Source organism: Ornithodoros turicata, chromosome 2 (assembly GCF_037126465.1).
Source record: "Ornithodoros turicata isolate Travis chromosome 2, ASM3712646v1, whole genome shotgun sequence".
In the NCBI taxonomy this organism is placed as follows: domain Eukaryota; kingdom Metazoa; phylum Arthropoda; class Arachnida; order Ixodida; family Argasidae; genus Ornithodoros; species Ornithodoros turicata.
Window position 1 is genome coordinate 49822493 of NC_088202.1, and position 72089 is coordinate 49894581.

Sequence of the window (72089 nt, forward strand, 5' to 3'; positions counted from 1 at the left end):
TCCTTTGCGTACGCATGGGACCGCGTTGATGGTTCTGCGCACGCCCATAACAAAAAGAGAGCTTCGCGCAGTGCGCAGAACCACCAACGCTATCTGTTACGTACACTATCGCCTTTGCGTACGTGTACTAAAACTCGATGTACGAAAACCTAGACCTGCCACCCGCAACAGCGTGCGGGTCCCGCGGGCCTGCAGGACTCTACTTCCAAGTCTACTTACCTCAAGTGACTATATCGGCGTGTTGTGCGCTTTGTCAATTACCTTTTGCTCAAGGAAAGCATTCGAAAATTCGCAGTGTAACCACAGTGGTAAAATAGTGAGGGCAAAATGGTTACATCTAACTTTTTTTTCTTCGATAATGCCACTTCTCTTTTATTCATCTGCATTTCACTGTTGCATATCACATGCATCGTCCAATCTTGCCATGTGCGAGAGACAGCTGCAGCTTGCAATTAATAGACTAGCTAGATGGTCGGTTGAGAATGGTTTTAAATTTTCACCAGACAAAACGGTTTGTGTGCCTTTTTCACGGGTAAGAGGGCTGTTTCCGGAACCATCTTTGAATATAAATGGTCAAGCTCTTACTGTACAGTCGGAACACACATTTTTGGGGCTTACCTTTGACAAGAAGCTCACGTTCCAATCCCACATCAATAACATTAAGGTAAAATGCACCAAATCATTAAATTTGCTGAAAGTTTTGGCTCACAGATCTTGGGGAGGAGATCAAGAGACTTTACACCAAGTGTAAACCGCTGTGGTCCGGTCTAGACTGGATTACGGGTGTATTGTTTATGGGTCAGCACGCCTTTCTGTCTTAAAACGCATAGACCCTGCACATCATCACGGACTACGGTTGGTGCTTGGTGCTTTCCGCACCTCGCCAGTGGAAAGCTTATATGTTGAAAGCAGTGAGTGCTCATTGAAAAGACGACGAGCCTATCTCTCTATCCTTTATGCGCTCAGGGTGAGAAGTTACCCACAGCACGCTGCTTGTTCGAGTGTTGGGGACACACGTTTTAAACAGCTGTTCTTGAACAAGCCTTCAGTTGTTCCTCCTCTTTCTATGCGTATCTCACAACTGGTTGAACAGTATCACTTTTTCGGTTTCAACTGTCAGGTATCAGAAACCACTGGACTTATACCTCCATGGACACCACCCCCAAGGTCTAACAGTTCCTTAGCACGGTACAAGAAAAATGATACCAACATGGTCGTTCTGCAACAGGAGTTTGAACATCTGAGAGAAAGTTTGGGAGAGCACATAGGATTCTATACAGACGAATCCAGAACCGACACAGGCGTATCATGTGCCATGGTGACTGAGAGGTGCACCGGGGCAATCCGTTTGAACCAGTACATGTAAATTTTTAGTGCTGAGGTATACGGAATTATTGTCACACTGAATTACATTTTGCAGCACAATATCGTCTCATCAGTCGTCTACACAGACTCCCTTGGTGCTTTGCAGGCGATATGCAGCCGACTTAAAACAAAAAAACTTCCTTGTCCGCAGGGCACGGTATCTTGCATCACAAATCACAAACAAAAAATACAGGTTGATATTCTGCTGGGTACCCAGCCATGTCGGGATACCAGGAAACGAATATGCCGACAGCGCAGCAGCCAAAGCCATGGACATAGACGTCACACCGTTTGATATTCCTATCCAGGATCTGACTCGGGTCCTGCGAAAATGTATAAACTCCGAGTGGCGGGAGTTTTGGAATACACAGGAGAATAATAAGCTCCACCTTATCAAAAGAAACATTGAAAGGCAGGGGTATCCTCTGAAGAACAGAATGCAGGAGACCCTGCGATGCAGGCTCAGAATAGGGCACACTTATGTCACACATGGGTTTTTAATCCGAGGAGAGGAGCCTCCTCAATGCGCACACTGTGGTGAGCAGCTCTCCATTCTCCATGGCCTTATCTCATGTCCTCTCTTTTCAAATCTCTCATCTTTCAAAGTCAACGTCAGCATTATTTCAGCAGGTTTTACAAGCATTTCATACTTCTTCACCCAGCCCTCTTACTGGGCGATGAACCGCTAGTTCAGTTCGAGACTGTTTTTAACTTCCTACAGGATATTGGCTTGGCTGGCAAGTTGTAAAACTTTTACTTCTTAGTAATTCGTTTTGCACGATACACAGTGTTTTTGTTCTTAACGTTATCATTTTACTTTTAATTTTTACTCTCATATTGACTCACATACCCACCGTTTTTGGCGCTCTATGGCCTTCGTCGCTTTTGCGCCAAAAAACCCCTTTCACTGTTGCAAAATTTCACTGTTGCACGTGAAAAGAAGGCGAGTCCCGGTACACCGGAAGTAACAGGAAATATTACTTTATAATATCCTCAAACGGTGAACATTCCAATTGAATAAAGAGCAGCATAAAAAAAAAGGAAAAAGAACGAGTGGAAAGAAACGAAGTAGTAAACGGTTTACAACACCATCGCTGAGTCGGTATCACATTGTACAATGATTAAAACACGACCTGAGAAAGCACAGAGCGTCGAGTGTGGTGTCCCCCAGTTCGGAGCGAACTTTTGCGGAAATACTGGCTGCCGAACTGAAGGTCCGTTCAGCTTCTGCGCTAGAAGAAACGACCGTCAGGAAATACCTGTACGCACGTGTAGGCAGCCGTCCTGTGCCTCCTCCAGTCATAAAAAGTGTCATTTTGTTACGAAGGAGTGAGTCTCTGCCTGATGGCCTATAGGTGTTTGATTTTCCTGGCATATTTGCTCGCATGAAATCCCGGGATGTTCCGGAAGAAATCCCGGGACTTCGGGATGTCAAAAATTAGCCGGGATCCCGGGATTTCGAGATTCGGGATATCCCGATTGAAAACCTTAGTCCGGAGCAATCTAAACGAACAAGCAAATAAACAAGAAAACACAGCTCAAAAATTTTAAAGTAATGGGTCCGGCGCTGGCCAATCAGGCTTTCGGCGGACTCCGGAGGCGCCAATTTGAAAAACAAACAAACAGACGTGGCTGGTGGATTCGAAAGATTCAATTCGCCGTAGTGAGCACTGGTATTCGGATTCCCGAATGTCGAATCCCTGCCTAGGATTCGAGGATTCGCGGATTCGGTTGGTTCATCCCTGGTTTATTAATAATTTCAGTGCAGGAAAAGCTGTCTCGTGCCCATCTCGTAGACATGTACGAAATCATCTACCACCCGAGTACATTTCCGTACATTTCCTGCACCCCTGCCCATGTGTAACTGTGTAACAGTAGGCTTGTTTATCCGTGCATCCCTTTTAGCCGTGTGTCCGTGCATCGTAATACGGAGTTCACGCACTTTTTGGGTTAAACAGGAAGCGACGTTCACATCTTGAAGCTGTAGACGAAAACTAACACCTGTACATACATGAATGCAAAGCATCCTCATCCTCTGTTGCCTGCCCCGTGAAAAAAGCTTTCGTTCATGGTGAGTGGTGGGCCCGTCCATGAATAGCAAGTCGGCTTCCGCCTGGCTAACCTTTCCGTTTTTGCCTGCCGTTTTTTCCTTCGTAATAAGCATATCCGCCCCCCCCCCGTCCATGATGTAGTCAGCGCTGGTAAAAATCTGCCCTGTGCACCAACGATGCGTTGTGTTTTGCAACAGACTCATTATGGCCACTCATTGAAGACATACAATCGACTAATCACTACGTGCACATTTCCCTCTCGGTCAGAAATGGACCATGAGAACCTTCCGAGTTTCTGTGTGGTCGTCGCGATATCCTTCTGGTTGGAGTTGTCAAAACGTGTGATAACTGTATGTATTTCGAATTGATACGTGTAATTAAACATGATGTGATTTATTTTTCTCTGTTCTCGTCTGATATTGTTGCCCTGGATGATTAGTATGGTTTGGTCAGGGGAAAGGGGGGATAAGTTTATGCTATAAAAAATAGGAGGGAAAGGGAATACAAAGTAAACGAAGTGCGCGAATGTAACAGCGCCATGGCTAATTATGCACTGCTTGTTATTCATACTGCTGATTTACAATCATTTATCATACTTTTATTTACAATCATAGTAGTCCGCGCAACGGATGGATAGCGCTGACGGTCTCTATCATGGCGTCATTCTGAACACTCAGGGCCCTATGGGAGTTTCGCTACCTGTCTATATATACCTTGGCGCTTCCTGCTCCTTCTGCATGGAACATCAAAAAGCAGATAATGTAGCGATCTTGTGAAAGCAGATTGATGCAGAAACGTGAGGAAGCGCCGACTAGACCGGCTCCCGACCTGACACTTTTGCTTCAATGGGCTGCAAAAGTTATGCAACAGAAATGAGTAGGGGGGCCGCCATCGTTGCACTGAAATTCTATTAAATTATGTGTCAACGTTCGAGTTATCACCTGAAGTGCATGGGATCGTTGGCAAGAACAACAACACTTTATTTTGGTAGCAATACTTTTTTAAGGTCTCTCTACTGACATATTTCTACTGGAATTGTGTAAACCTGTGATGCGCTTTGTGCTTTTGGAGAAAAAGAAACTACATTGATTTGACATATTTCAAAGTTCAATTCAGAAAATTAATTTCTCGCGACCGAATCTGATGAAAGTGCTCGTACGAGGGTGGTTCCATAAGTTTCCGGCCCGAGGTAGAAAATGCGCGCTAATTTGAAAATGCGATTAAGGGCGCGTGGCGCCATCTGTTGGAGGGCTGGAGCACCACCCTCAACCCTCTCCATGCTTTTGTCGGTTGGAAAGCGGCATTTCGAACAGCCAGGGTGCACTCTTCAGTTAAAATGGAAAAAATCGAGTACCGCGCTCTGATAAAATTCTTAACAAAAGAGGGACTTTCGCCTAAAGAAATTAAATCGGGACTGGACAACGTGTACAGGGAAGCCTCTCCGTGGTACACAACGCTAAAAGACTGGGCTAAGCAGTTTCGACTGGGAGGAGAGTCCATTGAAGATGATCCACGCGATGGTCGTCCAGTGGAAGTGGTGACACAAGAAAATTTGTCTCTTGTCGAGGAGGAAGTGCTAAGCGACAGGCGTCTGAAGGTGAAGGAAATCTCAGCAAGGCTGGGGCTTTCCAAAACAACCGTTTTTCGCATCATCGGCGAGGGCCTTCACATGAAAAAGGTCAGTGCGAGATGGCTGCCACGACTTCTCTCGTCAGTTCAAAAGCAACAGCGCGTCGTCTGTGCCAAAGAGTTTTTGGAGCTCTGTCAAGAGAACGAAGAAGAAATATTGAAGTCAATTGTCACAGGGGATGAGACTATGGTGCTCTACTATGATCCCCTTTCGAAAAAGGAGTCGATGGAATGGCGCAAACCAGGAGAAGCACCCCCAAGAAAAGCCAAGGTCACACAATCCACAAAGAAGATCATGGCAACAATATTTTGGGATTGTCACGGGATCCTCCTCATCGACTTCAAAGAGAGGAACACCACAGTGAATGCGACTTATTATGCGTCACTCCTGCACCGACTGCGAGACGCCATCAAGGAAAAGAGGCGCGGCAGGTTGAGTTGAGGTGTCCGTTTGGTCCAGGACAATGCCCCTGTCCACACGGCTTCTGTTGCCAAGGCTGCACTGAAGGAGTGCGGCTTCGAAGAAATCCACCATCCACCCTACGGTCCAGACTTGGCACCGAGTGACTACTTCCCAACTTGAAGAGGGATCTCAGAGGACGGAGATTTCAAAACGATAGTGAGGTGCAAGAGGCAGTTTTCCAGCATTTTGCGGACAAAACTTCGGACTATTTTTTCAAGGGTATAAGAATGCTGGTTGAAAGATGTCAAAAGTGCATCGAAGTTAAGGGTGACTATGTCGAAAAGTTATACACTTGTTTCGTCTCTATGACTATTAAAACTTGGTCGGGCCGGAAACTTATGGAACCACCCTCGTATATGTCATGGCAAGAGCTCGCGGAGGATAACACCGTTAAGCCCTTCATTCTAGACACGTAGTTTTTAAACATATATTTGTGACACGTCAGGTGATGTACACTGTATATTCGTACTACTTTGCAATTATACATTACCGTACAGGCTCAGAGCGCACCGTTGTAAATAATGGTGCCGTGATGTTACACGTACGGTTTTGTCTGCCTATAGTGTGGTAACATGCTGCACGTGACGCCGGGTAGGACTGCGGATAATTTCCACCACCTGGGGCGACTGACAGGCGATAAATGGGCTTGTGACACTTGCACCGCTGGAAAATACTTGTAGCGCCATCAAGCGTCTAACGCTTCAACCTGTCAGGGTGCATTGGATCCAATGCCCTTTGAGAAATTGATACGTTACGCACTTGGTGGCGCTACACGCATGTTCAATGGCCATTGGTTACTATCATCCTTGAAGACTGCCCGTGTGACAGGGTTATTACGTTACGATGGTGACATAAGTGTGACGTGTTGTAACCCGCTTCTAATATTAATTTTGTGTTCCTCGCAGTACGGCGACTGCATGATAGCGATGGTACTTGCGAACTGGGTAAGTAAGCTCCTTCTAAAGACTACAAGGATTGCGCAGAGTGTAACACACTCTAGAACCCTACGATGGCACATGCACGCTGAGGAAGGAGCATAGCACGAACATTAGCCGCTGTGCGCGTATGGCATTGATGCATTGGCAGATTACATAAGAATTGCGGATACTTGAGAAGGTACAACGTACATGTGGAAACCATATACCGAAAGAGCAGCATAAAGTACATAATTTTATAATACTGCAAGTAAATGCAACGTGTCCACAAAAGTATTTCGAATCGCTAAAAATAATGCACTAATATACTGGGCAGTGTATGTAGCGGCTATGAAATATCACTTAAGAGTGACGGAAAATGCGAACGTGAGATGTGCGCCATCGTCACTGTGCTAGAACGGGTTCATTAACGATTTGGAGAAGCTGATTGGAAGAAACAACATCGAAAAGGGAGGAACATTAAGCGAAGGCTTTGTACTCAGCATATATCAAGCGCTCATTTTCGCATCCAGAAGCGGGATAGTTCCACCGATGGAAGCCACTGGCACCAACTGCCGAGCGCCGTGATGCACTTAGAGAAAGGAAACACGGATACCATACTTAGCTGGAATAACGTCGCAGTTTGAGCTTGTTGGTATAATATGATCTATTCCAAAGCGCACTATAGTGGAACACAACCACAAGATATAGACGAGGGACCGAGCGCTTACTCCCAATAACTGTTTGTTAAGAGGACATACCACCCCCTGTTTTCTATGTGAACTTTGCATAGGTTTTGTGGCTGAACTACGAGACAGATCGTATTGCGGAAACCTTCATTGGAAAGGTGACGTCAAGATCTCTTAACTCTGGGAACTGAAATATCGCTCTAGCGTTGTAATTTTTTTTTACGGACCCCTGAAGGTGGGAACCCCTCTGTTTTCTATGTGAACTTTGCATAGGTTTTGTGGCTGAACTACGAGACAGATCGGAATGCGGAAACTTTCATCGGAAAGGTGACGTCAAGACATCTTAACTCTGGGAACTGAAATATCGCTCTAGCGTTGTAATTTTTTTTAAAAAAGAAAAAGAAATGAATTTTGTCGCTACAGCTTCAAAAAATCCAAATAAATAAATGAAAGCAAATAAAAACAATCCGCTTCTGAGGTTAACCGGGGACATGTTTCAGGATTCAAATGACGCGTTTTTTGTGTGTTTTTAGCATTCTGTTTTTCCGAAAAAGAATTAAAAGTGAGTACAGGCATGCATCCAAGGCGTTTACCACTGATTCCGGAAGGTGGCGCCGTCCGCTCGCAGCGCCCGAACGTAGTCCGCTCGTAACCATCCGCGTATTGCGCAGCAGCTGATCGGCGTCCGTGGTTTCGGCGGTTCGTCCTGAAGTGACCAATTCGTGGCTAAGTTACGCGTTTTTTTCACTTTCTTGTCCTGTTCATTTGCTCTCTGTCCTTGTGTGTTTTCTGCGTGTTCATAGTATTTACCCATTATGGCTCGAAGTCACGTCTACGGACAACGGAAACGTAAGAAGAAGGACTTTGCGAATTTACGTGGTAGAGGCAGGCATGTGACGGAGCCTGCGGATTTGAGAGATTTTGGTAATGCAGGATGCTCCAGCCGTGCTGTTCCCAGTGATCGTTGCACTTCGACGACTCCACATCGCGCAGATACCCTTGTAGGCTCAACCTTTGGTGGTAGTGTTGTTCCTCAAACTGTAACTGATGCCGGTCGGAATGCTTGTTTCGCTTCGAGCACAAGCGAAATTCGTCCTTCAAATTCGTCATTTGCTGATTCAGCTGAGGTAGATAATGTAGTCCCCTGCAGTTCAGGTTGTGACGAGCTTGCCGGTTCCAGAGCAAGTCCCGTTCCAATCACTGCCGCTGTTACACCCAGTCGATCTTCATCTTTCGATACTGGCAATGTTCACCAGACACAGAGTCAGCGCACAAGCAGTGTGAATGGTCGGCGTATAGTGGAGATTGATCACTTCTTCTCGTCTTTGCAAAGTTTGTCGGTACATAGTCCGTTTGGTTGCGGCCTGGCTGACATGGAAATTGTATCAGAACATCGGCGAGGTCTGTGTAGCTCTTTCAGTTTGAAGTGCAGGATGTGTCTGAGGAAAGATGTAGTCACAACAGAGGCACCAGTTGATCAACTTGTTCAACAACGCATGGACGTCAATTCCTCAGCAGTGAACGGTATCGTGTCTATAGGTTCTGATTTCTCAGGCCTTCGCGAGCTCCTAGGTGCTCTGGACATACCCGGCATGGCTGGTAGCACGTACAGTAAGTATCAGGATATTGTTGCTAAAGGAATCGACGAAACAGCTTGGGAAGAAATAAGAAAAGCAGGCATTGAGGAAGCTCGGTTAGCTAGGGAGGCTGGGGACGTCGATGCTGACGGTTTTCCTATAATTACGGTCGTTGCCGATGGTGCTTGGTGCAAACGTTCATACAAGAACAAGTACGACGCTCTTTCTGGCTTGGTAAGTAAAAATTTTTATCTACACTTAATAAAGGTGCCCGAAAAAGGAGGATTTATCTTGCACACCGCTTGGCAGACGGGATATACAGGAAGTCTGTGCCCACCATTTGTGGAAAGAACACTATGAGCATTTATTTGGAGGAAAAAGTTGACCCCTCTGGTGCTATTAGTGGCACTGCTGTCTTTTGGTAAACACACTTTCTAGAGTGGTATACATCCTGTGGCATTAATTCGTATGATACGCGTACAAATGCATAATTCCTCGAAACATTGTCATTGGGGGTAGAGTTTTGTGGAATACAATCCTGACATTTTTTCGTTTTTGCAGGCTGTAATTGTTGGGTACCGCACAAAGAAAGTACTGTTCCTAGGCGTCCGGAACAAATTTTGTACACTGTGCGCAAGTTCCAAGGCAGGGTCGAGCCCAAAAAAGCATCTGTGCTTCAAGAACTGGGACAGCAGCTCTACCAGTATGGAGAAGGATATCGTCGTTGAAGGCTTCAGGCGCAGCATTGAGTTGCACGGGGTAAAGTACTTGCAGTTGATCGCTGACGGTGATTCGAGCACATACAAGTCAATTCTTGAAGCTGCACCGTACCAGCATCAGGTAGTTCAGAAGGTAGAATGTCGCAACCACCTTCTTCGAAACTATGTAAGTCGTCTTCGAGATGTTGCTTTGGCAAAGAGAACAACCCCCATTCCCCCATCGTTGAAGAAGCTACTTCTGGATAATGCTGTTCGACTAAGAGTTGGAGTTGCTAGGGCTATTCACTATCGCAAAGAGCAGGCCGAGTTCAGCAAACAAGATCAGATTCGGAACCTGGTGGCTGATATCCGTAATGGGCCACTCCATGTGTTCGGCGACCACGCAAAATGTGCGGGTTACTTTTGCAGTGGTCCAAAAGAAGGGGAAGTCAATCACGTCCCAGAGCTCAGGAAATGCGGACTTTTCAATGAAATCCTTGTAGCGATGAGTCGTTTGGCAAACAATGGTAGCAGCTTGATCCTTGACGTTAACAATAATGCTGCAGAACATTTCAATTCTCTCGTTGCAAAGTTTTCTGGCGGTAAAAGAATAAACTTTTCCCAGAGGGGATCATTCGGAATGCGGGCTTCAGGAGCTGTCGTGTCTTTCAACTCTAAGCAGTACCATCGTGCTCTACATAAGGCAGTGTACAACACCAGCCCTGGGAAGTATGCAAAAATTATGCTGAAGCGTAAAGCAGCTGTTCGTGCTGCTTGCATAAGGCATCGGAGTTCTGGGGCTGCTCGCTGTAAGCGTTCACTTGAAGGTGCGCCTTGCAAGCGTGCTTCCAGCGACAACCACTATGGTTCCATAGTGGATGCTCCAGACATGAACCACGATGACTATGTTGAAGCTGCTGCGGCGTACAAGGATTCCCTTGTGCTCTCCCAACCAGATGCAGAGCAGCTCGAGGCTGATACTCGAGGTCAAGAAGGGAGAACTTTGTGGATGCAGGAGAGGCGAAAGCGACTCACCGCTTCTAATTTTGGCAAGGTATGCAAGATGCGAGATGCAACGAGCAGTGCAAGTACTGTTCGTTCCTTGCTCTATGGTCATTTTGACACTGAGGCTCTCCGATATGGTCGCGACACTGAGCCCATTGCAATTGCTAAGCTGCAGGATGAGTTAGGGGTGACTGTTTCACCATGCGGCCTTGTTGTTGATCAGGAGTTTGCATACCTTGCTGCAACACCTGATGGGCTTGTCGGTGATGACACTGTCGTGGAAGTGAAGTGCCCTTATTCGGCTCGGCCCCTTACCCCTGTGGAGGGAGTGCGGGCAAAAAAAATCACCTTTTGCACTATTGATAACTCTGGTAATATTTCGTTGAAGGAAAACCATGACTACCACTATCAGGTGCAGGGACAGCTCCACATCACTCGACGTCAGTTTTGTCTTTTTGTGGTATATTCTGGCGAGGAAATTTTTGTCCAGAAGATCGAGAGAAATGATGGCTTCTGGAGCAAAATGATTGGCCACCTTCAACTGTTCTACTCGCATAGCCTTCTACCGGAGTTGGTTGACCCTCGTCAGTCCCGTGGGCTGCAGCTCAGAGATAACAAGAAGAGTGACCATCAGGTTGCCTCGCTCTGTGATGCCGCCAAAACAACTTCCAATCAGGGCGATTCATCCAGAAAGAGACGGAAGACTGGTAAAGATAACTCACCTGCCGCTGTTCTGTAATTATGGCTAGACTGTGGATTTACGTGTCATTTAGTTTGTGCGGCTCCACCTTTGCCAAGTGTTTTAATGCATATTCATCCATTTTGCTTCATAATTTACTGAATGTTTTTCCATATACATGTCTTCGACTTTGGCTCAGGCTGCATATCTTCACGTTTGTGTTTCATATTTAAGTTACCTTTTTCCATTTTTACTGTGCATATCTGTGCATATTTTTCAATTTTCCTAAATATTTATATTAATATATTTCTATGTATAAATCCACAGACTAGTCGTGCGATGCTTGTCATATTTTAAACATGGCGTAAGAGTGTGAAATCTGAATCCAGCCATCAGCACGTGAGGATCTAAGTATGAGAATGGTGCACAATCTCCCAACCGTAGAACCGTCTTCCCCGGCATTGTTGAAACACGTCCACACGTTGATGCTACATGTGTGAGGCCATCATGGTATTCTGCCTTGGCTTGAGTGTATGAAGATATAGCAAAGCTGTCCCCAAACCGTCGTTCTTCCCAGGCATGGTTGAAACACGTCCACACGTTGATGCTACATGTGTGAGGCCATCATGGTATTCTGCCTTGGCTTGAGTTTATGAAGATATAGCAAAGCTGTCCCCAAACCGTCGTTCTTCCCAGGCATGGTTGAAACACGTCCACACGTTGATGCTATATGTGTGAGGCCATCACGGTATTCTACCTTTGCTTGAGTGTATGAAAATTGTGGAAAGAAACATGAATGGTATTCCTAGCACTTTTGAAGCTCCACCAGCCTGTTCAGATGTCGACATCCTGAGTATGAATCCATTTTGATATTTTGACAAGGTCGGTAAGTATCATTGTGCAGAGCTGTCTCCCAACTGTCGCCAGTTCCCCGCATTGTTGAGCACGAGCAACATCCCAACATGTCGCTCTGCGTTACGTCCTCTTGCCATCTTGCCTTTACTTGGGTGTCATTTCAACATATGAAAATTGTATTTTCAGATTCAGGTATCCAGTACTACTGCAAATATGATGGCCAGACGCCCAAAGGTCAAACTTCCTAAGTGTTACTGTCTTTACCTGTCATTTGAAAATTTCCTACTCTCTCCCTGATTATGAAGCACCTGCCCTTGCCAGTGTTGTACCTGGTTCAGCATTATGTGGCCAATGATGAATGGTGCCCTGTTGGACATTTTTTTTCCATAAACACACACTCTGAGGCTTTAGCTGCCAACTGACAAGCATGGCAAAAGCAACTATCAGTTGCTACTTCATTGCTCAAAAAGGAAACTCGTTGCTGAGTAACACGTTCCAAGTTTTTACTATTCCCATATTATGAACCTGGCTCTGTCCACCAGGATGCTATATGTTGATGCCGTATGTGCGAGACCTTCATGTCAAAGTGCGCCTACATGCAGCGGACTGTATGGTACTTCATTATGTGTGTATGCCACATCGCCAATGATGAAATGTGCTGTTGGATACTGTATCCACGAATGAACATTCTGAGGCTACAAGCATGAGCTGATACGCATAAGTAATGCAGAAAACGTGATGATGTATACATGCTGCGTTCTTCAATAAAATATCTCCAATCTACCAATAGTGAACACGTGCTACTGATTTCTTTTTAATCTTTCGGGTGCTGGCTGTCTAGGATTTTCTGCTTGCAGTAATCTGTGAACCAGTGGTTACTAACAATGGCTATTGGTCACCTTGACCAGATTTCATCTGAAGAAAAACTTGAGACCGGGGGAACACTGCAAACACATCTGTACGGACCACAATACGAATTTGAGGAGAAATACATTTTTTCTCTTGAAAAGCTTGCTATGAAGCATAATATATTTTATTAACCAAAATATATTGCACGAGTTGCACCCGTAGGAAAATACCCAGCCATCTCATTCAGGCTACAGTGGGCATCAGTGACTCGCACTCATAGTGGCAAGCAATGCAGTAGTCTTTCAATTTCAAATTTCACACGCATTATCATGCACCACCTCGCTGTGTTTAGAGTTTCTGCTCCAGGAAATATCACGGGGAGGGGGGCATATGTGCCCTGGACCAACTTCTAAGGAAACTACTGGTCTCAGGGTGCCTAGGGTAACGAGCAGACAGCCCAGCCGGAAGCTGGCAGACGGCATGAAGCCATTACAAAATTTCCATCGGAATGATGATAGTTGTTTACAAAATTTTATCGGGCAGGTCTTGTGTATGATGTGGGCCATTTGTACACTAATCATGGGACAAAGTATGCGATGGCAGGAGGAACAGGTTAGAAAAAGCTTTGACTACGTTGCTGCTGCTGACAGAAGTGAGCATAGGATTGGGGATCAGATGACGTGGTTGTTATAATACAGCAGGTAACAGTGGTAACATCGTTCTGTGTCGTCATGACATGGCGGCTAAAATGGTGAGCGTTCACCACGGTGAGCGCACAGGCCTGCATGCACTCGTGGGGTGTCCCTTAGCACGACACTCTTCACACGACTCCATTGGCTTGAGTACGATGCCACGACGCGGACCCGGTGCTTTCAGCCATGGTCCGTAGCGTTTCACGAGGGCTGTGCGGAGGATGCCTGCTAGGCACGATAACCCCCGTCCCGTCGAAATGTGATAGCCATCCCGTGAAAGCATCCCCTCTTTCACCTCCTTGTTCCTGGTAAAGACCTTGTGCTGGAAAAGATATTTGAACATATATACGGAATGTTTTTGCAAACAGCACTTCACAAAGACAGCAATACAAATAAACCGGAATTCCTGGTAGGCATGTGCCAGTACTTCGTACGCATTTTATTTTCGGAAAAATTGCGCGATAAAAAGCAACTGGAAACTAGCTTTGTGATACTTGAATTACAAACAGGTACCGCATCAAGACCATCAACTGTTTGTAATTCAAGCACCACAAAGGTAGCCCCAGTTACTTTTTGTCGCACTGTTTTTCCAAAATTAACGAGCATTATAAAATACCTGCCATGACCACCAGGAAGTTCCAGAGTTAGCGTTCGAGAAGCGACTACTCACGTCAATGCTCAACACCGTAGCGTCACCGGCACGGACAGCTGGAATCGTGCGCAGCATCGCGTTATATCCCTGAATTGTGCCAGAAAGTTCAGGCCGCCTTGTCTGTGGCATCAGCTTATACAGGAATATATGCTCCGCGTAGCCTTTCGCCACCTCAACGGTATCCTGTGAAAGAAGACCATTCATGGAAATGAATCTTCCCTGGCGTGTCAGAGGAAATGGGTTTTAGCAGCACAGTGATTGAAATCGTTGCAATCTGTACTTACTGAGACTTCCCGCAAAACAGCTGCGGCACTCTTCCCATCCTGGATATCGTTGCCACCGATATACATGACGATCCAGTCTACTGCTAGGTGCAGTCGATGGATTTTTTCTCTCAGACGGGACGCTGTAGCTCCGGGATAGCTAAAAGTGACGATTTCCACGTCAGAGCCTACGAACAGCCTGTCGCGCGTCATAAACTTCAGCTGGCTACTGCCAACCAACGCGCCTTTCATCGTTTACGTTTCTCTGGGATCACAATGCGTTGTGCGGCGAACTGCAAAGTCAGTTGATCTCCGAAGAAGCTGCAAGGGAGAACCATGCGTGCGTCTGTGGCGTGCGCGAGACGCAGTTGGCGCCGTTGCGTAGTCCTCCTCTCCACAGCTGTCTGGTCGTCTGCTCGCTGAGGTCGACGCGACCACCAAGCCTTTGGCAGCCCGCTCGTGCAGACGCGGATGTTATGTGACGGGGCCCACACAACAAACCCATCGCATGCAAAAATATAAATAAAATCAAATGCGTTTGTGGTGTTTTGCACATTGGTTTAGGGCCTTATGGACCAGCAAAACCAAATATAGTGGGATGACCGTGAGGGTGGGGACGTTTGCCACAAGATTTCGCGGCACGCTACCCAAACCCGGATTTATTTGTCATGAGCATTCTGCATGTATTCCTAAGAATCCTTCGCTGTAGTGGGACGATCATATGTTTAAACACTAAAAACAACAAATTATTTATCGAGCGGTCAAAAGCTTCCTTTTATGAACTGTATATGCACCGCGGAAAGGATGGAAATTCGCCTGCGATCTCTGACGGTGAAAATGAAATCATAGTTCGATTGCCGCGGAAATAAACACTTTCTTTTATTTTTGAATCGGATAGTCCGCAATTGATGCAAACTACACTATGATAAACAGTCGCGTCCGAAATATCGAATATTCAGACAAACAATTCAACACGTCAGCCTGAACAGACTGGAAGACAGGTTGCTTTATCTTGGAATTATGAAATTTTTATCGTGGTTGAGGAAGGCCCGGCTAGCATTAAACCCCATAAAAAAGTAACAACAATACAGTGAAGGAAGTAACAAATCGATACCTGCCGTCTGCACGCACACTGTATCACGAAATTGGCCAAATCCGGCGGCCACTTACTCAAAATCGCCGCCAAAATTTTGGCACGATTTTCGGGTATGTTATGGAGCTATCCTTCCCGAGAACACAGAAAGAAAATTGGAATGGACAAATGGGACTGGCCATCGGGCCCGCTGCGAGCCTGGGGAACACTTAGAGCAGAGGTGGGTTTGGATAGGGCCTCAGTATAGAAATATTGGTGTATGGGCAGGGCACGGGCCTAAAAATCCGGCCCATGCAGTGCTCTACCCCTTCTCAAGAGGCAACTACAGTGCCAAAATGCGCATGACCTGTGCATACGTGCACTGTTTGGTTTGTTTGATAGCTGAAGAAACTCGGGACGGGGGACAAGACAGCCGTTTCTATAGAAAAGCGCTATCACGCATTTTGTTTTCCCAAATGTTCGCGTAAGCCAGACGGACACTTGGTAGTTCGACGAAATGGGCACTTGGACCGTATGACGTGCAACCCATTATTTGAGGGTGAAATCCATACCCGACCCCTAAATCCTCTGACAAGACCCGCCACCCGCGCTCTACCAGAAAATGAAATCCACACCCAACCGGACCCGACCAGCAGGGGCTGCGGCGCCTTTGTTTACTTATTATTTGGTATGATCTTTTCTCTTCGTTGTTGTTGCTGTAGCCGTTGCTTGTTCGTGGCCGACCCGCCAGCAGTGCTTGTGCCAAAAACGCTGCCCGCAACAGTCTCGCTACCCGCGCGGGTGTCAATAATATCACCCGCAACCGACCCGCTACCCGCGGGAAACTCCAAACCGGGATCCGCACCGCAGGATAGAGCGTGTCGTGCAGAACCCTGCCTGCACTACGCCTGAAAACTCCGCACTTCGGCTTTCCTCTTGATCAGCGTCTCACTCTGCTTCACGGAGAGAGCGGTGTCGTGTGTACGCGGTTGCTCCTCTCTGGCTTTGTTGAAGGACGCTCCTTCTGCTGTTCAAACGCGCCCACCACGCCTGTGGGCCCCAACGTGTGTGAGTGCATGTGTGTGGAATTTTGAGTAGCAAGCCGTAGCCATCTGGCTGACATCTCCTAACCCCTATGTAGAAGAAGAACCGAGACCCGACACAAACATTCAGCTGTCGAGTCTCATGAAGTCTGTTGACGTACATGCCGCACCATGTGTTGTCGAATCCGAACCTGGCACGGGCACGTGCGAAAAACGTAAAGCCCGGCCCGACAAGGCCCGCGCAATGCTCTAAAGGGGAGTGCGAAACCCTATCGAAATTTGCTAGCAGTCCTGTGCGAGCGCACCGGCCTTGAGTTCTACTATGAAATAATGGGAGCGCTTTCACGACACCAATCGACAGCAACGAACGTCATGGTTCAACAGCGTAAGTGTCACTGGCAAGAAAAGCAGGGATGTTTTGCAACGGGATGTTGCAGTGTCATATGACCGTCGACAACCCCGCGTCCTTTCTGGATACTGCTGCCTCTGACAAAAATCGCTATTCAGCTCAACTGGAGTCCCCCGATACTCTCAGGGACACGTGATCCTGTGACACCACGAAAACTGAAAACTACGATTACTATATCACGAATAGACACCTCCACGGACAGTCTCTGCGTATCGGGTGAAAAGCTTTAGCCCGCTGCTACCGATCAGAGCAATCTTCATCCACGAGAAAGCGAGGTGGTAACGGCGGTACGCGACAGTCACACGGCATGTTCGAGAAATGCCAGTAAAACGTAAACAGCAAACGCGAGACAACGAAATCCACCGCGCAAAAGCAAATCGGGGAAAGGAGAAAATCTAAAAATAAAGGAAACACAACCCAGCTCATAGGTCTCCGCCTGTCACGTGGGCTTGTCGTGTCCTCCAATCAGAGACGCGATGGACTTCTTACAAAGTCGGAGGAGTGAGGGCCCTCCTCACTCCTCCGACTTGTGGCGCCATCTATCGCAGAAAAAAGTTCATTTTTGAGTTGAGACGTATGTGATATGTCCTCTTAAAGAACCAGGTCAGAGTTTTCAGAGGTAAGGAAGATGCGATATGCCTCGAAATGGGAGAGAACAAACAATGACGAAACCAGAATAACAAGAAAATGAACGCGCTGTCTCGTTCCGCCTGTGTTCGCGCGTCCACGGTTATTATAGTTTGTTAATCTATCGCGGAATGATAGCGGAATCTTCTCCTCGTTCAGAAAGATGAAAAATGTGCCATCGATGTGCTGGAACGACTGAGAGCATTTCGATCCAGGAAAGGTCTTTTTAAAGCATGTGTCCACCGCGGCGTCCCTCTGATCATTACTTCGGATGGGGCTTGTTGTATTGGTCGTACCGATACCGGCGGGGAGTGGAGCATGCCTGAAAAACCTAATGTATGAGAAAGAATGACACAGGATGAGACACTTGAGCAAGAAAATAAATTTACTGTAAGGGGCCCTTTGGATTCATTTAGAGTGTGCCCTTGAGCATTCCCTATGTTGTCTACAATAATGAAGCTCTTGATGACGCTAATCCCAACAGGTATGATATTCCCCATGAGTTTCTGTTAACTCATAATGTATGTTTCAAACCATAAAGTATAACTCGAGGACCAGTTGATAAACCACTGTCAGGGACAGTAGGCACGTTACACAAGACCACGAGTAAAATATCTGCTACGCAGGAATGAAGGCTTACGAGGGGAGGCATCCCCTTGTCGTAGTCCCCGCCAATTCCTTTCCTAAGTTGCGAACTCCCTTGTCGCCATGTGCAGTTGGTGTCCCTTGTTGGAAAATAGATGCGTACACTTATTTCTACGCTCCACTTCAGCTTCATCCTTCATTGGGAACAACGAAAATGTATTCATTTAACGAGGGCTTGCTTGGTATCATAACAGGCACTGGGAGAGCACACATGTGCTTTAGGTATCGGATCAGGTTGAATCACGTTTGACACAGGTTGTACATGTGGAGCCGCGTTTACATGAACTCAACAAAAGCGGGTCGACTTGGTTTATCGCAGCAAATCCTCTCCCATCAGGTCTTGTCAAGTAATCGTCTAGGGAGGATTGATGTGAGGGGGTGCGATAAGTCAAGTGCACCCATTTCTATCGGGATCATGTAACGGCGGCATGGGTAGTACGACCCACATCTACAACCTGTGTCAAACCTGATCCAACCTGATATTTACACCTGATGTGTACACATAAACATATGTAGAAAAACAACAACTTTATTTACAACACCAAGCGCAGGTGTCGACAAGGGAGTTGAGGAACCCAGGAAAGGAAGTGTCCGGGACTATGACAAGGACACGCTTCCCCTCCTAAGCCTTCCTCTCTGCGTCGCACATATTTTACTCGTGCTGTTTGTGTCGCGTTCTTGCATTCCCCGACTTCTCATACTTGATGGTCCAAAACAGTCATTCGAGGTAACAAATTCATAAGAAATAGGTTTCTATTCAAATTAGCCGGGAACCTCATCTTAGCCGTCACAAGGAATGCTCAGTGAATGCTTATTGAAACAGTTATTTTCTTGCTCAAGTGTGTCATCCAGTGTGACTCTCTCATTCATTTTATTTTTCAAGCATGTTCCACTCTCCGCCTGTAACTGTACGAGCAGTACAGCATCTTTATCTTTATGTTTTGCGCGGTAGCAGAACCACCAACGCTATCCCTTACGTACAGAAAGGCGATAGCCTACGATGCGTTAAAACTCTCTAATGATAGGGGGAGCTTCGCGGTGGACACATGGCTGGAAAAGGACCTTCCTTGAGTTGAAATGCTTTCAGTCGTTCGAGCACGTTGCTTCCATTATTCCATCTCTCCAGATGAGGAGAAGACTCTGCTCTATCATTCCGCGATAGGCTAGCAGGCTACGATAAGCGGGGACGCGCGAGGAAAGGCGGGCAGGAACAGCAAAGAAAGCGCGCTGATTTCCTTGTCATTTTGGTTTCATCACTGTTCAATATCACCATTTCGGAGCCAATCAAATCTTCCTTACCTCCTGAAGAGAAAATTTGTCCTGGGGCTTTAATGCAGAAAGGGTGAAAATGTATAAAATATGTGTCATGTATAAAACCCTCTTCACCCTTTCTGCATTAAACAATAACTGGAAGTAAGTGCTCGTGTATTTCTCGTCCGGCGTCGAACTTTCGAATACACCATACTTAGCAATGATGCCGATAAGGCTTCTCATCATCTTCTTGAACCATTGGCAACGATAAAGTTTTGTTTGAAGCCAAACCATAGTTCATGCAATCTAATTGCCCTTGGTCTATACCGTATAGCAGAACAGGACCTTCCTTCCTCTTTTTAAGTGTTAAGAGAGGTGAGCCAATACTTGGCTTGCACCAGGACCCTTCCACCACACTACCACCAGCAACGGGGTAGAATATTGTCCCCCAGCGATGAAGCTCCCCAATCATAATCACAAATTAAAGGTTGTTAAATAATGTTGTTGTTGTCTTTCACGTGGAAATATTTTGTCATTTTGCAGACAGAAGCTGCATTGTTCGATGAACATGACATCGAAGCCGCGACAAAAGCAGCTGTAAGAACGTAGCCTCTCTCTTCGAAAATATGTTTATCAGCACACTAGTGGGCATTCGTTCGCACTAAAAAGATACGTAAAATTTTTATGCTGTGTGAAAGAACTCTTATGATATGCGTTTTGCAAAGATTGTATTTCATTTCATGAGTTTCTACACATTTCTAGGGAGCGCGCAATGTGAACAATGAAGGCATATTACATGTGTGCTTTCTTTTCCAGCGCTGCTCATACGCCGCGATGCGTAACATGGATGTGGTATGGCACATGACCAGCTACCTTAGAAAGATTGCAGGTTAAGGCCCATTCGCTCGCATAACAATTCCCATGGCTTTGAGAAAAATAAAGCAGGGAACGCAGACATGGATGACTTGTGTATGTGTTGTGCTCTTCATTAAGCCTGAATGGAACGCATGGCGTATGTTGTGCTTTCTTTAGCCCACAACAGGAACATAGCAGATGAGCCGCCCTGGCTTTCGATCACTAAAGGAACTGTAAAGCGAAATGTTACACCCCTGTTTCTGTGTGCGACCTGGCAGTGTTTACCTGTGTCATGCTGCACACAGAGCCTAAGCGCTCAAAGCGCGATAATTATTACGCAGGATAATTTAGAAAAAATAAATCGGATCGTAGGGAACGCCCCGCGACAGCTAAAAATGTCATGATCGGAGTACTCCCGTCACACGTTACCTACGTATTACAATACTACGTACTAATAAACACTACTTTAAGAGTCATAATAATTACTGGGACAATTCTTCAAAGTATCGAAGAAGCAGTAGAACGAAACGGCCGCTCCAGAAAGAAACGTGAAGAATGAAACCCGCCGAGAATGGAACGTCCGATCCGAGTGTCGCGCATGCGCATTAGTCGCAGAACGCGAGATTTCGCTAAAACGACCACGGTCTCAGTCGGTTCGTCCGGTTAGCATTGGCATCGCGAAGCAAGATAGCGGCTGTTTGAAGTAAGTGGAAAATTGAGTTGTTGAGTTCGAGTGAAAGCTACAGTGCGACTGCAACGTATGTTGACTGTTTCGAACAGTGTGTATCATCTGCGGCAGGTTGTTGGATGTGGCGATGGCCTAGGGATGAAACTCCCCACCCATCATCTCGAAATAAAGTTGTCGTTGTTGTTGTTGTTGGATGTAACGACGTATTGAATTGGGCATTTCACACGCTTCAACGTCCAATCTTGCCGTGCTGCTTGGGCATTTGTATAACACGGGTACATAACATTTTTTTGCATTTTCAGTCAATATGGGATGTACAGGGGCAATATGGGGCCCACATTGCCAGGATTTTCCCCATACTGACTCAAACTGGGCAATATGGGGCACATACTGCCATATTTCAAGCTGGCGGGGCAAAAGCGGAAATCAAGAGCAGCATTCCAGGACACCCCCCCTCTGAAACCCGGCTTGACATGATAGCAGAGGACTACACAATGAAGCTAACTTTACAGGGTGGTGCGTGAGTAGGTGAGGAGGAACAGATTTGGGCAGGGAGACGAAGACATATCTGAGGCGAACAATTCCCTTTTCGCGCCCTGACCTGATAATAGCACCGATAACACGCCCGGGAGCTTTCGCTTAAGATAAATAATAAGACGTGATGTACAACTGTGAGAACGAGTATGAGACTTTCCAGATATCGTGAGATTGCCAGATGAAATTGGCAGGTTGGCACCTGTGGTAGCCTTCTGGATGACAAATTGACTAACTGCGAGTTCTAAGGGTGCAGCAAGGACAACAGCTACGGCCCGCAGACGATACACATACTACGTAATTTTATGATGATACCATCAGTATCGAGTTGGTATCAAGAGATATTACGAGCTAACATAGAGGAAAAAGACAATTTGGCGCCAGTGAGTGCCACTTGGGCGACGATTTCGCGAAATGCCTGAAGTATATAGATTGGGCTGGTTGGTGTAAATCCACAAGCGACCAAAAAACAAACACGAAACAACAACAGCGCGACTTATGTGTGATCTTGTCTCCTGTTTGTTCTTTGGTCGCTTGAAAATTAACGATTTGACCAAACGCTACTTCGCACGCTGTAGCAAGGGAAACAGGTATGGGCCGCGGACTCATAGCTATTAAGCATGGATATACAGACTACGCAATTGAATGATGACATCTTCGATATCACGTTTATATCCAGAGTTATTATTAAGTGAAATGGAATATATTGACAATATGGCGTCTGCGAGTTCTGTGGCGATGCGAGTGGTGGCGTCAGCGAGTGGCAATGATTTGATCAAACGCCACTTCGTTGGATCAGAGATTTTGGTGTAGAACTAAATACATTCAGAATCGAAGGCGTGTATATTCCCAAATCCCAGCAGTGGGTAGGAATACAGAAGGTCAGCGACACACGAGGTGCTGAAGAAGTAGAGAGCACTGAGTGAATTTTATATTAGTGTATTTACAATACTGTTTACCCATACTTACCCTGTATTCACACGAGTCAGTTTTCTGCCGGCAGCAAGTCGGGAAGGAGTGAGAGGATATCCGAGGTAAACAAGGTCACTACGCGTCTGAAGGCGCCCGCTCGTTCTCTTGCATTCACACTGGTCAGTTTCCCGGCGGCTGTCAGTTTTCCGATTCCTTCTGTATTCGCGCCTGCATTTCGTCTGTGTCTAGCGTAGGATGGACGAATGGAAGAAAAAACTTATTGCACTTGCGATCCTTGTGGATGATGCAGAGTGCATTCATGTGAGAAACGGGACGAGATATGGGCCAAAGAATAGGTTCCGAAGAAGCGCTATGGAATGTAAAACAGCGTTAACCCAAATCTCCGTGTGGACGACCCAAACGCCTGTCGGAGTATTTTGAGAATTGACTTTGTCACATTCGATTTTATTTTCCACAAGTGAAGCGTCTCTCGATGCTGAGCACCAATATAGGCGCGATAGAGTGCCGACAAGTGACTAACTGGCGATGACGCTGCGATGTCGAGCTACAGGTAGTCAATAATTAATTAAATTAAATTAAATCACATCAATTTTTATTGTCCTTTCGGTAGGACGAGTAGCTTCCAGTTATTATGTTTTTATACATGTAATGGTAATGGGCAAGCGAAACGATTATGTGTAGTCAACGTTTGTCAAGCGAAAGCAATATTTTCTGTATCCCTACCGTGTGCCCACCTCCGTTATGTAATGCCCTCGGGCTTTTAACGTATTAACAATAAATAAATAAATAATAAATAAATAAATATCCGCGTTTATAAAATTCATGCTTTGTATCCCGTGTCTGTTTCGCCTCACGTGGAGAAAAAGCTTCCTATGCAACACTACATTGTAGGCATCTATCTATGCATTGCATAATTGTTCCGAAGCTGCTGCCGCCGGTGTGTCGTTGCACCACCTTCGCGGTAAAGCCAAGCATTGTTGGCGTTCCAATTCAGAATTGGCCATAGTACAGTGAATGCCGTTGTATGGGACACATGCAGAGCAATCCTGATGAAATAAAAAGCAAGCGCGATAAGTATCCGTTGCGTCACCTTCTCCTTCTGCCCGCAGCAGACGCCGTCGGTCGTCAGAATCTGTGCCGGGAGGACAAGATATCCGGCTGCCTCCGACTGTCGCTCCGGAGATCGGAAAGTGGTGACGTGGCGAAGAGCGCCGGTCACGTGGCACCAGAGAGCAGTGACGTTCCCTGCCGCCTGAGCGTCAGCCGGCAGAAAACTGACTCGTGTGAATACAGGGTTATTGGTATAGTCGCAGGTGGATAGGTCACATGGCAATTTACAACAACACAGACAATTACAACAGATGTTGCAGTTTCTAACTTAAAGGAGCATGGAAATGGTCGGAATAAAATATGACGGGAGAGGTAGAAATTATGATTCTGAGCCCTGTGATACATATTCGCACAAAAAGTTTGAGCGTAGCGCGCAATCCTGGAGCGCGAGGGAGCTTTGAATCTCGCGGCAGAAATGCCCCCTCACTCGGCTGTCAGCCGCTGACGTCATGTGACCGCGCCGTCTTTTCTTTATTTTTTGCGATTTCTCCGGCGCGCGCTGGCAAGCCGACCGGGAAGGAAGCGTTGTTGCTCATCGGACGCCGTGCGAAGGACAGGTGATGAATTGAACACTCTTTAGGCGACACGTCTGCTCTTCTCGACGAAACGTTGTATGGAGTTGGAGGCTAAGTTCCTCGAGCTTCGATTTCGCCACACGAATGTACCGGAGGCTGGTAAGTGATGCTGCTAAGTGTGAACGAACATTCGGATTGAAATATAGTGCTTCTTCTTGTTTACAAATGCATAGTCATGAAGACGCGGCGCAGTGACCAGTGTTTTCACTTGAAGATGTTGCCGACCATCATGACTTCTCCGTGTTGTGGTCAACACTATGGGCTCTGAACCGCATGGACACTGGCATCTCTGAGGCGAAAGAGCGGACCGATGAACGCATATAGCTGTGTAACATTGCGCTTACCATATCTTAGTGATACCAGGAGCGTAACGTCTCCACCAACACTACAACATGAATACCAAAATAAAGTTAGTAAAGTTCATCTACTAGCGATCTGTGGGAAACCCCAAAATACATGGTCAAATAATCATTTTCTTTTTTGAATGGTCATACGCAGAATACAACACTGGCACATGGAATAAATCTCCAACTGACAGGAACGTATTTAGTCGTATCACATATATATATGCTGCACACACAGGCACAATACTGTTCACTAATGAACGACACCTCAGCACAATCGGAACAGAAATCACAACCGCGTACGATCCACCTCAACCCGGGCCGTCACTGCAACACAGAGGCCTGGCTTCACCTTTTACACTTCCCGCAGTCTTGTTTTATGCAAAACTTACGAGACAAATCATGTAAGAACGCATGTCAAACGCAAATAAATAGCACGAATAGACGAATGTCAAACGCAAATAAATAGCAACAGCGTCTCAGTCGGTAAGTTGCCATGATTCCTGAGCTAGCAGACGATTCTGGCGGGGAACGGACGCTTCCGGCAGCCAATGAAGTGCTCGGACGCCTGACGTCACCACACGCCAGACTCGGCTTGGGGGAGACTGTCGCCGCGGAGCGCATTCATCCAAACTAATTTTCTCAGGAAATTCGCGCTTTTCGAAGGAAATATTTTCCGTAACAGTTTATGAAGGTAGTATGTTCATATCAAGCGGTGAAAAAATATATGTTCCAAATGATATCCATGCTCCTTTAAAGTCCCATGTCAGATTTTGCCTTCTGCAGGTAGGAAAATTTGATTGTCTGAAGTGTGGGAAAGGAAACTCAGTCACGAAACCAAAATAACATGAAAATGAGCTTTTTTCTGGGGGTTCATTTTGAAACGCGTTCGGTGGTGTGTTACCGCATCTCGAAATGACAATGCACGTCTGTCGCCCCCCCCCCTCTCCCTCCCCGCCTGGAAAGGAAACATTTCCGTGACGTGATCCAGCGGGTGAAAGTATTTCTACCAAGGCGATATTCGTCCCTTACAACTACAAATGTAGGATGCATCGGATGCACCGTACGGATCTTGTTGTATTTTTTTATTGCGCGTTAGCCTCGCGAAGTAACTGCGGCTATGAGCGCCGTACAGGCGTCGACGTTGACGTTATGCGTGGAAAATGTAAAGTGCTCCAAAAATAAATTGCATAGCAATCAGTGAGTTTCGATCAGCTTGAAGCGAAACAACAACAACGCGTTTGATGGTGCGACCCGTTCCTTCAGTCCCAGCCTATACCTTTCAGCATGGTCTCCAATGTTTATTGTAGAATTCCAATAACCAGTTGTATGGGTCCATGGCATGAAGACTGGCGTGGGATTCAGTATAGCCTGTATAGGGAAGTAGAAACTGGAACACGGTAGAATATCGCCGGCGGCGATTAGACACCCCAACTTTAAAAACAAAGTTGTTCATTAGCAGATATGTAGATAACGCTAAACAAGTGCTACGCGCCCTCGAGTACATTATTTATTTCTCGCTTAAGATCAAGCAATGCATAGATCAGGGTAATCAGGGCTCTCACACACGCGGGCCGCATGTGCATGGCTTGCAGTCTTGCACATTTCAGCAGTCAGCTATTCTGTGCGCCGAGGTCTCTTGACCACTAAATAGAATAAAACTGCCCCCCCCCCCATCCCCAACAATGAAGAATTCGAAATGAATGGAATAACCAGGTTTTCAGGCATTGTTTTTACCCTTGTTGGATGTAGTGCTGCTCCTGTCGACGTTACGAAGTACATTCACGTTCGAGCAGTTCTTGTGACTCATGAACCTCAACAAGTAGTTATAGCGATCTGGTCTGAACGTGCATTTTGATAAACTGCGCTGTAAGTAATATGATAATTGTGCCCTGGAGGCGGCAGTGCACCACCACAACAGGTCACATACCTCGGCACTGGGATGCAGCCCCCAGTATGCAGCTTACCAGACCGCGCCCGTCCTACCGGCTGATCAGGAGCTCGGTATCACTGACAAAGTTCAGCTGCAAGAGAGTCCGCGCAGCGCTGAAAAAGAGGCCGAATACAGACACCGTATGAAGAAAGGATTCGATCTCCGCCACAACAGTAGGATCCCGAAGCTCGAGGAAGGAGACCTGGTGCTCGTACGTTGCGGTCTACGGGGGAGTAGGAATCCGTTCGAGGGGCCTTATACCGTCAAGAAGCTCATCACATTCGGAGGTATATTAAAGACTGTGACTTATCATGGACGAAGAGGAACGGAAGAAAGGGCCACCATCGGAAATATAGTGCCTTACCATCCACGGAGGGATGGACAAAGGAGCTCCGGAGTAATATAGAAGGAGGACGAAGATGGGGCACAAACGCGTGGAGAGGAGAATAAAGTGGCATTCTCTGAAAATGTTCTAGGACGGGAACGGCCAACTACCGCTTTTGTCTCTGGTCTTGGCTAGGCACACTACAATAATTAAGAAGTAATAGTGGAGACAAGTGCAGAGAATGGCATCATCTTAATTATTATACTAAGTTTATGGGCTTGCAGCATAACAGCAGCCTCTCCGGATATCATGCGCGAAAAACTATACGGAGCACAGAGATGCGCAGAAAAAAAAGAAAGAAAACGAAAACAAAAGTAGAGATGGAGTAGTTATGTACGAGGGTCATTGTGTGAAAATTTTTAATTATTTCTCTTTCCCTGATTTTTTTCTTTTTCACATTTAAAATGCAAGCAAAATCAACAATACAGTGTGTAAACCGACAATTTCAGTGCTCCTGAACGTTGGGATAATCGTTCGTGAAGAACTATGTACGAAGAACTTGAAACGACTTTCAAATTTTCAGTGTCTCATTTGGAAAAGAAGCTCATTTGTTTCTGTTGGTGTGTCAAGTGAAGTTTCTCATTGATGAATTGTATATGCGAATGCCTAATAACTATACCGCTCAGCTGTTTACGCTAAGGTACTTTGCTATAATTGCGGTCTTTTCGAGGGGTTTTATTGCCCCCCCCCCCCCTCCCGAGGAAGATGTATACTCCCCCTGAATTTTTCCAACCACCCCCTGTAATTCATGATATTTCCTGATACAGCCTGGCCACCAATGCATATGCCCATAGATATGTATCCATAAACCCCCCTATGGTTCGCTCAACTCGAAATTACGCAGACATCTTATCACGCCGGGTACCGCATCTTGGCTTCTATGCGCATTGATGATAGTGCCAGCTGCAACAACATTGACAAAGAAGAAATTGTCGTTGCTTTTCGGTGCTGATCCTAGTTGCGCAAAGGTCTGAAAGCTGATAACTGCCGTTTGAATTCAGCATGAGAGAGCCGCGACGATATGGCAAGGGAAAAAACTTGCCAAGATATACGGGGCACAAAAGTGAACTTGCACGGCAAATCGCCTGCAGTCCGAACATTTACACGGCAACAGACACCTACGACCAGTGGTGCTAAAGTCTGAGGAAAAGACATCATAGATGAAAGTGCATATCCGTTACGAAACCGTTTGAATTTCGCTGTTCGTGGTAATCAACCAATTTTTCTCGAAGTGCAGCACGCATAGATAAGTCCATGATTCGCTTACACGTCTACCTGCAAGAAATGACCCACAGTCTTATTCTGAAGCATTGCATCACTCGCCAACCTCTTTGAGAAAATTAAAAATTAACCTTTCTGCAACCCCGATGATGGCAGGGGCATCCAAGGAATACACCGCAAAGAGTCACTGGTGTATTCTGCATAGCGAAGCCATTATCAACGACTTATACTAGGCCCTTGTACTGGGATTTTAACAGTGGTGACCGCAGTGGTGACTGGGATTTTAACAGTGGTGGGTAAGGCGCCGGCAGAGCCCTTTGAAACGGGCAAAACCCTTTACATCATGGTGCCAAAGGCATATTCGAGACGGCTTATGCTACTGCCCTTCCCACTGGGATTGTAACAGAGGCGACCGCAAAATCCGTAAAAGACCGCAGCACAGCCCTTTAGAACGGGTGAAACTTCTTTAATCATGGTTCAAAACAGATATTATCAACGGCTTATGATGCTCTTCTATTGGGATTGCAACAGAATCGACCACAAAATTCGGAAAAGGCAGCAGCAGAGTCCTTTAAAACATAAGAAACCCCTTGTATCATGGTACCAAAGGCATATTCATGACGGCTTACGCTATGCCTTTCTACCGGGATTGCGCAAGAGGGGACCGCAAAATTCGGATACGGCGGCAGCAAGGCCTTTTAAAACGGGCGATACTCCCTCTATCATGGAGCGAAAGAAAGAAAGTTATTAGTGGCTTGTGCGATGCTATTCTGCTGGAGTTATAACACAGACGATCGCCAAATTCGGAAAACGTGGCAGCTCTTTTAAACGAGCAAAACCCCTTGTGTCATGCTGCCAAAGACCGAGCCGAGATCATAACACAGGCGACCGCAAATATCGGAAAAGGATGCAGCATAGCCCTTCAAAACGAGCGTGACCTCTTGTATCATGCTGCCAATGACATGTCATCAATGGCTGGTGCTATGCCCTTCTACTGGGACTGTAACAGAGGCTACCACAAAATACAGAAAATGCGGGAGCAGAGCCCTTTAAAGCGGTCGACACCCCTTGTGTCATAGTTGCAGAGTTATCCAAAGTTTCGAGAACGTGTCGTGTCGTCCCTCCTCTGTCCCTTTCTCGGGTTCCAAAAAAATTTTTTTCACCATGTACCAGCTGGCCTGCACCCTTGCCCTTTTTTCCAAAGTTATATACGTATTCGCAGCGGTTTATGCTGTTGCCATTCTACTGGAATTATAACGGACGCGGCCGCAAACTCCATAAATGGTTCCAGCAGAGCCCTTTAAAACGGACAAAAACCCCTTTAATCATGGTGGCAGACATTTTACACACATATAAAGACGCGACGGCTTATGTTATGCCCCTCTCCTGTGATTGCATCGGGAACCACCGCAAAATTTGGAAAAGGCGGCAGCAGGGCCCTTTACAATGACTCAATGACTTGTATCATGGTGCCAAAAATATACTATGAACGGCTTGTACTGGGATTGTCACAGAGGATACCGCAACGTTCGGCAGCAGATCGACCGCTTTAAAACGTTCGAAAGCCCTTTAATCGTGCACCACCCTGCACCCTCAGAGGTCGCGTTTGACAAAATCACCTCCCGTCAACTTCGGGACTTAATATCATTTGATATAAAAGTACTATTAAAGATGTCCTAAGTTAAGTTTGTAATATGTATATGTGAAAGTAAGATCACGGGGTTTGAACCCCGTACCTTGTTCCCCTGTTGCACCCTGAGAGGTCGCGTTTGACAAAATCACTTCCAAAACGGCACTCGAAATGGCAAAGCGGCCAATTTCGTCAACTTCGGGGCTTAATATCATTTGACATAAATATAATATTAAAGATGTCGTAAGCTGATTTTGTAGTATGTATATGTGGAAGTAAGATCACGGTTGTTGAACCCCGTACCTTGTTCCCCTGTTGCACCCTGAGAGGTCGCGTTTGACAAAATCCCTTCCAAAACGGCACTCGAAATGGCAAAATGGCCAGTTTCGTCAACTTCGGGGCTTAATATCATTTGATATCAAAATAATATTAAAGATGCCCTAAGCTGATTTTGTAACATGTATATGTGAAAGTAAGATCAGAGGGTTTGAACCCCGTACCTTGTTCCTCTGTTGCACCCTGAGAGGTTGCGTTTGACAAAATCACTTCCAAAATGGCACTCAAAATGGTCAAGTGCCCAATTTTATCAACTTCGGGGCTTAATATCATTTGATATAAAAATAATATTAAAGATGTCCTAAGCTGATTTTGTAACATGTATATGTGAAAGTAAGATCACAGGGTTTGAACCCCGTATCTTGTTCCCCTGTTGCACTCTGAGAGGTCGCGTTTGAAAAAATCACTTCCAAAACGGCACTCAAAATGGCCAAGTGGCCAATTTCGTCAACTTCGGGGCTTAATATCATTTGATATAAAACTAATATTAAGGACGTCCTAAGCTGATTTTGTAGTATGTATATGTGAAAGTAAGATCACGGGGTTTGAACCCCGTATCTTGTTCCCCTATTGCACCCTGAGAGGTCGCGTTTGACAAAATCGCTTCCAAAACGGCACTCAAAATGGCCAAGTGGCCAATTGCGGCTACTTTGGGGCCTAATATCATTTGATATAAAAATATTAGTAAAGATGTCCTAAGCTGATTTTGTAGTATGTATATGTGAAAGTAAGATCACGGGGTTTGAACCCCGTATCTTGTTCCCCTATTGCACCCTGAGAGGTCGCGTTTGACAAAATCGCTTCCAAAACGGCACTCAAAATGGCCAAGTGGCCAATTTCGGCTACTTTGGGGCCTAATATCATTTGATATAAAAATATTAGTAAAGATGTCCTAAGCTGATTTTGTAGTATCTATATGAGAAAGTAAGATCACGGGGTTTGGACCCCGTACGTTGTTCCCCTGTTGCACCCTGAGAGGTTGCGTTTGACAAAATCACTTCCAAAATGGCACTCAAAGTGGCCAAGTAGCCAATTTCGTCAACTTCGGGGCTTAATATCATTTAATATAAAAATAATATTAAAGATGACCTAAGCTGATTTTGTAATATGTATATGTGAAAGTAAGATCACGGGGTTAGAACCCCGTATCTTCCCCTGTTGCACCCCGAGAGGTCGCGTTTGACAAAATCCCTTCCAAAACGGCACTCGAAATGGCAAAATGGCCAGTTTCGTCAACTTCGGGGCTTAATATCATTTGATATCAAAATAATATTAAAGATGCCCTAAGCTGATTTTGTAATTTGTATACGTGAAAGTAAGATCAGAGGGTTTGAACCCCGTACCTTGTTCCCCTGTTGCACCCTGAGAGGTTGCGTTTGACAAAATCACTTCCAAAATGGCACTCAAAATGGTCAAGTGGCCAATTTCGTCAACTTCGGGGCTTAATATCATTTGATATAAAACTAATATTAAGGACGTCCTAAGCTGATTTTGTAGTATGTATATGTGGAAGTAAGATCACGGGGTTTGAACCCCGTATCTTGTTCCCCTATTGCACCCTGAGAGGTCGCGTTTGACAAAATCGCTTCCAAAACGGCACTCAAAATGGCCAAGTGGCCAATTTCGGCTACTTTGGGGCCTAATATCATTTGATATAAAATATTAGTAAAGATGTCCTAAGCTGATTTTGTAGTATGTATATGAGAAAGTAAGATCACGGGGTTTGGACCCCGTACCTTGTTCCCCTGTTGCACCCTGAGAGGTCGCGTTTGACAAAATCACTTCCAAAATGGCACTCAAAATGGCCAAGTGGCCAATTTTGTCAACTTCGGGGCTTAATATCATTTGATATAAAAATAATATTAAAGATGTCCTAAGCAGATTTTGTAACATGTATATGTGAAAGTAAGATCACGGGGTTTAGACCCCGTACCTTGTTCCCCGTTGCACCCCGAGAGGTCGCGTTTGACAAAATCTCTTCCAAAACGGCACTCGAAATGGACAGTTTTATCAAGTTGTATAGTTTCATAAAAAAAGCGATATAAAATACAAAACGGTATCATTTGTATATTACTCACTCAACATAAAGTTGTCTATTCTGTCAGCCTTTTCGAGTTCTGGAAAAAATGACCGTTCTCCTTTCGAACTCCTTTAGACCGGCCGTACAGTCTAAGCGCATGCGTATTACGATAATACTGGGACTTAGTCCGTCAAGCGCCTAGGAGGGGAACCCTGTCTGAGTCTCAACTTTGAAGGCCCTGGGTGCATCAGGACTAACACTCACACATCGTGCCGTGGTTGGTATGTGGCCTGGAGGACGTACGGTCTCTCGTACTCTTTGTCAGAGGGAGGCAATCAATGTTCACATGCAGTATAATCGTGGCGGGGACGTTTTCTGTAGCGGAGAGTACATACTCCAATCCTGACCTAAGCACGAAATGACAGTATTTCCCATCAGACATTTTTACGATGTTGTTCTGACGTGGGGTGTTCAACAAGCTTCGAGCACTACTTGGAAGGTCCATGAAAACGGAGTGCTTTTGCAATAGTTTCAGCATTGAAGTCACGTATTTCTGTTGTACACCCGAGAGAGCCCATGTCCTTAACTCTTCCAATATTGTTCCCGTTCCGGATCCTCCAGTATTGGCGAATGGCAGTCGGACACTAGAAGTCGCAGATGCCTCCGAACCCGACGCAACGACATTGCCGTTGCTTGGATGGAAATGCTGAATGAGTTGGGAGCCACCCGTTGATTCTAGCGATTCGAGTTCCGAAGCTCCTCTCTCATTCTCACTGTCTCCTCGGGAAGCTGACGGTGGTATTTCTGGTACAGTATTAATCTCAGGAGGAGCATTAGCAATCTCAACATTAGTAATCTCATCTAAAAACTTTCGTTTTTCTTCGCCGCGTGTGCAAGGCCATGGGGTTCGCGCGACGTTTTGACGTTGAGAAAACGTCCAATGCGTTGCGCCCTTAATAGTTATCGGCGTCAGGTCGTCCTTCAGACAAAACTGAGGGGGCAAAAAAAAAAAAAAAAGAGTCCACCCACCCCTAGCAGATGAGTGAAAGAGCACAATGTCCCGAATGAGTAATTCAATTGAGATATCCCTTTTCTGTCCCATTAGACAAAGCGCTCCTCTACGCTTTACAGCAGTAACGACGTATTCGGAATGTAGTTTCGGCCATAAGAGGCTATATTCGAATGTTTTCTGAATAAGCTGAATTAAAAAAAAAAGGAAAAGAAAAACGCCCGGCGGGTGTTGTTCCGCAGTTTTCGGGCGATGTAAGGGCTATTTATACGCCAGTGTGGGAGCGAGCGAGAGCAACGAGATTGACTGTCATCGGAGTGTTTACTCAGGTGGCAGACGAAGACGAAGTAGAAACAGCATATAAAAGCCAGAGCAGCGTGCCGGAAGCAATGGAAAATAATAGATATAACAAACAAACAACACAAAGACACAACAGCGAACGTCCAAGCGGAAGAACGATTGATATGTTGACCAAGAGGAACAGGATACCATCTTCCTAGAAACTTTTCCATAACGTAAAGAAAGCAGCCGTTGCAATCTTTAGTCTGCGACAAGATGAATTGCGACAAGGCGACAGAACGATCTGTGAAGCCAGTTGGCAAAGAGAGATGTGGTCCCCTCATTGGAGCCCGTGACATCTATGATATTCGCTTTTATAGCGACAGCTGTGAAGGCTCAATTTGGTGAAGATCCTGTCCCATAAATCGCATCGCCGAAAACCCAACGAGATTAAGCGAAGAAACAAGTAAACAGATATGACAAGACATTTTTACAGCGACAGCTCTTACCTCGTTTGCAACATCGATGACTTGAACGGGCTGATATACGGAGCCACTACCATCCTAAAGTACATCCCCAAGCAGCACAATGTACTGAAAGTCGAGTGCAATAGGGGTGGACGGTATGTGTCTTATCAATGTTCGTTAGTTTTACGAGTGTGTTCAAGGCCTTCCACCTACCCGTCCACCCCTATTGCACTCGACTTTCAGTAAATTGTGCTGCTTGGGTCGACTTTGACAAAGAGGATCTACCGATGCATGTGTGGCATCACTTCGAGGGAGACGCCACGTGTACATAAATAACTCTGTCGCCATCGTTGATTTGATGCCACCGCAACTTGCATCATATCTGCCAGTTTTTTTTACTGTTTTTTTTTTTTTTTTTTCGCGCTCCCGTGCATCCCATCGTTGCTCAGCACGCCGCGTAAGTTGGGTAGGATGATATCTGTCACTATCTCTCCGTGGTTGTTGTATATTGTGTATGTTACTACGTACCGGGGGCTACAATCCTGTTCGCACATGTAGCACTTTCCGACGCCGAGCGGCAGGCCGGCACCACCTGCTAGCGTCGAGATGGGGCGGACGTAACGAATGCATGGTGTCTTGAGGAGGACGCTATTTATTGATTTGTTTTCTATTAAGCACAACGATATCCTTACCTTGTATCCTGTAAACCGGTGCTCTTGAACCTACATCCCGATTCCCGCAAAGTTTACTGCAAACTAGACGACATTCCTAAGTTTTGAACACCATGTACACGTTTAATTTGGTAACCATAACGTCGCTTGGAAAACGCGGTTACATGTAATTTTAAAGGAGCAATGAGGCTTGAATGAGCTCGAAAATCTGCCTCCTCTGTCAAGCTGTCCACCAGGAGGTCTTGGGGGTCACCTCAGTGCTCCTTTAAGATACCGCTCCCTTCCTGTAGACGTTACAGTCCTATACATTGCGAAGCGATGTCGTAGGACAGGTTACTGTCCCTCTGTTAAGGTCCCAAAACGCGTTGCTCAAGAGTATAACTTGTACAACAATTCGTCTCCTTAACAAAAAAGTTACGGTCATGTTACTTCTAAGGTTGGCCGCTCGCCCTTGACGGCTCCCGTTCGCACCCTCCTCGCCTGCTGAGCAGAGCGCCCTGTGTTTCGCGTTTCGTAGCCTCTTGCTGGTTTTTGGGAAGAATGATTTGAATAAGACTTCACAGATTTGGTCATGATCGCCAAGCTGCTTGCTTCACATTTACATGATGCCCTGTATAGGTGAATTTCCCAGGTGCTTTCTAACTGGCGACTTGTTATCACACAGTTCCAGGTCTGTGCGTACGGCCGTAGCGTGGGAGCATAAGAGGAAAGTTGTGTTAGCCTATGCGTATTTCGTGTCATTAAAGCTACACTACCGTTTCAGAAGGCCATGCCGGTCGAGGCTACTGACTTCCACAGTCTTCACCGTGGAAGGTGCGGGGACCGTGGATGTGGCTGTCCTCAGTACATCTGTGAAACGAACTAATGGGGAATGCGAATACTGTGCTGCTATTCCTATTCTTGAAGATCGGTGACACTCTCGTGTAAGATAACGAATGTAACACTTACCTTAGGAGTTCATTTCTGGCGTTTGGGGTAATATTCTTGTGACAAACTCAAAGGCCAGAAATATAAACCTCTAAAGCACTTTGTTCTAAAGCACTAAGTTCTCAACCTCTTTTTGCTCCATGTACCCCTTTACGGTCATTAAAGCGTTATCGCCCCGCATATTAACGACGAAGGAATACACGCATAAAAGTGTATTTTCTTTTTTCGAGTTTCTTTTGGCAAGTATTTCTGGCAAGGGAGATGTCCTGTGAATGATATACATGTGCTACGCAGAGTGCGCACAAGGGCCGGTTGGAGGCGAATGTTGCATGGTGTCACTCCGCCCCTCATGGGGGAATTCCCCACGGGTTGAGAACTCCTCTAACGTGCCAGCTTTCACAATTTTTTGACGGGTACAATACGCTTAATCTAAAGCTAACCGCGATGTTTCCAGAAGTAGTGTGAAGCCCCCTCATCCACACGGAACAAGAGGTAACGCTGAAGATATGTAAACAGAGATAATTTCTTTCCCAATTGTTTTGTTTTAATATGAACGTTACGGAATTAACAGTGTGGCTGCAACGAAACGCAAGTTACTGGAGAACGCTGATAAAGAGCTAAGCGCGCCACAGAGTGTGCGAGCATCCGCAGTCCTATACCCCGCGTCACGTGCAGCATTTCACCGCACAAATGGGCTGACTCGCCTTACGTGTAAACCTCAGCCCAATTTTTGTGCGAGCACGCTGTGACATAGAGGAGGAGGAGGAAAACTAAATCTCGTGTCTCGACCTAAATACCTACCTAAATGATGGAGTTGTAATACCTACCTCGACCTACCTAAATGATGGAGTTGTAATCCATGTTTCTCACACTGTATTCTCTCAATATGCTGTGTCTCTATGTGACGCAAAAGTATCAGAAAATTAATTTATAGTCTTGAGAAATATGGCGTCATGGCGTGCGCAGCCTGCCATGCGACTGGCAACATTGTTCCTCGAAGGTAGCTGTTTCTGTCTCCTCGCCACAGCCCCTGGGAGTCTTCCAACGAAAGCACTGGAGCGCTGTTGGCAGGAGATAGCCGTCAATGCCAGTGCTGACGTCAGCTACACTAGGAGAATTCGAAACTATGAAGTCTTGCGAATTATTTGGAAAATTGGTGGGTACTGATCACTGACGGCGTTGATCTTTCGCGTACTGAATCTTTAACCGAGGTTCACTTCCGATGCGGAGTGAAATTAATATTGTTATGTCATTCCATAGTGACACTTTATGGCTCATGGTGTTACTGCTCATGTGTTTAGCTTTCATCGGCCGCCGATATTCCGTTGCATTTTTGAACACAGCAGCCACCCATGTCCTGAAGGGAAAACGCTACCTTCACTGCACCGGCTACGAACATGAGTAGCACTCGGTTACTTTGTGGATTGCTGCTCTTGATGCTTTCCAACTCTCTGAACAACTGAACATGTCTGAACAACTGAACATGGGAGTAGTGTTGGGGGTCTGTACGTTTTACCTTGTGATTGTGACCGACAACCGTGACATTATGTTGGGACACACACAGTGTTTGACTTTCTGCTCTCACTGTGGCTCTTCGTCTTCTTTCACCGACGGAACTACCGGACCGCCGTTCCCTTCCTATTTTCTCCTTCTCTTTTTGCTCTATGTAGGTGTACTGGGGTAGCCAGCCAGACTTAGTCGCGACAAACCTCCCCATTATTTCTTCTGTCTGTCATCATCATCAGTGTTGGGATCTGGGATATCCCGAAATCCCGGGATCCGTCCGAGCTGCATTAGACATCCCGAAATCTCGGAATTTGCTGGAAAATTAGGCATTTGCAGTATTGAAGTAATCCAGGAATCCTCTCGACAACATTAAACAGTTACGATGTAAACGATGCTACTCGTAAACAGTTACGATGTCATGGTATTTTTGGATATAATTAAAGTTCTAATTAAATAAAATTAATTCTGAAATTAAATTAAACAGGGAAAAAGGGGGAAAATGGTAAAATAAAATGAAATTGTAGTACATTTTGTATGATTTTTTCCTTTACTTAGTGAGCTGTATTGAGTACTTTTATTTTATCATTTTTCCTTTCCACCCTTCTCCTGTGTCATATTTCTATTTATTACAGAAAGTGTATGGGTATTGTAATAAATTTTGCATGATTTTTCCTTTACTTAGTGAGCTGTATTCAGTGCTTTTAACTTATCATTTTTCTTTTCACTGTTCTCCTGTGTCATATTTCTACTTATTACAGAAAGTTTGATGAGGATATGTAGCGTAGGCTATCGCATGCTAGATTCTTGTGCACTTATCTTTACTGTATTTCTGCGCCTTAATTATAGTGCTGCCTAGTGTCAGTGCGGCCCCGGGATGCCCTCAAGCTACTTTGTTGTAGCTTTTTTTTTTTTTGGGGGGGGGGGGCGCCGCCATCTTTTGTTAGATAAAAACGGAAACAATAAAAAACAAAAAAAAATCCGGAATTTCAGTACTCGAGTGGAATACTGAAAAGCTACCCACGTAGCACAGCATCTTGGTCCATAATTGGCTGAATGTTGGCAATTGCTCAAATATTGGCCAAGTATTTTACCGGTATTGCCGATATTGAGCCGTTATGATGTGCTGCCTGGGACTGTCTGCGCATCGTGCCGCAGAACTGTGGCGAGTTTTTGTTGTTGTTTTTCTCTAGCACGGGGTTGAATGTTCTATACATAACTTTGTGCTTAGCTGCCTTCGAAGCACCCTAATAGAGTACGGATGATTCCTTCCTTCCACGGAGGGGTAAGGCGCCTCGATTGTTGACACCTGTGGCACACGCGCCAGAGCTCAGTGTATTGCTTTGCGCTTCCGAGGGGTATTTAATGCGCGGCGACCGCGCATTCATCACGGAACAGGGCCAGGAACAGCTGCGGCGCAACACGAGAAGAGAAGCTGACAATAACTGGATTGGGTGCGGCGCATGGAGAGGAGGTCATCACTACACTCGAAGTGCACGTTTGTGAAGATGACATCGGAGAGATTTGTGCAGTGCAGAGTGCAGATGCCCAGTGGACTCCTGCTAGCCGCGTGTTCCTTCCCGCCTTGTGCCACGCCGTAACGGATCTGCGATTTCATCGTCTACGCCGTCGCACCTTCCCGCACCAACAAGCTCCTCGTCGTCGGGGGCTTCAAAGTGGACGTGTCAGCGGGCATGGACACCGCGTTCCTAGAAAACATGTTCCATCAACTAGACCTCACGCTAGACCTCACCGATGGCCGCCAACGCACCACCAGGCACGGATCGTGCATAGACTTGGTCTTTGAGAACACTCACTTCGTTGAATACACCACTCATCTCGTCAACCATTTTAACGACGACAAAGCAATAGTCATCACACAGAAATAAACAAACTTTAATGCGTCCTCACTCAAACACGCACACAGCTGACGCTGGAATTCGCGTTATAAGACTCGAAACTTAAAATCGCCGCATATTAAATCACAATGGAAAGCTTTAAGTTATGGCGAATGTTCTGATTGGCATATAGACAGAGAGCGCTGAGGAGAGAGGGAGACGCATACATACTCACGCACACACGCATACATGTAAGTTTCAAAGCTGGTAAGATGCGGGGTAGTTGGTGAACATTCTTCACACTCGCCAGGCAGCAGGAACACGCAGAGAAGGGTTAGAGAACATAAAAACGAGGTTTATTGCTAACCAAACCACATATTTTAAGGGGAAGCCACAAGGAAGAGACCCTAGATGAACAGGTTTAGGGCATTTATCATAGCACGAGGCAGGCCTCCACTGATATCAACAGTCAACAACCTTTATGCAACAGTCAACAACTCTTTATCAATCAATCAACACAGACGGGATAACAGCAGCCAACCTATGATCATCCCGTAGACAGGCCAATTCACCCTCGGTCAAAGCTATCGACTGTGTGCTGATGCATGCGTCTGCAAGTTTGTCAATAAAGAACGCCTCAATAATTTATCTGACGTCCTGGCGCTTATGTTTGGATAATACACGAGTTTCATTAAAGTGCGGTGTGCAGGAGCAATCTCTAACATGTACTGCCAGGTGGGCTGAAGGGGTACGCTTGATGGAAGCTGAGTACTCCATTAGCCTGACATCCAGGCAACGTCCTGACTGCCAAACGTAGGCAGCCCCACAGTCACTAGGGATACAGTACACTATACCTTCTTCACGGTTAACAAAAGGGCTTCTATGCTTCACTTTACACCCAGGGGAATGCCTTCGATGATTAGTCTTTGCACACAACGATTGCAATTCAATGGGTGCAGAACACACTACATTTACCCTGCAACGTGTACGCACTCTTTTCAAGTTATATGCTACCCTATGTACGTAGCGTTATTACAACCGTCCTGCCCGGAGGACGACCTTTACTAGCTGTAACCCCCGGTTTTTTAACTTCTCAAATGAGAACTTCCACCACTGACGTCAACAAATTAGCCGGTAACCCCCCGTTTTGGAGTCTGTCCAACTGTTGCTGAAACCCGGTGTCCACCAAATGATCACAGGACTTGCAGAGCGCTGTCCCCAATGCAGCCTTGGCTACCACTCTTTTGACACTCGTAGGAATGAGATGACCTAAAGGGCAAAACACTTTTGTTGTTGTTGCCTTTCTGGGGTTGTACATACAGCATGTGTGATACCAGCATGTGTGATGTGTGCGGTTTTGAAACCCTATGTAAGTACATAGGGTAGCGCATAACTTGCAAAGTGTGGGAGCACGTTCCGCGGTAAATGTGGTCGGTCCCGCACCCGTTAATTTGCAATTCATTGTGTGCAAAGACTACTCCCCGAAGATATTCCCCTGGGTGTGAAGTGAAGCATAGAAGCACTGTTGTTAACTGTGAAGAAGGCACGTGTACTGTATTCCTAGTGCCTGTTGGGCTGCTTACGTTAGGCAGTCAGGACGTTGCCTGAATGGAAGGCTCTAATCCTTCCTTCAAGCCACATGGGAGTATATGTTAGAGATTGCTCCTGCACCCTGCAGTTTGACTACACTACTACACTACTAGCTTTGCGACGAAAAATTTCCCGTCTGTGCCTGTTCCACAAAATATATTATCATAACGATAGCTTTCGATCTCGCTTTATATTTCCACCTACATCAAATCGCGCTGACCATCGTCAAAAAGTACACATTCCATCTTGTTCAACCAAATATCATGCTGACTCCTTTTTCTACCGCACCGCCATCGACTGGGACCACCTCCCCCGTTCACTGACATCAATTTCGCCCATCGCTCAGTTCAAAAGTGTCATTAGTGATTATGTAACATTGTAATCAACATTGTTATTATACTTTGTATTCAGCTTTTTCTACCCTGTGCAACCCGTTTATTTCAACCACCACTCCCCTCTGTAACGCTAACGCTCTGAGGGTATTTAAATAAATCAATCAACTAAACTGGTATATTATCCAAACAAAAGCGCCAGGGCGTCAGATAAATTATTGAATCATTCTTTATTGACAGACTTGCAGACGCAGGCATCAGCACACCGTCGATAGCTTTGACCGAGAGTGGATTGGCGTATCTACGGGATGATCATAGGTTGGCGGCTCCTGTCATCCCGTCGGTGTTGATTGATTGATAAAGAGTTGTTGACTGCTGCATAAAGGTTGTTGACTCCTACAGTTGGCGATACAAGGTTGTTGACTGTTGATATCAATTGAGGCCGGCCTCGTGCTATGATAAATGCCCTAAACCTGTTCAACTACGGTTGTGGCTTCCCCTAAAGATATGGTTTGGTTATCAATAAACCTAGTTGTAAGTTGGCAACCGTATCGTACATACGTTCACGAATCGATGTCTGCGTGTTCCTGATGCCTGGCGGGTGTGATGGACACTGTTACGACTCGCCATTTTCGCCTTCCTCGCACAACTCGGGAAGCCATCTTCCTCACAGCCCAAGAGCCCATTCATGAGGGACTAGGGGAGACAACGAGGTCAGCTTTCCTGGAACCACTGCCGACTCCGACCTGATTCCCAGGGACGTAAGCGAACGCTGTGACCCACTAAGAAGAGAACTCTTGTATACTTCTGTAAATACACTTTCTGTTTCGTTGAGCTCCTTGCCTCTGCCTACGTTCCTGCCCCAGGATGTTGGGATCGGCCTCGCTACCATCCGGCGGTTCGCAACAACACATGTAGGAAACGTCAGTGTCACTACACCAATGTTGGCATACGCGCGGTATCGTTTTTATCTCAATCCCGAAATTCATTCACGAGATTCGTCATGAAAAATCCCGAAATCTCGGGATCGAAAAAAGGGCCTGGGATTCCCAACACTACATTTGAGGATGCTGTGCTAGAAAATGCCAGGTGAACTGCATGGGTGCATATGTGATGTTTCGCTTCTGTGTGGCGATGGGGAGACCGCTCTTGAGAGCATTTCGATGCTTGACGGAAGTTGCGGAAAGTTAAATAAAAAAGCTTATTTGTCCAATGCGCCATAATCGACAGATAGCATTTTCTGGCACTTAATTGTTAAAAAGTGTTTACTGAAGTGCGATGAAGCAGCTTTGAAGGAACGTGGAGAGACTGCAAGCAGAACATATTGTTCCCTACCATGATGCTCAATGCAATCGAGCAATCTTTCTTGGTCAATGTTACTGGCTCAATGGGCTCGGTTTTCTAGATTGTATCTCATTACGGCCGATGTCTCAATACGGCCGAAGGTCTCAATACGGCCGATAATCCTTTAATCCGCAAGTGTCTCATTACGGCCAAATGTCAAAATGTGTATTGTAACCTGCATTGATATGCAATGTCGCAGCCAGGTATATTCAGCAGGGTATAAGCCATGCACTGTGCCGTTAGAGCCCTTATCATAATTATATACACATATTGCGAGACAAACGGTGTGTTATCATACCACAGCACAATGCAACATATTGTGTAATGTGTACTCCCACAAGGTAGTGTTGATGTTGCTGTGAAGCAGGCTACTATGTGGAGTTAGCTACTTGTAGAGAGCTAGATGAATATTGGCTTTGTTGTGACGCTTTTGGAGCCACCTTACAGTCACTGGCCAAGACGGAACACCTATCTCAGTCGATGTCAGTTTATTTCCATTCGTCTTACAATGGTACAATTCTTGCTTCTGGAATGAGTAAACCTGCAAGAAGCGAAGAGCAACCATGAACAGGCTAGAATATTAAAAAAAAAAAAAAACAACAACAAGCCTTTGTCTCTAGATGGCTGGTTTTAATGTGCACAAGCTGCACACGTGTTGATATGTGTCAGTTATTTCATACAAGGTTAACATAAATCTTCATCTAGACAAAAGAATGACAAGCCTTAAAAATATGACTTCCAGGTAAACACAAAGCATGACCATGATATGAATTTAGGTTCATTAGTTCATTCCCTTAATGGAAACATGTGAACATCAAATAGTGATACATTACAATTGATGAAATGATGCATGCATAACTTTCCATTTCTGGTTTCTTTTTTATAAAAGTAGTGCACGAATTAACATTCGTGCACTACTACAAAATGTCTCACTTCACAACAGAACCTTATGATGATCTTAACAGCTCACCTCTTCGGCCAGGATCCCTGGGCAGCAACATCCTATTAGCCATGTTGTTGTTTTTCTTTTTCGGAATCCTCCGTGCAGCCACATACCATGCCTGGAATGGAAAACCAGCTATAAATAACAATGTATTTGAATGACTTCCTCTTGAAGTATTTATTCTAATCAGATATGCCTTTGTGCCTAGTATGGTGCGCGAAGGCACATAAGTACAACATTTGCAGACGTTCGACGTAAGCAGTTCAAGGAGATCAATTCAAGTACGCCGACTTGCGCTTTTATTTTTGAACAAATACGACGACAAATTTTAACAAATTAAATATGGCTCACAATGATACGAGTAAATGCTCCTGTACGGTGATGCATTATCGGTATCTTATCGTCTTCGAATAAATTTGTTGTTCCTAAACGCGTAACCAACTAGAAACGGCGCAAACCTACGAACAGATGCCGAGTTACATCTATTACAGGCACTTCGGCTGTTTTGATTCATTTAAATTACTCGTATGAGAATGCAACTATGTGTGGACAGCACACTACTAAGCTAGACAATCTACGAAAGCATTACTCACCAGAATTCCTGCTTGACTTGGTCTTGGTCAACACTGCGCGATATACGTTGGGGCTGTGGCGATTCATTCAACTCGATTTTCACCGGAACAACAGGCGCTGCTCGAAAGACAACGACGGAAAATAGAGAGCCGCTATAAAGTCCGCTAATTTGCACATTACAGCACTGCAAATCGATATATGAACACGTCGTAAACAGCAACCACTCGCTCACACAAGAAACGAGGTACCCAACGTTGCTAGACACCATCCGAACTCCGAAGTGAGAGTAGCAAAACAACAAGATATCAAAACACGAAAGGAAGAGTATTGACACCCCTCCTTCTATAGCATGCAAAACGTGATTCGCGCTGAGATGAACATATATGTTCATGGCGCGAGTAATTTTCACTTTTCAAAGGAGGTCACGTGGGATTGCTTGACGCTTGCGAAATTAACAGCAATGAAAATGGCGGAACGAAACTTGTGAATCGTGCATTTGCTCTTCATGGCAGCTGCCAGAAAATCGAATCAAACTTATGGGACACTGGATTACAGGTATGTTGGCATCTTTTTCATTCCTGCACCTGATTTACGTGGATACATGGGTACGGTGTCTCGCGATGCTGGGAAAATATTTGCATGGGGAAGTGTGCATGGTTCTAGACCTTTTATTTTTGATCGCGTAATCAAAATATCGGCACCTCGCGTGTTGTAGCTTGCATGTGACCAACCAAGAGCTGCTCCCCTACTAGCGCTCCTACAAAAGACAAAACCAAACATGTGGGAAGGTATATTTCTGATTGCTCATATATAACGAGAAAATGTACCGTTTTCAGGTTGCTACCATTGCTCCATGTGCCCGCGATTGTCCAGCGTGTATGATTAAACTAACGACGTCGCCCACCACGGCGGAAGTGTTTTGCGCACAAGCGTTTCAGCGTGAAGCCTGCAGGTAACATTTGCTGCTTACCATTCTGATATATTGATTCTGAATTTACACATTCTAGCTTAGAGTAATTCCGAATGCTCAGGGTGACACACGCTTACAACACTGTGACATCGGTGGAGTGGCATAAGCACTAGTGTAGTGCCCCTCAAAGATGAACGAGGGGGACTCTTCCACTCCATGAAAAGCCTCTTAAAACACCTTCTGAAATATTTTTCTGACTATGCAACTGCATCATGATGACATAATTGTCATTGTTTACTGTAGTTTCTTGAATATGTTTTGAATATATGAAAAAAAAAGTCTTGTTGACAACATATGTCCTACGATCAGCATCAAACAAGAGCATATGTCGTTCTGTTCAGCACCTTATGTACTTTTTTTTAATTTCAGGTGGACATACATTGTAGAAGACAGCTAGTGGGGGAAAAGATCATGGTCATAGGTCATGTGGCTCCTGGTACATGCCCTTGTGGAGTTACCTTTTCAGAACACACACAGACAGTTTGCTCGCAGAACCAATGAGTAGAATGTTTCTCGAATACTGAGAGAAAATGGCGTAACAGATACATATGGGAATAAAAACGTTTTCACGAGGGATGCATGCAACTGTGTCGCAGTATTGTATGCATGAACCATTGTGTGTGACAGAAGCCGTGGGGGCACACCGCCTCGGACACACTTGGGGAAGCATAAAACACAGTGATGGCTAATATGGTGGATGCTTCTTTTTTCTTTTTGGCCGTAATGAAACATCTTCGGCCGAAATGAGACTACCATCGGCCGTATTGAGACTTTGGCCGTAATGAGACACTTGGGGATTAAAGGATTTTCGGCCGTAATGAGAATTTCGGCCGTATTGAGACTTCGGCCGTAATGAGATGTTACCGTTTTCTATGGTGCTCTTGCGAAAGTAACATAAGAACCACGTCTCTAGAAATAGATGCTCGCGTATAATGAAACGAGCAAAATCAGTGGTTTTCGCTAACGTTCTTACTGACTACTGCAACAACAACAACAACAACAACAACAACAACAACACCACCACCACCACCACCACCACCACCACGACGACGACGACGACGACGACGACGACGACGACGACGACGACGACGACAACAACAACAACAACAACAACAACAACAACGACAACAACAACAACAACAACAACAACACTGGAGACACGTATTCTAGTCGCGGTAAAATTAAGGAACGATACAGGTGAAGAAATACAGAGTGTGTGGAAAAGATTTTGCATGTATATGTGAGCAAGCCAAGAATTTTGAGAGCTGAAGACCGAACGTAAGAGACATGATCATGAAAACGCAGCTGGGAGTCGAAAACGACCCCCAAATCCTTCAGTACATCGACACGCTTGATGGCATCAGAACACATGTATGTATTGCATATTATGTTAGTTTTTCTTGAGTAAGTCACATGTTTCGTCTTCAATGGATTAATAGTCATCCCATTTTTAGAGCACCATTCAACCACAGAGGAAACGTCAGTTTGTAGCTTATGAACGTCATTTGGGTCGTGGATAACTTTAAATATTTTCACGTCATCGGCGTACTGAAGAACATGAGAATGACGAATATGCCCAGCTAAGTCATTAATAAAGACATTGAAAAGAAGCGGCCCCAAAATTGAGCCTTGAGGAACACCTGAAGGAGGAAAGTAAGGAGAAGAAAAGGCACCGTGCACCTTTACGATACAGCATCTGCCACTCAGAAACGAAAGGAAGAAAGCAATGAGGGCGTTTCCGAGACCAGTCATATGAAGTTTGTGAAGTAAAATACTATGGTCCATCATGTCAAATGCTTTTGAAATGTCGAAATAAATTGAATCTACTTGTCCTCGTGCTGAGACGCAAGGAGCCACAACGGACATAAACGATACAAGGTTGGTGACAGTGGATCTGCCTGGCATAAAACCATGTTGTTGTTCACATATCTGCGACTTGAGAAAAGAAAAGTGCGATCATAGATTACCTGCTCAAACACTTTTGAAAACGCGCACAGTAGACTGACAGGACGATAGTTTGACACATTTAAAGGATCACCAGACTTGTGGACTGGTACGACAACCGAAGTTTTCCAGCAGGTGGGGAACACAGAGTCTCGTAGAGACAGGTTGAATACATGAAGGAGGACGGGTGCAAGGAGGTCACCGTAGGCCTTAACGAATACTGCAGGAATTTTGTCGGCCCCTGGGGTCAAAGTAGGTTTTAGCTTCCGAATAGCTGCGATGACCTCCTCGTGGGACACTGCTATACAAGGAAGGTGATAAGATGCGTTCGACACGGAGCTCGAATTCGCAATTGGCTGTGCATTACCGCGTTTATATATTGAAGAAAAATGTGTAGCGAAGAGCTGAGACATCGAGGTTGGGTTAGAAGATACCCCATCGTTAGTGTTTAAAGCGCATAGACTGTTTTCGTTTTTGGAAAGACGCATGTGTTTCCAAAATTGTTTAGGATTACTCTTGAGATCCATTTCAATGGATTTGATGCGATTAGCATAGTCACGTGATTGTGCCTGCTTAAAGAGTGTCCGGTAGTGAGCAAATAGTATGTAGTGTGTTATGGAGTTATGCTCTTTGAATTGCCGGTGGTGGAATTTTTTCTTGTTTAGGTAAGACCTGGTCTCCTTCGAGAACCAAGTAGGGTATCTATGAACTTTATGTATGGTCCGAGTGGGGACAAAGGAACTTATACCTGAATGAACAATATCCGTAAATAAAACAGCAGCACTGTTCGCATCAGTGGCATTGAATACGGGTTCAAAATTAGCAGCTGCGAGATGATGATATAGACCAATGTAATCGCCTCGACGAAGATCGAAAGTATCAGATGCTACATGATGATTACGGAGAGAAGTAGGCAGGGACATTGCAAAAGGGGGGTGATATTTGTCTGGCGGAATCAACGGGGAAGCAGGCCTAACAGACGTAAAGTTGGCCGAGCGGACGAAACAAAGATCAAGGAATTGTCCCCTATGGTTGGGGACAGTGTTAACTTGGGAGAGCGACATGAAATCGGCAAAGTCACGAAGACAGTTTACACCGTTTAAACCGGAAGACGGTTGAGAAATGGCAGGGGAAAGTTGTTGAGCTTCGAAATGAGGTAAATTGAAATCACCTAACATCAAGACGTCACAGTGTCTGTCAAGTAATGGCTCCAGGGACAGCAGGTACTGGGAGAGTTCTGACGGATTAAACAATGGTGGGAAGTAGTGAACACCCACAATTAAGTTGGGGTCATTGAGGCGATGAATTTCTATCCATACCGACTCAGGGTATTGCTCCAAGTCGCGGCGACGTATAACTTTGAGGGCATTTGACACTGCAATTAGGCACCCACCGCCACGTGTAGTAGCTTTCCCAGGAACAACACGATCTGAACGGTACACACTATAACAATCGGGAAAATAGGCGCTGTTCGGAATAGAGTCATTTAACCAGGTTTCAGAAAGACAAATGATGTTGTATTCGCACTCACACACAGCAGAGAAAAAGCTCGAACTCTTCGTACGCAAACCACGCACGTTTTGATAGTAGAGACTTGCCCACTCATTCTTGACTGCCATCCGTGGGAGCATGTTGATCGGAACCGTAGATCATGCTGCTGTGGAGCCGACCCCTAAACTGCTTGACTAAGCAGCCAGAGGGCCACACCGCAGGATCGTGAAGGAGGTCGAAAGCAGCGTCGTCAGTTGAGATGTGGAACGAGGCGTAGGTTTCGAAACGTGATTTTAACTTTGTGCACTTGATAGACGAGGAGTCAGTTTTCTGTGCGACGAATGCACTGATGTCGGCACTGATGAATGCACTGATGATGATAATAATAATAATAATAATAATAATAATAATAATAATAATAATAATAATAATAATAATAATAATAATAATAATAATAATAATAATAATAATAATAATAATAATAATAATAATAATAATAATAATAATAATAATAATAATAATAATAATAATAATAATAATAATAATAATAATAATAATAATAATAATAATAATAATAATAATAATAATAATAATAATAATAATAATAATAATAATAATAATAATAATAATAATAATAATAATAATAATAATAATAATAATAATAATAATAATAATAATAATAATAATAATAATAATAATAATAATAATAATAATAATAATAATAATAATAATAATAATAATAATAATAATAATAATAATAATAATAATAATAATAATAATAATAATAATAATAATAATAATAATAATAATAATAATAATAATAATAATAATAATAATAATAATAATAATAATAATAATAATAATAATAATAATACAGTCATGTCTCGATTTTTCGGACACGTCAGAAGTCGTCCCTTTTTGTCCGGATAAAGAATTTCCGGATAACCGAAGCAAGCAAACTTCCTGAGAAACCTGAACAATTTGGGAGACCTCTTTATAGCCCCAGAGAGGGAAACAAGGAAAAGATCGCTACTTCAAAAATTCTTGCAAAATGGTCTGTTGGAATTAGTAGGCATGCGATGCGTCTGACAGAATTTTGGTCACAGCCAAATGTCTTTGGCATAGGCAAGAAGACAGGCGATGCTTTTGAACGACCTGGACATTGAAGTTCACATGCGGATTTGTTGCGTCCGGTGGATGCGGGGCTCCTCTGCCGCTTATGGTCTACTACCGTGTGCCCGCACCCACCAAAAGGAAGTGACCTCTGGAGAAAGGGAGCCAAATAGTACAGAATGCCCCGGTGAGATGCCACCTTTTCCGGAACAATGCGAACACAGCACATGTCAGGGACAGAGCACATTGACACATATCCAGATAAGCGAATCAGAATGACCTAGGCCTTGGAAGTTGGGTCCCAGTACTCGCTGTCCGGATATGGATAACGAATTCCAGATAACTGAGACAAAACCTATATATATATATATATATATATATATATATATAATTAGCTAAGCGGGCCCAGTACTAATTATAATATCAGTATGAGCAGTAATATATATATATATACGCGACGCAACTCGTTTCTCAAGCGTATCGTCTCCCTCCGAAGCTGGTTCCTTTATATGTGCGTCAATGCATTCTGCTGAACTTGTGTTTCTATGAACTGTGATACATACAAATGACATTGAAGTGGCAATGTATTTCCAATTTTTAATAGCACGGCTTAGAAGAGGAGAAAAATAATACCACGGTCGTCCGTTGTCGAGGAAGAAGAGAGCAGCAAAGGTCATACTCGCATGGTAGTGTTCGAGAACAGGGCGTTAATCCCCGCTCAGAAACCTGTATACCTGCCCGAACCATGGTTCCAGACTCCATGCTTTCGCCGCCCCAGAGCCAGGAATCCACGTCCTTGCTGTCTGCAGCGAGAGCGAACCTCAGAGACTTTGTGAGTTTTGTATTTCACGTTTGTGACTATAGAGCTTGCACATCGAGGCTGGCTGTTATCACAAAAACATACGGATGATTTCAGGCATTTTAATAGCGATGATTCTTGTCGTACAGGTCAAATTCATAACGCGAGAAAAATGGCAAGTCTTAACTATGAGACTGCCGTAAGACTATGCAAAACAAAGCAAGCGGGAGAAATTGAATGACAGAGCGTCTCGGTATTAGTTGACTGCACTTCCCTGTGTCCTCGCCAGTGGTGTATCCAGAATCCCATCCACGAGAGGGTGTTGCGAAAAATCGGAGAATCGGTTGTTATTAGAGTTACGTCATTACAGCTTAACGTATCATTAGCGGTATGTGTCTGAAGCCGAGGCAGCAAGGAGCCCCCCTGTAGAGGTAGCATAGGTAAAAAAGTTAGGGGGTCTCACTAAACATTTGGGGGTGTACGGGATGCTGGATAAATCGCGGGTCCTCGCCTTCGCCAATTTGCGTAGCGTTATCAGTTTCCTTGATGCTGCACTAACTGACTGTACTGTACTGAAGTCTAGGTACCCACAGCCTTCGTAAGCCAGTATAATTACAGTGACAAGGCTGGCGTGCGATATAAGTGTTGACATTTTATCCATAGCGATCCTACAGCGTAGCAATGCATTGGGTAAATCGAATGTCATCTTCAGACACGTTGCACGGTATCTACCAACCCGGTTCTCTGACTTCCATATTTCTGAACCCTATACGGGTGAAGGATAGTTACGGGACTATTCTCGCTATGGTCATTACAGGCAGCACTCTTTCGGCGTCAAAAGTATCCTGTTTCGTTCCTGTGCAGCGAATGTACACCCCTGTCGTACTGGTGTTGCTGCTGTCGATAATGCGCAATTTGTTGTTACTTACTGAAATGCTTCTGCCGCTCAGATGAGGTAATAAGACTTTTGCTTGGAGGAGCTGGGGTATGCGACACTTTAGAAATTCGGCAGCCTCATCCTCCTAAAACGTATCTCCCCGTCATGTCTCATCGTTCGCTTCATGCTTTTGGCGAATGTTATCGCTCTTGCTTACAGTTCTAGCTGGCAATTGGACATAGCGCTTGACATTTAACGAAGTGTCCCCTTCGGAGCCCTATATTTAAGTCAATGTCAGCAACTGAATATGTGGGACGTCATGTCTCATCGCTGTTGCAGAAATCATAGTCACCTAACCTATCACAGCGTATGTAGCATATGTTACAGAAATGCAACCTATGAGATACCGAGCTAGATAGCTTTCTTTTCTACGCTAGCTATCCTACAGACGAATGTCGGCGTAGTTCCCCCTGATGTCGGCCCAGGACGCATACTGACCCACCCCCGTCCCTCACTCCTTCCTGCTGTCCTCTCTCCATCTGCCCACATCTGTACACGCTCATAGCCACAGTTGCCCCGCGGCGCTAACACAGTCTAGAAAAAAAAAATAAAACAAGGCACTCCTACAGCAGTGGAACAGTAGCAATCGCCTTCCCACCATATAGGTCAAGGAACTGTAGCGTAGGATCTGTAAATGGCCTCGAGTCAGCCGATTGAGTCGGCAACCCTTCGTAGAATGAAAACAGAGTACTACACAGTGGGCTCTCTGCAGTAGATAAAGCAAACAATGCTAGTACTTTCCACGCAGGTAATATCTCCGATCGCTTCTAATCAGAATATAGCAAACGCTTGAACGAAATGTTAACGCGGGGGATGGCGCAAATTCCCAATGTGAAAAACTGAGTTGACGTACTGACACATAACTATGGGCGTAGAATGCCTTCTTGGTGTCGACTGCTGCAATGTTTTGGTGTTACGGTGTGCATGATGCTGTAGTACGGTAGTGCATGATCGGAACATGATAGACAGACGGATTCTACGTTCATTTCGATTGGCCAGTAGGTGCATGCTGCGGTTGGATCAGCAGCAGCTTTCAAAGCAGACATGTAGAAGATACTCGAAAAACGTATTCGAAATAAGGTACTAAATACTGCGATCGTAAAGTAATTAAAATACAATCTAAGTACTCACAAAATTTGTGTATTTACAGTAAAGTAGTAAATACTTCAAAAAGTATTTAAGATACATTCAATATACTAGAATCAGAATTAAATGCAAAGATTTAGGTTGTGAAATTAGACGTAGGCTTAATTCGCTCTTAATGGGAAATGAAGGTAGAATAAAGGGTCAGAGGAAAGACGGCCATCCAGCAAAAAGAACAGAACTCCATAAAATGGATTGCTTTGTGACCCCGGGAACATGCCAATGCATTTCTCGGTAAGATTCCTTGAAGTTACCCTCGCATAGTCACAACCAGACATTTACAGGCGGACCTTTACTAGGAGAACAAGTTCTCGATTGCCTGAGGTCATTTCCGCGGTTGTGACTTCCCGGGACGGCAAATATTCTGAGGAGACGGGGTATTTGTAACCGAATCGAACGTATAAAAAACAAGCTCAAAAGCAACCAACGAGGGCTGTATTGCGCATGAATCACGCGTAAGGTATTCCTTTAGGTCACAAAAAAGAAAAAAAAATGAAAAAGCATTTGCCACCTGCGCGTATCCATTGCGTCTTTCCTTTTTATAGTTATCGCATAGTGACAGCGAGACGTGTGAGACTTGACTATGACAATGGGAGGATAAATCCCCTTTCCTTTGAGGCAGTTGTCCTGATTGCCTTGTTCAGGTGTTCAGATATTCCGTGGGCGTTGTTGTTATTAGCAGCATGGTGTTCACAGTAAACCGAAGGATATTGATGGAGGCCCAACATAGGGCAGCGGCGTTATTACCAGCCAACGTGCTAAGTTTCGTGGACCTGCAATCAAGCCAGAATTCGCAGTTTATCGCATTTGTACTCTTCCGTTGTTCCGTTGCATGTCGCGCCAAGGCTGGCGTCGCGTACGGCGAATTTAAACATCGTTGACAACGTGTACGCAAAGGCCCGTTCAAGTGCATATATGGACTAAACAGGATATTTATTTCATTTCGTGTTAAAAATCAACCTCGCTCACAGATTCTATATGCAAAATATAAATACCGTCGGTGAACTTAACGTGCTTCTACGAATTTTTCGAAAGACTCAAAACCCCATAGATTCGAATTCTCCAAGGGTGGGTGACATCAACGGGAGCTTTGGCGTCTGTCTTCTAACAACCACGCCGGCGTCTCTGCTCTTCACCGAACGTTGTGGGTCTGCCAGCAGCTCTGGTGAGGAGATGGAAATCGATCCTCCAGCAGCAATGTTGCCAGGCGCGTTCCTAGATTGGACCCCACCACGTGACACCATAGTCCTTAAAACTATAAATTACTGTAAACGTATTTTTATTCCTGATGTATTAATTTTCGCGAATTTCGCGATCGCTAAAAAATCGCGAAAAATTTTACTCGCGAACGCAGCTTGACATTGATCCTGCGGAAGAAAGCACACCTGGAATCGCGAAATTAAATACTCGGGAATAAAAATACGTTTACAGTAATTATACGATACTTGAGCTTCACATATGGGGAAAACAATATTTTAGGAGAATACTGTATGATACACTTGTATTGCAATGACAATAATTCGGTAGGATTCTCGAGAAACAAACCTTAGTCCGCAGTGTTATAGATCTTTGGTAGCAGGCCTTGCTGCAAATCCCAAACACCACCAATTGACACCTCCTCCGGAAGTAGAACGAATTGCCGCGGGCGGACCGCGCATGCACTTCCGCACATGCATGACACCAACGGCACCTCGATCCAGAAAGCACGCTTAATGTCACCTGTAACTCCTTCGCCACGGGGAGGTGTCGGAGTGTCAGAATGTCGTCTGCCTAAGTCAATAACTGCTAGCGGTTTCCAACACAGGTTGCCTGTGGCTACCAGTTACTGCCAATGCACCTGATGGCGGCTAATTTTCATAGCTAATTGCAATTGCGTAATCCGCAGCATCAGTAACCGGTCATCGGAATCGTACTGGTGATCTCGTGGTTGCTTTCTGAGACTGTGACGGAATGAATATGTTACAAGTGACATTAGTAGCGCAAAATTAAATTACTGTCGCGGTAACAATTTATATGGACGATCAGGTTACATTCAGGGTAATTGCCACATAATTTCAGCCGCATTGCAAAAGATGTAGTCCGTGGAGATACGAGTAAATTGGCATCCTCAGAAATATATACCCCGGTAGAACGTTACTTACCTCCGGATATCGCAAACCATTTACGACGCGTCCAGGTGTTTCGTAAACCTCTGCCATGTAAAAAGTTTGGTCTGGTACCAGTACAGCTTTCACGTTAGGTGTTTAAGAAAGTCTCAGCGGCACAACATATTTGTCAAACAATGCTTCTCATTGCGTTGACCAAAAGAATGCTCTCATAGCTCACCTGTAACATATTCGCTTGTTGCGATGGTCCTGCTGTACCATGTGAGATAGCCGGTATGCGTGGTGTAGCAATAGTTTAATAAAAGGAAATAGAAACCAGACAGTTCATGTTGGAAGCTGTGCTTCCAGACGAATCAGCCAGAAGCAATGAACACTGAGGCCATGCTCTCGCGCATCGTCTTCGATGTCCGCCAACCATCCCACTAGCGGGACTTGGCGTGAGCGCCTTACGTCGCTCGCCACGGTAACTCCGTATGAGGAGTCGAGACAGAGCGCATATGGGAGGAGAAGGGGATGGCAGACACGGAACACAAACATTCCATAGGAGAGTTTCATTCCCTGAGCCCCCCGAAGGAGTTTGAAACGGGTCCAACTCTGTTGCCCTGTGATATATGAATCGCTGTGGTGGTAGTAGTAGTACTTCCCCGATTACAAGACTTGTTGAATATGTTTGTTCTAACACGAACAGTACGCCTTGGTGCACGCTGAATGTGTCAGTGATCTCATCATCTCCTGTTGTCTCTCCCAATTATCTGTTTCTCTCGTCCAATTCTCTAATCCTTCTCTCCCTCTCTCTCTTTGGTCTGACTCACTTAGGCCGCATTTTACATGATGAAAGGTTGCAATCCTGCACTGAAGTCTGGTCTACGTTAATCCGTTAATAATCTTTGCTTACGCCAGCATTTTCCCTGTTGTCTTTCAGATAACCGACGGCCGTGCATCTTCTCGTGTTACGGAGCACAAACAATGGCTGCGGTACCAGTTCATGGCCTTGGGTGTCGTAATTATCATGTTTGTTATGCTTGTGTGCCTCGCCATCCTAAGACCTGTGGTGATGATGGGCCATAGCGACGAGCTCGTTCAGTGCCATGTCTGCAGAACAACTGACTGTGAAGAGCATTCTGCCATTCTCAACCGGCTCTTTAAGCACCTCGACCCCTGCAACGACTTTGAACAGTTTGTGTGTTCTGCTCTCCAGCCAGATAGCCATTTCATTGGGCTAAGCTGGGATACGCAAACCAACATGACCTTTCGGTATTACAACAGGCTGATCCGCATGCTCCAAACTCGTAACCAGAGAACAACTAGTGGTCTGAGAAAAGCTGCAACTGCGTTACAGAGCTGCTTAGCTCAAGCGATGATAATGAATAACGACATCGAAACCCTGAAAAGATTCTTCGCTGGCAGGCGCATACCTATATTTTCATCAGAAGAACGTGGTACCTACGAAACTGAAAATGTCCATCCTTTGGATGTCTTAATAGACCTCTCAGTAAACTATAATCTCGCTTTTTGGTTCGAGCTCGATTTATTACCAGTAAGCGCAGGCAATCCCAAACATCTGCTCATGACGCATATAGATCAAGTCACCTACATCACCTATTTTCGTAAAATGTACGTATTTACGGAGTACAAGGACTACCTGAACAAGTTCCTGAAATTGATCAACGCCACCTTGTCGGAGGAAATGCTTGAAAGGTTGACCACAACCGAAAGAGTCGCACTCGAAATGGTATCTGAAATGCACAAGAAACCAGTCAACGAGGGGGTCGTCCGATTTCGCGACATCGAGATTTTCACACCGAACATTTCTCGCGATCTTTGGTTGAGCCTACTCAACAAGCACTACTACCCTTACCAGTACTTCGATAATGAAGACGAACTAATTTTTAGCAACATACATTTTCCAAGGAGTCTCAACACTGTTCTATCCGTTCTCAGGTCACGTGACGTGATAGAGCTCATAGGTTTCTGGGCAATGAAGATATATGCGTGGCTCGGTAATCCTGACATACTCCAGTTGGCGCTGGGGAGCCACGACACCGTCAAAGATTACATACCGACGCTTTGCCTAATCGACGTTGAAGACATATTCGAGTCGGTCCTATTCGCCAAGTACATTGACCTAAGATTCCCTCCCGAAGAGAAGAGAAAGGTCGACAGCCTGCTGTCAAATATAGTGCTTCGGGCAAAGTCAATGTTCGATAAATCGCATTGGATCGATCGCGATAGTGCCCGTTACGCAAAGCAAAAGTTGAATAACATCACGTTTAACTTATGGCCGACTGCTGATCTGCTGGGTAGGAATGCACGCGCTTACGACAACTTCTCGGACTTCCAGGGACCGTACCTCAAGGCTTGGGAAAAATCCCGAAGTGCAATAAAGACGCTCATGGAAAGCATACCTTATAACGATCACTCCCGGCACGGGATATCAGCACGCGTGTTGCATCTGTCCTACCTGTATCATACCAACATGGTGGATATCTCTCCGGCTGCTTTGTCAGCTCCACTGTACTACAAGGACGGAACGATGGGAATGGCCTACGGCGGATTCGGAGTGCATGTCGCTGCTCAAATCGCAAAAGCATTCGACGAGCAAGGCCTCGTGGCTAATACGAACCATCAATTGGGATCATGGTGGTCCGAAGCTACGAGGAGTACATACAACTCGAAGGTGTCTTGCATAGGCTCAGAGACCGCGAGCTTGTTCCCTTTCATACCTGCTCTGGAAATCGCCTATGAAGAGTACCGAGGTTTCTTAAAACATCAGCTTAAGTCACAGACTGGATTCCGCCTAGAGTTTGCGGAAGGGTTCTCTGGCGATCGAGTATTCTTCATCACGTTCTGCTTGTACTTGTGCCATAGTTCGCCATCACAGAAGCGCGCTAGTATATGCAATGACGTTCTTCGAAAGTTTACCCCGTTTGCTAAAACATTTAATTGCAGCTGTGGTTCGCATATGAATCCTTGTGAGTCGTGTAGTTTTTTTTATTAGTGCTGCGCTGCGTTCTGTTTGACGTTAGACGTTCGTTCGGGACTCAGCGGGACCGCAAGAACGAACAAAGTGCCAGTGTAACCAAATTTTATGTGAAATTATCTTCGATGGTATACGTATATGTATTTATGTGCAAGTTAAAAGCATATTTAGTTCCGACTCAACATGTGTTGCAGGAACGTTTGAAATTCTTAAGAATTGTGGATAGATAGCCAAACCAGGGTTTGAAATTTGTTTCCTTCGAACGGGAACGCCCGTGCAGCGTACATTAGCTGTTTAGGCAGCCTGATAAAATAAAACAAACTAAATCCCTTGCACGTTTTGTGTCGGACTGGCTCGGATAGTTAATGATTAATATTTTGATAGGTAATTGTCCAGTTTATGACAAACCGTCTACGTAATATTTTTGTCTGTGCTCTGCTTTGGAAACGTGTCAAATACGCTTCGACCAACGGTTCGTGACACATCACGTGTATGTGCTGAATAAACATGCAAGCTCAATCTGAGTATCATACGAGTTTTCTGTAGTTCATTTTGTCTTGTTCGTACGACTTGACAATTGGCAGCGGTTTATCGGATACACTCTTAGGCTGTATCTACCTTCTGTATCAGCAGTCAATGAACTTTTCAGATACTACCGTTCGAAACGGTGAGATAGGGAATGTCACGTCACGACAGTCGCAACTGACACCAGAGCCACGTGTTTGAGGTAAACCTCCGAATTTCTCCTCGGTGGCTTCTGTTCCGTGATGCCTAACTTCTATTCTTTCGCGTCTGTGTCTCTTGTTTGTCACCTGAGCATAGCGGACCAATCACGCCAAAAACGTACTCTTTCAAACAGTTCTCCCGGTTGTGGCTCGTGGTAGACCTGTGGCGTCACGTGGTTTATCTCTTCATGGTAAGTTCTAACGACGTTAAGTGCATCGTTATTAGCGCGAACACGGCATTGCGATGTCTAAGCAGTGGCTGGGCTAACCGCACTGCGGCAGGGACCCTCCACGAGCGTGCGGATAGCGAAGCACTGTCGAGGCGGTCATAACAATGGTGGTCGAACAGTGATACGAATAGTTCACGATGTGTAGCCTAGTTGTACTTCCCAGTGGTATCGGTTCGCTTGACTACACATTTAACTGTCACCGTACTGTGAGCATTTTAGTGTACCCTTATCTTTCATTTGAGATTACAATCTATAATGAAACGATGCAAGACGAAAATGGATGCCACAAGTGAGGATTTAGGCGGTTGTTAATTAGTGACGGTTGGTGGAAGTGCTCATGTAAGTGATTCCGAAGGCTCACAGACATCAGTCACTACAAGGCGCAAATACTCCCCGGCACATGCGTGGAGTGTTGGCATTCTCCCTCTGTCCATGGGACAGGTATGGCGAGATAAGCGAGTTTTTAAGCAATGCGAATTTTCCTTGTTATAGCGAACTCGAAGTCATTGCAACAAAAATTAAGGAGCAATGGTGCTGACACACCATCGTTTGTCTTTCCCGCGTAGAAACGACGCCGAGACCTCTCTATGCAGAACTGTTGGCTCATCGAGTAAGCTATAGTGGTACGTGTCGTAATACATGTTCATGATGTATTTAGCAGATATTTAAAACTGTGTACTTTACATGGCATTACAGATGCACTTGTGGTGTGATTTGAAGATTGTATGCATGCATTACTAGGCTTTTGGTGCAAGAACTGGCTCAACGTTATTTTTTTTCTGGAGTGGTTTGTGTTGTAACTCAATATTTTCTAAATCACTTACATGGCTTTAGGATCATGTCACCTGTGTATCAAATGACAGAGCAGTTACTGCACACATGACCTGTTTCCACAGACAGTCTTCACCATATACGACAAATGTGACAGACAAAGCTTCGCCACAAAAGATAATTCAGGAAGAGCATTATTGTCAATTTCGACTTTTCGAAGGCCTTTGACTCAATTGTTCACACGCTGCTCCTGAGTAAAATGTCACATTACGGCATATCTGATGCAGTTTGCTCATGGTTTGCGTCTTACCTCTGTATGAGACTAAACTATGTGCGTATAGGCGGTTACTATTCTAATCCATACATATCTTTGTGAGGAGTGCCGCAGGGCTCAAACCTCGGTCCTTTGTTGTTTTACATTTTTGTGAATGACCTATCCGCCTGTATTAAGCACTTTCACCTTCTCCAATATGCAGATGATCTGAAAGTTTACTGTGAGATCTCCTGTACAAATGATTATTCTCTCCTCCAAGATGACATTACTGCACCCTCAGAAATAAGTCGGCTACTAAGTGTCAAGAAACAGTTCAATTTGTTACCCTTATTTTATGCGTAAAATATTAACGGAAGTTACCATGATGCTTATTTAGGTGTAAAAGCTTTACACATACTACATCACTCTTACTAAATGTAAAAAATGGGACTGTTTCTTGACACCTATTTTAAGGCCTAATACGTTACACATGCGGCAAGTGTGAAGCAATCCCCGCTATTCTTCCTCTCACCGTGCCCCGCATCCCGTTTAGTAAGCGTCAGTGGGAGCAGACAGTAAGCGTAAAAACGTCACCTCACAGTTCCATGGATGGTGATCTTGGACATGTATTACCGCATGTGCTTGCGTTCCAACAGGTTCGCTACCACATGCAACTGCCCCGACCTCCGCGATTAGTATGGAGCTGCTGAGGTGACGTTTCTGCGCTTCTGCTGCGCCTCACTTGACGCACACTAATCGAGAATCATGGTGGTGAAACACCTGCATGTGCGTTGGATGTCATCTCCAGTGCTCTGACAGGCAGACGCGCATCGCTTCAGAACACCTATGAAAAACAATGCAAAGCACGCCATCTAGTTGGGCCAACATCCCGATATCTTTCTTTCTTTACCAACCAACTAACCACACCATCTATGTATACACCGCTGAAGCTCCAGTCAACTGCCAAACGTAATAAACTAACTTTAGCTTCACACCCCTCCCATTCTGCATATAGTTCGGTTGTTGATTCTTAATTGACCTGTTTCGTACCTGTTTGGCCTCTACATATACCGCTTGCGCAATTAAGGCTTCGGTCCCGCTCCTCTTGTGAAAACTGCCATGTTTGCCAAGAGATTGCGTCGCTCCTATTTGTCTGACGTTGGAAGTATTGATATCCTAGGAAAGCATTTTTCTATGCAAATGTGGTACAGCGTCCTTTTGTTTATACATCGCTCAGCTGTTCTACTATATAGCCAGGAACATGACCATATTCTCATTTTTTGCTCATCTTTGCCAAGGTTTTACGCGAAGAAAAAAGAAAATAGCGCTATGTAGTGTTTTGCAGCGTTGTGTCCTGGGATACACAAAGCGTGCCACAGCCCCGTATTATTGATATTTGACGTAGGTAATTTATAAACACTCCTAAGAAAACCTGACAAATTAGATTTTTCAACTTATCATTTCGGATTGTTCTAGCGCTTGTTGGAAAGCGAAATCCGCACTGAAGAGAGACAATTATGCACAGAACAAATCCTGAAATTTTCATCGTAATCGGAGTGTATCAACGGGAGGCCGAATGCCAAAAAGCTACCCACTCACCGCCCAGCGAAACCGAAACCGATGGGCTGTGGCAAGCGAAATTTACCGCGTAAGTTGGTAACCATGGTTTGTAAGTCCCAGCCTTCCCTGAGAGATGTCGCAGGCAAATACCGAAAGAAGACGTTTTCTGCAACAGCTGTTTCTGCACTCATAGTTGGCTTCTTCTTCTTTTTTTTCATTTTCTATTATGAACTTTGTGTGAATTATGCCGTTCATTTTCTTCGTTCTTTTTTTTTTTAATGTAGTGTATTGGTTTCATTGAATTGAACTCGGGAACTTGCCGTCAGTCACTGTAACCGACCGTCTGCGAACTTTTTTCCGTTTCAACCGTATTTATCTTCCTCGTGTTATTATTATTATTTTTTAGCCAAAATGCGAATGGCAGATGCAAAAGCACTTAAACTCGCGAACTGAAAGTTCTCAACTCAAGTGCTCAATCCACAGAGCAAACAATGCGCTTTGTGCCTTTTGCTCTCCACAAAATCTGCCGTGCACTTTTGGTTTCGATGAAGGAAGGTTAGATTAGCTTGTCAATATTCTCAGCATATTTACTGGAATTAAGGTGAATTAAGTACGTAACAGCAGATTACGGCAAATGTTCACACTAACAAAGTTGCCTACCGCATACATTTTTCCGGCTTATATTTTGGAGTGGTAATCAGGGCGTGTTGCTCGCCCATCTCAGAATCACAATATAATTGTTCTTATTCCTAACTTGTGTTTGTATCTTGTTCGTAAAATGTCTCTATTCGATGTCCGCACCCTCTAAGTTAATCCGCGCATAGTTTATCTAGATGCAACCAACCCGATAATGTTCCTGGGTCTAGCCACTTAGATGGTTGTCATAATAAGTTTCAGGGAGATAACATTTCATTATTAAAGATGAATGGCGAAGTTGCAAAATTTACGTGTACCTGAGAAGGCGCTTGCTTCATTTCTGTTTTACTGGTCAGTCAAATCGGTTTCTAATACGAAAAGCAAATAGGACTGTCCTCTTTAGCATAACCGGGCTGTGCATAGAATAGGTAATCAATTTTGTACAAGAATCAGTAATCAGTTTCGTACAGACCAGGACTCGAACTATAGGCTAAATTTTCGTCTATTTTCATCTCATTCTCATACACATTAGCAAAGCATGATAAGAACAGCGCAAATTCTACCGGTGGTCGAACCCCAGAAAACACAATCTGAAGTTTCCTTCAGGTCCCTGGTTGACCTTGTGTATTGGAAAACGCGACAAGATGCGTCTTTTTGTCCCTGTGTATTGTTTGTGAATGTAACGTAGAGTAGTACTCAGGTTGGGGATGGTGGGTAGAGCCGTAGCGACGGGTGTGCGAGAGGGGTAGCCGCCTCAGGCGCCCTCGGGGGCGCCGAACGGCAGGCCCTGGCAGTTTGGTTGGACAGGATAACGCGGGAACGAAGAAAATTTGAATTTACGATCTCAACAGTGCAAATAAGCGTTTTCCTTTCTTTGTTTACAGGGCTCCTGACGGCAGTTGGAGAAGGGGGGTAGGGGGGCGCTTCAGATTTACCCTGCCCTGGCCGCAAACTTGCCTCGCTACCCCTCTGATCGTGGGGAATTCCTCTTTGTGTCGTTTGCAGGATGATTGCCTTTGGGTACTGTAAGCCTAAAAGAACGCATGCATACCCATACGAAGAGAGAAAACAGCTCAGATTAGGTAACGTTCGTTGTGGAAGTCGTTTCCGTTGATATAGGGAAACCAATTGTGCATGCTTGCTACGAGTAAAAAATGATTGGATTCCTCAGCATCAGCACACGTAAGCAAAAGCCGAGCTAAGAATATAGTACTCATTTGCACCGTCATTCCTTTATTATCTTATGCAGGGTGTTTCACCTAAGGTGATAAAAAATTCTAACTGGCTACGTACTCGCCGGAGGATTGTCAGACTTCCGGCAATTACCTTCTGGAGAATTTTGCCACCATTGAGGAATACTTTGGACAACTTTTTTACGGAAATATGAAGTCCCCCAGCGGATAACCACAGGCCCCTCAAAAAATTTGTACAAATTCGGCTTTAGCCCCGCCTGCTTGATTGTCACAAAGAAAAGCCCACGGTATTTGAGGGGAGAGAGGGAAGTGTTCTCGCCTTTTGTTTTACCTGCCTTTGCGACGCGTTGACTTTGATCCTGGTGACAACCGTCTTATCACAAAGAAAACCGCAGTCTTTATCGCAAAGGCCAAAACAAATGAAGACGCGGACACTTTCTCGTCTAGACTTAGGTTTCGCGTAGTTTCTCTCCGAAAATCAAGCAGGCGGGGCTACAGCGTGATTTTTACAAATTTTTTTCGACTATTTCTGTTGCGATACTGTGCATAGTCTTTGTTGGGTCTGCGGTTATCCGTGGAGGACATCATATTTCTTAAAAAAAAAAAAGTCAGGTTCGCTTGGCAATATTCGAAATTCAATTGAAAAAAAATAAAATTCCTGCAATTAAAAATTGTCCAAAGCCTTCTGTATTCTTTCGCATTTCATGATCTCGAAAAGCTTCCGTAAAACGTTCCTTCTCTCTCCAACATCCTTGACTCTTGCGAGTGAACATGTACGCGTCCTTACATACAGGGTGTCCCAGAAGATGTGTCATTGAATTATAGTAAAAAAACTACACCACCTAGAGTCATGCGGCATTTGTTCTTACTGGATTTTTGCCACCTCCTCATGTGAATGTCGTGTAACGTAAGTTTAATTATGTAAACTTTTGTGAGCTTGAGTCGGAAATTTGCCTAGTAAAGGTCACTTTTCTACCCCACCAATGTGAAGAGCGTGTCTAATTTAGCCAAATTAATGATAATTGACAGGGATATTCAGAAGCTATCCCATCGGAAACAATAGCCGAACATCATGCTGTACGGAGGTCGCAAAGGAATAGCGCACGATGAATTTTTCAGCGCAATCTTTGTCAGTCCGACGAAAGGAGGTTGGAAACCAGCCCCCCCCCCCCCTCCCGACATCGCAGAAAGAGATAAAACAGGCACGGCTTATCACGTCCGACTTTCGCTGGGATAATGCTTTCCCTCTCCCAATTTTAGGAACTGTTACTTTTTCTACTATCACTCTGTGGGCAGGCTTCGGACCCTCCATTCGTCGCACTGAGAGCGATTGCGCTCAAAAAGTCATCGCGCGCTATGGTCCGGTGCTCCGAAAAGCATGATATTCGGCTATTTTTTCCGATGGGATAGCTCGTGAATAGCACCGCGAATTATCATGAATTTCAGTGAAATCGGCACGCTCTTCATATTGGTGGGGTAAAAAAGTGACCTTTACTTGGCATATTTCCGAGTTCAGTTCGCAAATATTTACATAATTAAACTTGGAGTACATGACATTCATATTAGGAGGTGGTAAAAACCTAATAAGAACAAATGCTGTTGATCGCATGATTCTAGGTGGCGTAGTTTTTTTTTTATTATAATTCAATGACACGTTTTCTGGGACACCCTAGATGTGGCCTCCCAGCTAATAGTTCTTCTTATGAAGCCACAAAAACGTGGTAGTTAGTAGTTAGTTACCTAAATAACTTAATAAAATAAAAATAAAAACATGGTATTTCTGTAACCATGTCAAATGTTTTACATGGCATATTGTATCCCAAAAATGCAACACTGCAATGCACCTTCCTGAAGTTATACAAGTTGATTGCACTTTCCCATCAAGAGAAGAAGAAAAGAAAAAAAAAGGTGCCGCGGAAAATGTGTGATCAACGGCATTTAGACACGATGGAGCTACGGCAGACGAGGGCAATACGGAAAGGACGGAAATGCACCACACCGCCCTTTTCCGTATTGTTCTCGCGTCTAAAATGTCATACCAACCCCACACTGCGTTGTTAGTCAACGACATTTGTTTTTGAGATATACTTACACTAGCACAACTACGTGGGGCTTGAGTGTCTGCCCCACTGCCCTGCTCTGCTGCTGCAACCGGGTCAACGTGACACATGGCCACAGGACGAACGACCGAGTAAAAACGAGAATGCGCACGCGTTGACATTTCTTCGATTGTTGTTACTCATGTCTCATTGTAAGAGAGAATCACAGGGGAACGTAACAAAGCTGTTGTTCAGAGTTTGGCTCTTGAGTGTCTCTTTGCTTGTATTTCTGACATTCTTACAAGGTTTCCACAGATAAGTTTCCTCCGCAAGAGAGAAATTTTCCGCCACTATTTGCGATTGCGCGCTCACCATCGCCGCCACCCACTCGTACAGAAGCTTTGTAAGCGGAACCGCAGCAAAATCGCGCAGTGTGCGCAAGAACTAACGGACCATATACCTGCCTTCACTGTTGCCCCAACCGCTTCTTCAGTAGCACCATGGACACTGCCGAAACCATCCATCTCGTCTCACATCCCGGGGATCAAGGGGCCGAAGAGCCAAACCCCTGCGCCAGTCCTCAAGCAAGCTGCTCTAGAGTGGATGGACGCTGTATACGGAAACCAAACCGCCGTATATACGGACGGTTCCTCCACTACTGGCGGCTCTTCTGCGGCATTTGTAATTCCAGAGGAGTCAATTTCACGTGGGTTCCGCCTATCGCACCGCACCTCGGCCACCTCTGCGGAGTTGTATGCCAGCCTGCTATTCCTAAAGTCTATTTTGGATCACCACCCTCGCCTCTGGGGGGGTACACAGATTCGCGGGCAGCGCTGCAGTGCATAGACAACAAGGGCATCCGTGGCTCCTTGGCTCCGGTGGTAGTGAACATCCTGACGACGCTCAACGTTTTAGAAGACAGGGGCCACCGGCTCACCCTCCAATTGGTCCCTAGCCACATTGGCATAAGAGGCAATGAAGTAGCGCATCGGGCAGCTGCTGCGGCTCACCATCGCCGCTGAGCAGTCCCCATCATACTTTCGAATGGGGATAGGCGCTCCCTCTTGTCCGCGTTGACGTCGCCTTGGGTCCATGAGGAATGGTGTCATGGCATCACCCGGTGGTCGCTTCTGTATGCGGTTGACCCAACGCTTTTATTTGAAATGCCAGGCGGTTTCCCTATCCTCTTTACGTCTCTCGTGCGTCGTTTACGACTTAGCGTCGCATTCACCCCTGCACTCCGGTATAGGCTGGGCCACAGCAACACCGGCGCTGTGTACAACTTGTGATTTCCCGGACACAATCCGACACATTCTCGAAGACTGCAGCCAGTACGTACGCGAGCGACGGGCCTTTAAATGTCAACTTGAAATGGTGGATCAGAGGCCATTCAACATCTGCAAAGTTCTCGGCCCATGGAGTAACCCTGGACATCAGTGTCGTGCACTTGGCGCTTTTCTTTCCTTTCTGAGGGCCACCGGCCTCCTTCACGAACTGTAGGGATTCCCTTCCCTCGTCATCCTTTCATGCGAACCTTTTTGGAATGGGGTAGGGTCCTGCACTCAACGCAGGGAAACATCCCACATCATCCTCATCATCCATTCATTTATGTTGTTGTTGTTGTGTTCCACAGAGTAACATATTGGCTTTGGACCGAAACAACTGTTGTGGACAGAACAAAAAATCGTAGCATCCTATTTTTGCCCCTAGTAAGCTATGCGTGCGTGTACAATGAACGCTTGCGGCATTTCGTACAACAGCTGCTTCGTTTAAATCTTTTCGCTACGCGACGGACAAGCAGCCCTGCTGTCAAATGGCATATAGAACTGTATTCGTTATTATTATAATACTTATCACAATGAAACTGCAATTATCACAATAGGCTCGAATCATAACAATTGCGCCCTTCGCTGCGCATGACGAATCAACTTCGGTCTCCCAGTGCCACTGACAACTTCTATGACAGCGAAGCCTGTAGGGGCGGAAAGCAGGATGTTACAAAACAATTGTCAGTGCTAGGCGCGAATACTATTGCCCAGAGAGAAAAGAATATAAGCCAATCCCCTTCCCCAGAGCACGCGCCGTCTTTGTCTCGTTCCTTTTTCTTTCCAACTAGTTTTTTTTTTTTTTTTTCTACATGTGGGGGAACTGAAGGAAGAACCGGATCATGGAAGCAGGGGGCACTACGGTAAATGTTTATTATGTAAGCAAGGGGAAGGGAGTGCTGTCGCACCCATTTTGCCACGAGGAATTGTTGTCGCACGATAACTGTCTTGCAATGCAAATGCGATTTCTTGAATTGAACTCTGAAGTCTGTAGACGGATCCTCCGTTTACTAGCAAGTACAACGACCGACTCACAGCTAACTGTGGGCAATCAGCGCCGTATAATGCGATGGAGACGACTGAAATAAACTAGTGAAATTGACGACATTTCGTGGCGAAAGATCACACCTCTCGTCATCTCACAAGGCGATAACACGAATCGCAGCCAAATAGAAAAAAAAAGTTATCTTCACCTTTGATGGCACTTTGTCACGGCCGCTACTATGCGGAATACGGACAGGTTACATATAGCGTATAATCGCCGACTTCCCTATTTTACTTCGGTTATGCCAGTCCTTTGATTCTTATCATTTTGTGTGCGCACTGTGAGTTGAACTGCTAGTTTCAACAGAAGTGGTAATTTCATAATTCATTTCAAGAAATCCTGTTTCTGTAAGCTGTATTGAGATAAAACTGCTACCGATCGGCACGTGAACAGACTCTTCACAGCTGACTGCTATTATTTAGTATTTGCGTCCATTTTTTATGACGGTTGTTTGACCATTTTGCATTTGAGATATATATTTTTATATATCTCAATATATATATATATATTTATATATATTTTATATATCTCAAATATATTATATTTTGCACAGTCTTCGTCACACGCTGCGCGCGCGGAAGCTACCCCCCGTGCCACTCAAAACGCAAAAGCACAAAAATCAACTCGCCATCTTGCACGACAGTTTCAAGACTTTTATGAGACAATCGTCCCTTCTACACACGCATAAACACCGTGTACAATGCCATAGTAGAGCGGAGACCCAAGGTCGAAGGGTCCAGTCCCCAGCTGTCCCGCGAGTAACTGTTTCTTCCTAACGGGGTCATCCACAAAACCGCGACGGTGGCGCCCCGCCGTAGGAAGCCCGTAAATACATCAAGATGGCTACCGTGAAACCGTAGCCTTAAGCTTCTCGTGCCGCTCAAACCAACCGCAAGTTTCTTCCGCGGCTTGCAGTGCATCATTTATACATTCTAGATAAACAGAAAGCACTTGTGTCACACGTGATTCTGTTTTCGTTGTCACTGTGCCAGTTCGAAAACGGAGACAGGAGCGAAAGCATCGATAGTGAGAACCAAATCTGTAGCAGTCGATTGTAAGGAAAAACAAAAGAGCAGTACTAACGATAGTCAATTATTGCAAAAATGTCGATAGTTTTTCAGCACTATCATAGTACTACTGTCAGTACTATCGACAGTACTACTAAGATAAGTATTTAAAGAGACTGAAACATTTAAATACTTTATTTTACTAAAGAACGGGTGATGGGTAAAGAACGGTATGTTATATATAAGGAAAAAAATAGCCGGAGCTCTTTGGCTGCACGTATAGTATATGTTTGTAACTCAAACGTCGCCATGCCAGTACTGGACAGCTGTTTCGGCCTTGTTGGGCCTCATCAACAGTACGCAGGCAGGCAACGTTTGAGTGGATGGCGTCAGAAGGTCACGTAACACGTGATTCCTCCCGTCAGGGTGAGATATATATGAACGTTATACAGAGAGAGAAAAGGGGGGGAACTGGTGTACCGAAGAGGGGAGCAAAGAAACTTTGCTACCCTCTTCGGTACACCAGTTCCCCCTTTTTTTCTCTCTGTGTACGTGTGCTTGGCAGCCCTTTTGGTTTATGAACGTTATAGTTTAAACGGAGTCCATCCTTCGTGAGGTGCGATATATTGAATACTTGGTAGAGATATTTATGCTAATGTGCATAAGAGAAAGGGGACAAAGAAGGTGGTGAGGAGGAAATACAAATTCTTATTAGAGAGGACTGAGGCGTTAGGATAAACACTGGTGCTGCCATTGTTTATCTTTTCTCAAACCTCAGGAGTGTAATGTTTCTTCCAGCGGTCTTCCTTAAAGGTCAGATATGCCGATTTTGAAGTGCCGCAGAAATGAGCGATACTCGCGCTGTGTGTTCATTACCGAACACTGAATATGTGTGCGAAATATCTTGCTCCAACTGTTCGTAGTTTTTTAGAAAACAGTTTTTTTAGTTCCCACGCCCGGCCGTCAGACCGTCGGCAAACCCTGCGCACGGGCGCACCGACGTCACTGCTCTCGGTTTATCTGTCTTTGGCTTGGCATGGACTCTTGGCTTGGCTGCTTGGCTTCTTTCGTTTCCTCCTCTGTGCATCGTACATAAGCAAACAGCTGTTATGTTGTTGCTAAGCCGGAAACAAAGCATGTGAATGTTTTTTTTTGGCACAGCGTCGTTTGGAAAGTGCACTTCCTTGTTCTGACCTTGTCTTTTATGGGCTGGAGCGATATGATTCGTGAATATGCCACGGCGAAGTTGTCGAAGATGCGACGGTGCTACGCTGTTAGAACAATTCATCGGGGCATTCAAGTGTTACCTATTATAAGCTGCCAAAAGACCAAGCAGTGCGAAGCTCTTGGCTGACAGTGGTGCCTGCTAATTTCCACTGCAAGGATTTCGTCCACGAATGTTATCATAGGTTACGCGCGACTCCAGAGGCAATTTGGAATCTCGGCACGAAATCGTCTGATGAAAATCTGAGGTGCCCGACGCATAACATTTTGAACGTGCCACGGATGATCAAGGCAAAAAACGAGAGCAAAAAAAGGTAAGCCGAGGTTCAGATATAAAAAATAGCAAGCTTAATGAATCGATTGTGCAGCTGTCCTACTGCGCTTACTCTGATATAACCACGATTAACAACACAATAGTACTATTGATAATCTAACTTCTGAATTACCACAGGTGCACGCTGAAGGCGGAAATGAAGCATGATCTGGCCTGCATCTGGTCATGAAGAAATTGCTGACACGTTAGTTGCAGTCCACCTCCACCAACAGGTATGACAATGTGATGTTATAATTTGAGTATTCATCTATGTTCAACTTTTCATATGCACTCGCATGCAGACATCTTGACACCACTTTTAAATCTGCCCTCAAAGTTACAACCTGTGCTTTCAGGGGGGAAAACAAAGGTCGCCATTCCGATTAGCTGCTATCTCCCAGTTCAAGCACTTTTGTGTCTGGACACTGGTTCCTGTGGATGGGGTGTTACAAGCTTCACTGTCTGATATAGAAGGTACGTTACATTAGTGCAGTTAATTTGTCTTTTTTTACATTTTTGTTACTGTTAGCTGGATTACTGTTGGACATACAATCCTTTGACACACCGAAGCTGATGTCGCCTCTCATAACGTTTTAGAATGTTCAGTGTCATCAACGTCCATTGAGGAAGGTGCCTTTACTATCTGTGAATCTTTAACTGAAGAATAGCCCAGACTTCATGTTAACATTGTCTACTCTTATTAATTCACTGTCTGTTTTCTGAGAGCTAAGAAAAATGGAAACTATTTATTTGTCACAACTTCACACTGGGTATTGGTGTGGTACTGGCTTGACATGTAAGCTAAAATACCTGGATTCTACGATAATTGTGTTCAACTTGGTGCATTACCGTGGGCAATGCCACATTCGCTACATTTTTAGTGGGTCCGGTGCACAAATACTGTGTGCATACTGCATACATACATACTGTTCGATAGGCAAAAATACCTGAGCAGTGCTGTGTAGTCTTTTTACCCAAAGTCCATACTCTTACTGCAAAGTCACAGTACGTAGAACAGCAATGTGCAGGTATGCTGCGATAGAGATTCACAACAGAAAGAAGACTGTTGAGAGCATCTAAATTTTAATGAGACGAGACTTCCGTGCACAAGAGTGCTCTTGTTAATGTCTAACATGAAGTTACAAAATACCAGAATCCAGAATATATAAAACATGTTGTAATGTAGGGAGCGAGGGGTGGTACAGACATAAAGATAATTACATAATACATACATACATAATAAAATAAAAAGGGGGTACAACTCTCCCCTCAACTCAACTCGACAACTCAATAACTCTACTTATTCTCTACCTTACAACATGTCATATACTCTGGAATTTTGTAACTTGATGTTAGACATCAAGAAGTACAGCCTTCTGTGCAAAAGTATTCTTTCTGTTGTGCACAATCATTATACAGTAAATGCGACTATCCATTTCTTGTCATTAAATGCTTTTCCTTTCTTTTTTTCTGCAGTGATGAGCATCCATAAGGACACATGCCAGAAAGGGAGTCTCTTTGAGATGACAAACCCTCATCACCTCATGAGGATACAATGGTTGACGAATGGTTCTCAAGCACATCGAAACTTCCAACAAATAATTCATGAAAAAGCCAGTCAGTGCTAGCACCAGGAATTGAACGTGGACGGTCCTGCTACCAGTCAGAGATGTTACATTTCAGGCGCTCATTGACTTTTGGTGAATTACTTGTTGACTTTGTCCCAAGGTGGAGCTCGCTACAGCTCATTTGCTATCTGTTAATGTTGTGGCGTGTGTTGCGTTTTTCTCTTTGTGTGTTCCAGACTCAGAACGGTTAATTTGGATCAGGTCAGGTACGTTTCATTTAGACATGGCAAACATAAAGTGGTGTTTCTCAACACAACTTAGCAGTGGTCTTCATGCATTACTGCTACGGCCATTAAGCGTGAATAGAAACCTGCACATTATCCATGATGTAAAACCCCAAGACTAGGGAACACGAAGAGACAGACACAAACATGTCCCTTTGTGATCCCTAGTCTCGGGGTTTTACATATGCCTCATCTTCACCAGCTCACTTGCTTGCAGCCATTTTTTCTGCACATTATGTTCACTCTACTTTTATCGTGTGCTATATAATCTTGTTCAAGTTCTGTCAAACAACCTGTAATGCTACAAAAAAATTCAGTACACTGTTTGTGTGGGTTGAATGGTAGCGCGCATGAATGCAGGAAAGAAACTGTCATGTTATTGCAAGTGTTTACGTATTGTACATTTAACTACTAATTTTATTGGTTAGCTTTCGCTGGCGTATCATGTCAAGCCATGTTATATTAATTTGGAACATGTTCTTCTTAGCAGCCAGAGCAGCTGATACACAGAGAGAACATAGCCCGTGTGTGTTTGTCTTTTCCACCGCAGCCCTTGGGTTTCCTCCCTGACGGCTACACATGTCAGGGATAGGTTTCAGAACCGGTAGTTCCCGCCAAGTGTGAATTGCTTTTCAGGGGATCATCACGCTGGCAGATGAAACATATGGTTTAAATTATTTGCAGGACAGGAATTGCGCAGCTTCACACAAATACTACTACTACGACGTAAGAGTGGTTTCAAATCTAGCTTTTTTGTGTTCCTGACATTATCGCACAAGATGTAGTATCCACGATGATCCTTTATGTGGGGGGTATGCACAGTGCAATCAACAGGTGCTATTTACAAATCTGTGTTTTCTGTGTTGAAATGGGGTAGTTTGTATCTGAGAGCCATAGTGAAACACAGGCCCTCGAGAAACATGGCAACACATTGCAGGGACTCTGGATGCTGCCTAAATTTCCATA

At 45.0% G+C, this 72089-nt stretch overlaps 1 protein-coding gene and 1 long non-coding RNA gene across 2 annotated transcripts; both read left to right on the plus strand.

Annotated features, from left to right (window-relative positions):
• Positions 1 to 6367: 6367 nt before the first annotated feature.
• LOC135383447 (uncharacterized) lies at positions 6368 to 20331 on the plus strand. The gene is made up of 3 exons (XR_010419883.1): positions 6368 to 6452; positions 19972 to 20025; positions 20245 to 20331. It is a non-coding gene; the product is annotated as an uncharacterized LOC135383447 (long non-coding RNA).
• A 29333-nt stretch (positions 20332 to 49664) lies between these two features.
• LOC135383448 (neprilysin-2-like) lies at positions 49665 to 57301 on the plus strand. The gene is made up of 2 exons (XM_064612893.1): positions 49665 to 49818; positions 54893 to 57301. Exons 1-2 carry the CDS (start codon positions 49732 to 49734, stop codon positions 56966 to 56968), a joined length of 2163 nt encoding a protein of 720 aa, XP_064468963.1. The 5' UTR covers positions 49665 to 49731; the 3' UTR covers positions 56969 to 57301.
• Positions 57302 to 72089: the final 14788 nt, after the last annotated feature.

Bases quoted from the DNA above. Each gene is read 5' to 3' on its own strand.
- LOC135383448 (XM_064612893.1), top strand. From the start codon at position 49,732: ATGGTTCCAGACTCCATGCTTTCGCCGCCCCAGAGCCAGGAATCCACG. The intron at 49,819-54,892 runs GTGAGTTTTGTA...GTTGTCTTTCAG, and splicing joins GAGCGAACCTCAGAGACTTT to ATAACCGACGGCCGTGCATC.